The sequence below is a fragment of the Rutidosis leptorrhynchoides genome, chromosome 9 (genome assembly GCF_046630445.1).
Source record: "Rutidosis leptorrhynchoides isolate AG116_Rl617_1_P2 chromosome 9, CSIRO_AGI_Rlap_v1, whole genome shotgun sequence".
NCBI classification, from domain to species: Eukaryota; Viridiplantae; Streptophyta; class Magnoliopsida; order Asterales; family Asteraceae; genus Rutidosis; species Rutidosis leptorrhynchoides.
In genome coordinates, this window is record NC_092341.1 from 30,743,259 (window position 1) to 30,815,347 (window position 72,089).

Sequence of the window (72,089 nt, forward strand, 5' to 3'; positions counted from 1 at the left end):
TGCGTAGCGTACTTCACTTTGTCCTCTTCAGTACACTTACTTATGGCAAACACCGATTCGACCTTCTCGGTCCACCGTTTCAATCCGATCGGTCCTTCGGTTCCATCAAATTCCAAAGGTTTGCAGGCAGTGAATTCTTTGTAGGTGCATCCTACACGATTTCCTGTACTTCTAGATCCAAGGTTATTGTTGGTATGTAGCGCAGCCTGTACTGCGGCTATGTTTGAAGCTAGAAAAGTACAGAATTTCTCTTCATTCATATTCACGGTGTGTCGAGTAGTCGGTGCCATTTCCTTCAAAATAGTCAAATGGAACAAGTTAATCATACAGAATATTAAGAGTAGTTAATAGTATTTCGTAGCATAATATGAACTCATTTATAAAAGCTTTTTCTTCATATTAGAGTTTTATAAGTTTAAATTCGGGTAGTACCTACCCGTTAAGTTCATACTTAGTAGCTAATATACAATTCAACTACTACAATTCTATATGAAAAACTGATTATAATAATATTTCGCGTTCATACTTTTATACAATATTTTACAAACTTACAATACCGCTTATTTTACATAAAGCATGAAATATAGCACACAATAACTTTGATACAAGATAGTTGTGAAGATAATTCTAGCTAGTACACAAGTCGTTTAGCAAAGGCAATAAAGACACGTAATTCATACGTCCAGAAACAAGTCATGCATTCTGGTTTTACTAGGACTACTTCCCATCCTTGGTCTTGTGGAACATAACCGTTATGGCCGTTGATAAGACAGCGTGTTGTAAAGTCGTCAAAGGGACGAGGGTTACGTAATGACCAACAGTCTCGTAATAACCTAAAAACCTCATTTCTTACCCCAATTACCGACTCCGTCACTTGTGGGAATGTTTTGTTTAATAGTTATAGCCCGATGTTCTTTTTCTCACTTTGGTGAGAAGCGAACATTACTAACCCGTAAGCATAGCATGCTTCTTTATGTTGCATGTTAGCCGCTTTTTCTAAATCATGAAGTCCTATATTCGGATACATTGAGTCAAAATAATTTCTTAACCCGTTGCGTAAAATAGCATTTGGGTTCCCCGCAATATATGCGTCAAAGTAAACACATCGTAACTTATAGGTTTCCCAATGTGATATCCCCCATCTTTCAAACGAAAGTCTCTTATAAACCAAGACATTCTTGGAACGTTCTTCGAATGTCTTACAAACTGATTTCGCCGTAAATAGTTGTGCCGAAGAATTCTGACCGACTCTAGACAAGATTTCATCAATCATGTCTCTGGGTAGGTCTCTTAAAATATTGGGTTGTCTATCCATTTTGTGTTTTTATACTGTAAAATAGACAAGAGTTAGATTCATAAAAAAAATATACTTATTAATACAAGAAATTTTTACATATATCATAAAGCATAACCACACTATATTACATATATTACACCACACGAATACAACTATCTTATTCCGACTCGCTCGTTTCTTCTTCTTCGGTTTTGGTTCGTTTTGCCAAGTTTCTAGGGATATATGATGTTCCCCTAATACGAGCTGTCGTTTTCCACAACGGTTTAGAAAAACCTGGTGGTTTAGAGGTTCCCGGGTCATTGTTACAACTTAAGGGCTTCGGGGGTTGACGATACATATAAAGTTCATCAGGATTGGAATTAGATTTCTCTATTTTTATGGCCTTTCCCTTATTATTTTCTTTTGCCTTTTTAAATTCAGTTGGGGTAATTTCTATAACATCATCGGAATTCTCGTCGAAATCCGATTCATCGGAGAATTGGTAATCCTCCCAATATTTTGCTTCCTTGGCGGAAACACCATTGACCATAATTAACCTTGGTCGATTGGTTGAAGATTTTCTTTTACTTAACCGTTTTATTATTTCCCCCACTGGTTCTATTTCCTCCTCCGGTTCCTCCTCTTCCGGTTCTGATTCTTCTTCCGGTTCTGATTCTTCTTTCGGTTCTTCTTCGGGAACTTGTGAATCAGTCTAATATATATTCGACTCTTCGTTATTATTAGGTGAGTCAATGGGATTTGTGCTAGAGGTATACATCTATCACACAATATCAAACATGTTAAGAGATTAATATATCACATAATATATACATGTTAATAATATATAGTTTCCAACAAAAATGTTAAGCAATCATTTTTAAAGAAAACACGGTCGAAGTTCAGACTCACTAATGCATCCTAACAAACTCGATAAGACACACTAATGCAAATTTTCTGGTTCTCTAAGACCAACGCTCGGATACCAACTGAAATGTCCCGTTCTTATTGATTAAAAACGTTCCATATTAATTGATTTCGTTGCGAGGTTTTGACCTCTATATGAGACGTTTTTCAAATACTGCATTCATTTTAAAACAAACCATAACCTTTATTTCATAAATAAAGGTTTAAAAAGCTTTACGTAGATTATCAAATAATGATAATCTAAAATATCCTGTTTACACACGACCATTACATAATGGTTTACAATACAAATATGTTACATCGAAATCAGTTTCTTGAATGCAGTTTTTACACAATATCATACAAACATGGACTACAAATCTTATCCTTATTTTAGTATGCAACAGTGGAAGCTCTTAGTATTCACCTGAGAATAAACATGCTTTAAACGTCAACAAAAATGTTGGTGAGTTATAGGTTTAACCTATATATATCAAATCGTAACAATAGACCACAAGATTTCATATTTCAATACACATCCCATACATAGAGATAAAAATCATTCATATGGTGAACACCTGGTAACCGACATTAACAAGATGCATATATAAGAATATCCCCATCATTCCGGGACACCCTTCGGATATGATATAAATTTCGAAGTACTAAAGCATCCGGTACTTTGGATGGGGTTTGTTAGGCCCAATAAATCTATCTTTAGGATTCGCGTCAATTAGGGTGTCTGTTCCCTAATTCTAAGATTACCATACTTAATAAAAAGGGGCATATTCGATTTCGATAATTCAACCATAGAATGTAGTTTCCTGTACTTGTGTCTATTTTGTAAATCATTTATAAAACCTGCATGTATTCTCATCCCAAAAATATTAGATTTTAAAAGTGGGACTATAACTCACTTTCACAGATTTTTACTTCGTCGGGAAGTAAGACTTGGCCACTGGTTGATTCACGAACCTATAACAATATATACATATATATCAAAGTATGTTCAAAATATATTTACAACACTTTTAATATATTTTGATGTTTTAAGTTTATTAAGTCAGCTGTCCTCGTTAGTAACCTACAACTAGTTGTCCACAGTTAGATGTACATAAATAAATTGATAAATATTATCTTGAATCAATCCACGACCCAGTGTATACATATCTCAGTATTGATCACAACTCAAACTATATATATTTTGGAATCAACCTCAACCCTGTATAGCTAACTCCAACATTCACATATAGAGTGTCTATGGTTGTTCCGAAATATATATAGATGTGTCGACATGATATGTCGAAACATTGTATACGTGTCTATGGTATCTCAAGATTACATAATATGCAATACAAGTTGATTAAGTTATGATTGGAATAGATTTGTTACCAATTTTCACGTAGCTAAAATGAGAAAAATTATCCAATCTTGTTTTACCCATAACTTCTTCATTTTAAATCCGTTTTGAGTGAATCAAATTGCTATGGTTTCATATTGAACTCTATTTTATGAATCTAAACAGAAAAGGTATAGGTTTATAGTCGGAAAAATAAGTTAAAAGTCGTTTTTGTAAAGGTAGTCATTTCAGTCGAAAGAACGACGTCTAGATGACCATTTTAGAAAACATAATTCCACTTTGAGTTTAACCATAATTTTTGGATATAGTTTCATGTTCATAATAAAAATCATTTTCCCAGAATAACAACTTTTAAATCAAAGTTTATCATAGTTTTTAATTAACTAACCCAAAACAGCCCGCGGTGTTACTACGACGGCGTAAATTCGGTTTTACGGTGTTTTTCGTGTTTCCGGGTTTTAAATCATTAAGTTAGCATATCATATAGATATAGAACATGTGTTTAGTTGATTTTAAAAGTCAAGTTAGAAGGATTAACTTTTATTTGCGAACAAGTTTAGAATTAACTAAACTATGTTCTAGTGATTACAAGTTTAAACCTTCGAATAAGATAGCTTTATATGTATGAATAGAATGATGTTATGAACATCATTACTACCTCAAGTTCCTTGGATAAACCTACTGGAAATGAGAAAAATAGATCTAGCTTCAAAGGATCCTTGGATGGCTTGAAAGTTCTTGAAGCAGAATCATGACACGAAAATAATTTCAAGTAAGATTTCCACTCGAAATAAGATTGTTATAGTTATAGAAATTGAATTAAAGTTTGAATATGATTATTACCTTGTATTAGAAAGATAACCTACTGTAAGTAACAAAGGTTTCTTGATCTTGGATGATTACTTGGAATGGATTTAGAAAACTTGGAAGTAAACTTGCAATCTTGGAAGTATTCTTGATTTTATGAAACTAGAACTTTTGGAATTTATGAAGAACACTTAGAACTTGAAGATAGAACTTGAGAGAGATCAATTAGATGAAGAAAATTGAAGAATGAAAGTGTTTGTAGGTGTTTTTGGTCGTTGGTGTATGGATTAGATATAAAGGATATGTAATTTTGTTTTCATGTAAATAAGTCATGAATGATTACTCATATTTTTGTAATTTTATGAGATATTTTATGCTAGTTGCCAAATGATGGTTCCCAAATGTGTTATGTGACTCACATGGGCTGCTAATAGCTGATCATTGGAGTGTATATACCAATAGTACATACATCTAAAAGCTGTGTATTGTACGAGTACGAATACGGGTGCATACGAGTAGAATTGTTGATGAAACTGAACGAGGATGTAATTGTAAGCATTTTTGTTAAGTAGAAGTATTTTGATAAGTGTCTTGAAGTCTTTCAAAAGTGTATGAATACATATTAAAACACTACATGTATATACATTTTAACTGAGTCGTTAAGTCATCGTTAGTCGTTACATGTAAATGTTGTTTTGAAACCTTTAGGTTAACGATCTTGTTGAATGTTGTTAACCCATTATTTATTATAACAAATGAGATGTTAAATTGTTATATTATCATGATATTATGATATATAATATATCTTAGTATGATATATATACAGTTAAATGTCGTTACAACGATAATCGTTACATATATGTCTCGTTTCAAAATCATTAAGTTAGTAGTCTTATTTTTACATATGTATTTCATTGTTAATACACTTAATAATATATTTACTTATCATTTAACATAATTAACCAAGTGTATCAATATCTTAATATGATTCATATGTACCTAGTAAGACGTTGTTATAACGATAATCGTTATATATATCGTTTTCGAGTTTCTTAAATTAATAGTCTCATTTTTATGTATATAACTCATTGTTAAAATACCTAATGAGATACATACTTATAATAAAATCATGTTAACTATATATATAACCATATATATGTCATCGTATAGTTTTTACAAGTTTTAACGTTCGTGAATCACCGGTCAACTTGGGTGGTCAATTGTCTATATGAAACCTATTTCAATTAATCAAGTCTTAACAAGTTTGATTGCTTAACATGTTGGAAACACTTAATCATGTAAATAACAATTTCATTTAATATATATATAAACATGGAAAAGTTCGGGTCACTACAACAAGAAGCTTCCTGATGGCTCGTACGTTTATTTACTGTTATATGTGGATGATATGTTGATTGTTTCAAAAAAACATGTCTGAGATCGACCAGTTAAAATCTCAACTCAAAAGTGGGTTTGAGATGAAAGATTTAGGTGTAGCTAAGAAGATATTGGGAATGGAGATTATTAGAAATAAACGTGAAGGAAAATTGTATTTGTCACAAAATAAATATATTGAGAAAGTTCTTCACCGTTTTGGGATGGATAACTCCAAACCGGTTAGTACTCCACTTGCTGCACATTTCAAACTTCCATCGGCGTTGTCACCGGAAACTGAGGAGGAGGTGGAGCATATGTCACATGTTCCATATGCTAGTGCTGTGGGTAGCATCATGTATGCTATGGTATATACTAGACCGGATATTGCACAAGCGGTAAGCTTGGTGAGTAGATATATGGATTGTCCAGGAAAAGCTCATTGGAAAGCGGTGCAATGGATTCTTCGGTACCTCAGAGGGACAACTGATATTGGCTTAGTATTTGATAGCGGTGGTAATACTAATGTTACAGGATACGTTGATTCAGACTATGCTGGTGATTTGGATCGGAGAAGGTCTCAGACGGGATATGTTTTTACTCTCGGAAGATGTGCTATTAGTTGGAAAGCAACATTACAATCGACAGTTGCTTTGTCGACAACTGAAGCGGAATACATGGCTATGACTGAGGGTGTGAAAGAAGCAAAGTGGCTGAGGGGTTTGGTTGGTGATCTGGGTTTGCAACAGGACGAAACTGTGGTGCATTGTGATAGCCAGAGTGCCATACATTTGACTAAAAACCAAGTGTATCATGAGAGAACCAAACACATTGATGTACGGTATCACTTTATTCGTGAAGTAATATCTAAAGGGGTTATAATTGTGAGAAAGATCAGTACGACACATAATCCGGCAGATATGTTGACTAAGCCAGTTACTACAAACAAGTTCGAACATTGTTTGGACTTGGTTGGCGTTCGAAGAAAGTGATGAGCCCGGGAGGGCTGACAGGAAGTAGAGATTGATAACGGATAGCAAAGAAATGAAATATTCGCCAAGGTGGAGATTTGTTAGACATTGGTCAAATAAATGAGGCTAAATGGACGGTGCATTTGTGCACATGATATTTGTGTGGCTGATTCTTAAAACCAAAGAAGTCAACATTACTATTGTTTTGAAGGCCACCTACCATGTTTGTTGACCACATGTTTGTTATGGCAAATATTACATTCAACGTATGGTGTATAACAAATAAGGAGGCTACATAAGTCTTCTTGCATGAATGGAGGTTCAACTATAAAAGGCAATGCTTGGAACTTCATTCATCATCCCATTCTTCACATCTAATCTCATATCTAAAAACACATACTTGAAAGAGTTTACTAATAACTCTTGTGAAGAGTATTGTAGAAAATAGAGAGGGTATAGAATTGTTAAATAAAATTCTATACGAGTGAGTTACGAGGGAAGTGTTATAATCTAGTGAGTGGTCCAAATACTTTGTTAGTATTTTTCGGAGCCTAGATTAGAGTGATACATTGTAACCTCGGGTTTGCCATATTTGCTAGTAAAATTCATCTCTGCTTCCGCCCGTGGACTAGGCCTCACGCCGAACCACAAAAATCCTTGTGTCTTTATTTATTGCTTAATTGTTCTATTAATTTTTCGGGTCTTGAAACTGCGCTAAATCACAACACCGGAAGTAGAGGTTCATCTATTCCGTTGCGGTGAAGGTCCAATATATACATTTAAATCGAGTTTAGGTGGCTGGGATCAAGATCAGCTTGAAGTTAGAGATATATTAGATAAATATGGGTTCAAATCTGTGTATGCTTTTAATACGCAATCAGGTAGAGGTGTTCCGATTAGGTTTAACCCTAGAAATGGAAGATCTATGCTTTCAATAACATAAGCAAACATCCCCTTAGATTTGGTGTGTTTTTGTTTTTCTATTCATAGGCACACATAATTAATTCAGAAGTTATTGCCTTGAATCTAAATGGTCAAATACTCCATATTTATAATCAAAAGATTGTAGGCTGTTAATGAGGAACTGGTGGAGTAATTGAAGATATATGATACCTATATAAGATATAAGATATAAAATTATGAGTATAGAGAAATAGAACTTACTAAGGGGCGAGGAGAAAGGTGGCATGATCATGGTCCGTAAATTGACACTAATGAAAGTAAGGTATTATGTAGTGAACGAATGCATCTATTGAAACTATAGGGCTCACCTGCATGTACGTATTAATTAATTTCATAGTATTGATTTTTTCAAAATATTTGTGGGTTTCAGGATTCATTGATAAAGCCAATCATCAGAATTTTAATTGGGGTGGCAGTATTAACTGCAATGACTATTCTGGTTATGAAGGAGACTCCGGGATGGGCTAAGAAGTTGAACCTCACTGGTGTTAACTTCAATGTCCCTCCATGGGTCCTAGCTTGCGTGGTTATTGTTTTTACTCGTTTGAGGAAGAGATCCAGAGAGTTCTTCAAAAGTCATTGATTTTATTGTCCCTTTTGGCACGTCATAATCTAATTGAATTTTCATAATATGGTTATGTGATAAATGTTTTCAGTTTATAGTCTTTTTTTTATTATTAAAAGAGTCATGCACTTCAAAAGTCATGCACGCAAACAGAGTCCTTATAAAGCAACTGAATATTTATGTCACGTTCTCTCTTGCACGGCTCAATAACTCATTCAGTTACTTCAAGCTTCAACAATCAAACAATGTAGTTTTAAACATAAAATGAATAAATATAAATATTCATTTTCTACTACTGTGATTGATTCATGACATTTGCTAAATTGCTAGTAACAAATGAATCTCAGTATCCAAATATTATCAACAAATGCAGAACAAATATCTAAAAAACCATTCAAACAAGATAAACATAAACATAAACATAATAATTATAAGAATAAAAATACAAACAAACAAAAACAAGTAACAAACTACAAATTTCTGAATCCATGAACGATTTAACTAAATATCAACAATGAGATTGTTAAGACTTGTGTTTAATTCTGTATGTCCCATAAAACAACTATGAACAATTACAAAAATAATGAACCATCCCCCTACTTAACTTTCAATTAGAATCTAATCATCAACATATCTTGCTAACTGCTACGGGAAATCGCTGTACTTCATCAAACAACCTAACATGTGTAATTTTTTCGTCCTCAATCACATCAACTTCCTCTTCTGAACAAGAAGACGACCACAACTCATTCTCATCATTGAATGCTGACGGTGATGAGGTAATTGCATTTATGTCCAATATCTCATCCTGCAATTCGCTGACATCATCGTGTAAACGTTTTAAAAAGGGATGACTTAACAGCATATTAGCCGTTAATCTACACATTACCTTCTTACTCAAACAACACTTTAAGAAACTGCATGCTTCTTCAGAAACACCACTAGAAATAAACGGCAACTCTTTATAATCACGAATTCGCCTCACAATCTCATCGATACCCAAATTTCGTTCTGGAAACAAAAGCGAATTTCCAGTCAACATCTCAAACACAATACAACCAAACGCCCATATATCTGCAGGCTTCCCTTGAACACCATTTATTACCACTTCCGGTGATAAATACCTAGCCGTCCCCCTCCGAATAGGGCCCACATTCCTCTTCTTAACCTGTTTCACCCTTTTTGCCAACCCTAAATCCCCAATTTTAGCAATTAACAAGCCGTTTCTTCTAGAACTTTCCACAAGCATTACATTCTCTGGTTTCAAATCACATTGAACATATCCTTTCTTATGAACATAACGTACCCCACGCAGAATCGATCTAGAGTAACGCTTGACATCAAATTCTGGCAATCCTTTCCCGTTTGATCTCTTGATCAAATCAGCTAGGGTTCCGCCAGAAGCATACTCCAATAACAAGTTATACACCATCTGATTGTTCTCGTCAACTGTAATTTCATCACCATAACACTTGATCACATTTGGACAACCTCGAACATTATCCATAATCTGTTTCTCCTTCTGAATCGAATAAGAAACAGACATCTCTGCAGACTTAACAGCCATAATCGGTGGATACAAGCTGTATCTATAATTAGGGTTCTTTAAAATCCCTTTAAAAACACAACCATAACTTCCTTTACCAATTATTTCACCTCTAAACCAAGCAGCTCCATCTCCGTACATGTTTTTCTGCACAATCTTTAAATCTTCTTGTTTACTCTTTTTATTTCCTTCATTAACGTAATTTGCATCAATCAAACTTCTTTTATTCGTCTTCATGTTCAATACAGAATGTTTTGCTTATAGCTAGGGTTTAATTTGGTGGAAAGAAAATGTTATTGTATGTATTGGTGCAAATGCAGAGTAAGTATATATATGTTATTGGTAACTTGGGCCTAAAGGAATAAAATTGGAAATTGAGGGGTAAAATTAGGGTTAGGGTTTAGTTGAATGAATGAAATTTGGGTTTGTTTTGATGATCAGAGCTGTATATAAATTAAATTGTACAGATTAATTACTATAATATTACTATTTAAATTTTGTAGAAATAAAACAAAATTTAAAATAAAAAATGAAAAAAGAAGCGTGTATTTATAACGGAATAACGGGCAGCTGCGTTAGTACAAATCACAAGTGAACTTTAACCAATGTGTGAGAGTTCTATAATTGAGGGAATAGTTATGTTATCTTACTTTGTGGTCACGTTTTCTTCGATTTATATGTTGCAACTTGTCATAAGATAAATATGTTGCAAACCGTAGGAGCATGTTAGCTAATTTGATGTTGCCTATTAATTCGACAAAAGGTTTTCAATATACATAGTTTCAATAGTGTTTTGAAACATTGGAAGATTAAAATGGTTTGAAATTGAACAAATTTAGAACACGATATGAAAACAATCAAAAATGAAAACCTCTGTTTTTTGGAACGGTAAAAATTCTATTACACAACTATCTCCCTAGCGAGAAGCTAAATTACAACGGCTTCAATCGCCAATCTTTTCAGTTTACATTCAATTTATCTCTACTACTTAACCAACTAAAAGAAAACAAAGAAATCAAACCAAATAAACATTCTTTCTTCAACGAATGCGATTGGATTAACTACTAATTCGGAACCTCCAAATATGCCAAACAAAAGAAGCAATGATCATGTATAACTTTATCTCACTTGTAGCTTCCAATCATCAAACCATGAATTCCATTCACTCCAAGCTGCGAAATTAAGGATGTCAATGTTCTATCAATCTTTTCACTCTACTCCATAAACCAACACCAACATCACATTCCTTGGAAGATCCTCGGCCCAATTAGTATAGGTATCCGAGACCGGTAATATATTGTTATCAGTAACCTGTCTCGTCCAACTAACTAAGTGACCGTTATCACTAGCAACTTCCATGACCACTTATCTGCATCACTTGATTAATAAACTTGACCAATATAAGCAGTTAGCCTTTGAACATATTCATCATTCCGGGCTCCGAGCACTTGCTGATTTCATGACCACAACTAAGCGCATGTTGGAAACTAAACTTGTTTTGGGGCTATGTGTTTTGGATTTGGGCTTGCAAGTATACAAGTATATGGATCAAGATTGTAGCCTATTATCTACAAACCTCATGGAATATGTAGTAGTCAAAGTGTGTAGAAAAATCTTATAAAATATCTAAGTCTAGAATTATCATGAGAATACTTAGGAAATATCTAGATATTAGTGGATGGTGAAGTGTTCTAGAATAGTCCATTGTGTAGTATAAATAGAGGGTTTCACCCCTCATTTGTATTCAAGCAAAACAATAAGCAATAAAACAAAGTTTTCAAGATCAATCAAACATCTAAATCATCAATCCTCTCTTCCACAAATAATATACATAACCTCCCATTTCCAACAAATTGGTATCAAGAGCTTGGTTCGACAAGATGATGGCCAACAATGTCATCACATTTCCTGGCCTCACAAAGGATAATTATGATCGATGGAACATCCAAATGAAGACCTTCCTAGGTGGACAAGACCTATGGGAGATTGTGGAGGAAGGCTATGAGGAACCTACTGAAAAAGGTTATCTCAGCAAGGAGAAAAAACTATTGAAAACCAACGATTAAAAGGCTCTTTCCATCATCCAACAAAGTGTAGATGATGGAGCTTTTGAGAAAATTGCAAGTGCAACCATTGCCAAGAAAGCATGGGAGATCTTGGAGAATTCTCACAAGGGAGTTGATAAAGTGAAAAAGGTTCGACTACAAACACTACGAGGTGAGTTCGAATCCTTAAATAAGAAAGACTCTGAATCAATTTCCGATTATTTTACAAGAGTCTTGGCGGTTGTCAATCAATTAAAGAGGAATGGTGAAACTTTAAGTGATGTAAGAGTCATTGAGAAAATTCTTAGATCATTAGATTCAAAATTCGACTATATAGTCGTAGCCATTGAAGAATCTAAAGATCTAGAATCAATGACTATCGATGAACTCATGGGTTCACTACAAGCCCATGAAGAGAGGTTTAATAAAAAAAAGTAAAGAGCCTTTGGAGCAAGCTTTGCAAGCAAAACTCTCTTTTAAGGAAGAAAACAGTGAAAAGACTCATCAAACGAGTCAACGAGCTCGTGGTCAAGTACGTGGCCGAGGACGAGGGCAAGGATATATTAAACGTGGAGGTTATAGTTCTTACAAAAATGAAGAAAGAAGTCAAGATTTTCACTCGACAAGAGGTCGCGGGAGAGGCTACACAAGTAGAAGGCCAAGGTATGACAATTCTCAAACCAAATGTTATAATTGTCATAAATTTGGCCACTATGCTTCGGAATGCGAGAAGTCAAACAATTACGTGCAAGAAAGAGTAAATTTTGCACAAGAAGATACCGAAGCCGTGAAAAACACTTTGTTACTAGCATGCAAAGGTGAAGATAACGGAGAATCAAATTTGTGGTATCTCGACACGGGTGCAAACAACCATATGTGCGGTGACAAAAACATGTTTGTGGAGTTAGACGAGGTAATTAGTGGAAATATCACCTTCGGAGATTCCTCTAAAGTCCCGGTTAAAGGCAAAGGTAAGATTCTCATCCGCTTGAAAAATGGAAGGCATCAATTTATCTCTAACGTGTATTATGTGCCCAATATGAAGACGAATATACTGAGTATTGGACAACTCTTGGAGAAAGGATATGATATTCACATGATAAATCGTACCATTTCTTTAAGAGACCAAAAAGGAGGTTTGATTGCTAAGGTGCCTATGTCAACGAATAGGATGTTCATGCTAAATATTCAACATGACATTCCAAGATGTTTAAAAGCATGTTTCAAAGATAATTCTTGGCTTTGGCACATGAGATACGGGCACTTAAATTTTGGAGGCTTAAAATTATTATCAAGTAAAGGAATGGTGAAGGGTTTGCCTCCAATTAATCATCCGGATCAAATATGTGAGGGATGCCTTCTAGGAAAGCACTTCCGAAACAGTTTTCCAACAGAAGCTTCTAGTAGAGCGAAGAAACTCTAGAACTTATTCACAAGGATGTGTGTGGACCCATCAGCCCACCGTCTTTTGGTAAAAATAGATATTTTCTTCTATTCATTGATGATTTTAGTCGAAAGACATGGGTCTATTTTCTAAAAGAGAAGTCGGAAGCTTTTGGAATGTTCAAGAAGTTTAAAGCATTTGTGGAGAATCAAAGTGGTCTCACCATAAAGGCGATGAGATCCGATCGTGGAGGAGAGTTCACATCCAAGGAATTCAAGGAATTTTGCGACAACAATGGGTTACGACGTCCTCTAACCTTTCCGTATTCACCTCAGCAAAATGGTGTTGCGGAAAGAAAAAATAGGACCATTCCAGATATGGCTCGGAGTATGTTAAAGAGCAAAAGGATGCCTAAGGAGTTTTGGGCTGAGGCAATGGACTGTGCGATCTATCTAGCAAATCGCTCGCCCACTAGAAGCGTCAAGAACAAAACGCCCATTGAAGCTTGGAGTGGAAGGAAGCCCGACATCTCACACCTTCGAGTGTTCGGAAGTGTGGCATATGCTCATGTGCCAGATCAGAAGAGGACGAAGCTCGATAATAAAAGCGAGAAACTCATATTCGTGGGCTATGACTCAAGTTCGAAGGGTTACAAGTTATACAATCCCAAGACCGGTAAAGTAATCTCAAGTCGAGATGTGGTGTTCGATGAAGAAGCAACATGGGATTGGAAGGTTTCCGAAGAGAAGAACTACGACTTTCTCCCTTATCCATTCGAAAGTACTGCAAGGAACAAAGAATATCTAGAAGTTCAAGAACCTTCTAGTACACCATCTTCGCACTCTCCACGTACTCTAACCACTACACCTAATGAAGTGACACCAACATCAGGAGGAGAATCAAGTAGGCTACAACATCATACAAGGAGCATTAGGGAGTTGTACGAGGTAACCCAACCTATGGAGGATCTATCATTGTTCTGCCTTCTTGCCGATTGTGAGCCAGTAAGTTATGAAGACGCAGCAAAAAGCCAAAAGTGGAAATGTGCTATGGACGAAGAGATTCAAGCAATCGAGAAGAATAATACGTGGGATCTTGCCACACTACCAAAGGGACATAAGGCTATTGGTGTAAAATGGGTGTACAAGGCCAAGAAGAATTCCAAAGGTGAAGTTGAAAGATATAAGGCAAGGTTGGTGGCGAAGGGATATAGTCAACGAGCCGGCATAGACTATGACGAGGTATTCGCTCCCGTCGCTCGTCTAGAAACTATAAGATTGATAATCTCACTTGCGGCTCAGCATAATTGGAAGATTTATCAAATGGATGTCAAATCTGCATTCCTTAATGGCCACTTAGAAGAAGAAGTCTATATAGAACAACCTTTGGGATACATCGTGAAAGGCCAAGAGAATAAGGTGCTGAAATTGAAAAGGGCCTTATATGGGTTGAAGCAAGTGCCTCGAGCATGGAATAGCAGGATAGACAAGTATTTCCAGCAAAATGGCTTTACAAAATGCCCAGATGAGCATGCTCTCTATGTGGATGACTTGATATTCACTGGTAGTAATCCCAAAATGTTCGAGGAGTTCAAGAAAGCAATGGTTCGGGAGTTCGAGATGACCGACATTAGACTTATGGCTTATTATCTTGGGATCGAGGTGAAACAAAAGAAAGAAGGAATATTCATATCTCAAGAAGGTTATGCGAATGAGGTGCTCAAGAAGTTTAAGATGAATGACTGCAAGTCAATGAACACACCGGTGGATTGCAATCTCAAATTGTCAAAAGATGATGAAGGATACTTGGTGGACCCAACACAATACAAAAGTTTGGTTGGAAGTCTGAGGTACCTAACCTGCACGAGGCCAGATATTCTCTACGGAGTTGGACTAGTAAGTCGATACATGGAAGCACCTACAATAAATCACTTGAAGGCGGCCAAGAGGATACTTCGCTACATCAAAGGTACGATTGACTATGGCCTGTTTTATTCGCCTTCTGATCACTTCAAACTAGTTGGATACAGTGATAGTGATTGGGCTGGAGACATAGATGATCGTAAGAGTACGAGTGGTTTTGTGTTCTATATGGGAGATACGGCGTTCACATGGAGCTCGAAGAAGCAACCCATTGTGACTCTGTCAACCTGTGAAGCCGAGTTTGTAGCAGCAACATCGTGCACCTGTCATGCAGTATGGCTTAGAAAGTTACTAAATGAGCTAAAGTTTTTTTCAAAAGGAAGCTACAGAGATATATGTGGATAACAAGTCTGCGATTGCTCTAGCAAAGAATCCAGTCTTCCATGATCGAAGCAAACACATCAATACAAAATACCATTACATAAGGGAGTGTGTTACAAATAAAGAGGTGCAGATAAAGTAAGCGAAGTCACTTGACCAAGTTGCTGATATTTTCACAAAGCCCCTAAAACACGAGACATTTAAGAGATTACGGAATATGCTCGGAGTGACAAAATCAAGTTTAAGGGGGGCTTTTGGAAACTAAACTTGTTTTTGGGCTATGTGTTTTGGATTTGGGCTTGCAAGTATACAAGTATATGGATCAAGATTGTAGCCTATTATCTAGAAACCTCATGGAATATGTAGTAGTCAAAGTGTGTAGAAAAATCTTATAAAATATCTAAGTCTAGAATTATCATGAGAATACTTAGGAAATATCTAGATATTAGTGGATAGTGAAGTGTTCTAGAATAGTCCACTGTGTAGTATAAATAGAGGGTTTCACCCCTCATTTGTAATCAAGCAAAACAATAAGCAATAAATCAAAGTTTTCAAGATCAATCAAACATCTAAATCATCAATCCTCTCTTCCACAAATAATATACATAACCTCCTATTTCCAACAAATATCACGAAGTTTATCAAAACTGTACAATCTTTCGAGATTCAATAACACCGTTAATTTTACATTTGGAAAATGTCGGAAGTATATTGGACCATAGCCCATTGCCGAAATTAGTACCACCATCACAAACAGCATGTGAACCATAAAATGCCTTCAAAACCTTTCCCCACAAGTCATGATGTACGTACACATGATGGGTCTGACCCAATTATGATTGCTTCTTGTTTTGGCCTTGGATCAAAGAAACAAACTATGTTGTTGGGCCTTGGGACACGCATGATCTTTGACACGGGTTAGCATGTGAGCTTGAAGAACAAGCAATAGACTATCAATTGATAATTGGAGTCTAAATTGAAAATATATTTAGTTTCCTTTTTATTAATTATTTGTTCTTATCTCAGTTCACCTATATATAATGAACGTTGAATAGATTATTATTGGTTATCTTGAATTAATTAATAAAAGTTTGATATTGAGCCATTGGCTTTGTTACTTCGTGAGCTTATATTTGGCCACGATCATTATTTTGTGTGTTACGTAAGAGTAATACAATTTATTTGTGTTTAATTCTGTTTGGCCACGATTCGTTTACATTATTTTGGTATCAAGAGCTAGGATTTGGCCAATGTATCGTGGACATAACCATCGAGTTAATCATCGTAGAAATGCCGAAAGAGGCAACGAAGACCCTCGAAACGCAGAAATTGCACGATTATATAAGCGAATCGCCGAGTTGGAACTGAACCAACAATGATTCTCTGCGCAGTACGATTCGGTACGAATCTATTCAGAACCCATCTATGATACGGATGGTGAGGATGACGAACCCATCTATTATACTGATGGTGAGGATGGAGAATTCATTTATGATACGGAACCCATCTATGATACTGATGGTGAGGAATTTTTTTCATTTTCTCCTGATGATGAAAGTGAGATTAAGGTAGTTACTAATAAATACACCAACATGTGCAATGAAAATGTTGATGTTGATTTGAAAAATAATTTCAATAAAGATGTTGATGTTGGTGTTGAGAAGTGTCTTTTTGCTCTTGTTGCAATACTTGACACTTTCAATGAAGAAAACATTATTCGTGTAGTACTTGAGAATCATTTAGATGTTATGATCCTTGAAGTTGTAGACTCGGGGACGATTCTTTTCGAAGAAGGGGAGAATGATGTACGTACGCATGATGGGTCTGACCCAATTATGATTGCTTCTTGTTTTGGCCTTGGATCAAAGAAACAAACTATGTTGTTGGGCCTTGGGACACGCATGATCTTTGACACGGGTTAGCATGTGAGCTTGAAGAACAAGCAATAGATTATCAATTGATAATTGGAGTCTAAATTGAAAATTTATTTAGTTTCCTTTTTATTAATTATTTGTTCTTATCTCCATCCTATTAGTTCACCTATATATAATGAACGTTGAATAGATTATTATTGGTTATCTTGAATTAATTAATAAAAGTTTGATATTGAGCCATTGGCTTTGTTACTTCGTGAGCTTATATTTGGCCACGATCATTATTTTGTGTGTTACGTAAGAGTAATACAATTTATTTGTGTTTAATTCTGTTTGGCCACGATTCGTTTACATTAAGTCATTTTCTCCATTTACAAACCTCCACAACCGTTTGAACATTAAGCCGAGATTGAACGCCTTCAAACTACCAATACCGAGTCCTCCGTTATCCAATGAATTAAGGGCAAGATCCCACTTAATCCAATGAATTTTTTAGACCCTTCTTGGCAACCCAAAGGAATTTGGACCTCAAACTTTCGATTTCCTTAATTACCTTATCCATACATCTGAACAAAGACTTGTTATAGATGCCCAAACTACCTAAAACCGCCTTTAACAAAGTAAACCTCCCACCAACCGACAACATATTTGCCTTCCAACCCGATAGTATTTTAAGAAATCTATCAACTAATTAACGGTTTCCAACATGATGAAATATTCATATTAACACCAATAAGACCTATATAGGTGAAAGGAAAGTTACCTCTCGAGCACCCGAACTCACTAACATAATCGTCCACAAGTGCATCCGAAGCCCTGAGCCCGAACAAATGAGATTTCGTCACGTTTATTTTGAAACCTAGGAATCTGTAAAAGTCATCAAACACCTGAAATGTGTTCATTAAACTGTCTGTATCCCAATCAGAAACAGTTTAATTACGTGAATTGAATTATGTGAATTACTCTTTATACTAAATGTGTACTTATGTGAATTGAATCCTGTCTAAGATACCTGTACGTCGATAAGCATGCAACCGTACCCCATGGGAGTTGGTCCGGGTGGGTTCTTTACAACCCATTTCCTATACACTTTCACTTCAATCGTCTTGTGCGGGTCATAAGGCTTTAGAGCATTCATCAGTGTTATTTCTGCCATCATGCGAAAGATAAATGTAATGATAGTAGTGATATATTAACCGAATTCAGTAATTAGTAGTTAGTGGTGTTATGCTATATGTTTTTAGAAGGAAAAACGTGGAAGAAATGAAACAAATAATATGAACCCCTGAAAGTCTTTTATACTGCCAAAGAAGTCTTTATAGACAATATTATTTTATACAGTTTTGTGTATGATTGAGAGATAAGGCTTTCTCTACTCGAGTTGTTTGACTCTTGGTGAAGAAATGATTCTCTTTATTTTAAGAAAGATGAATGATTGTCTATATCTTACATTTCCCTACATCACTTTTGTGGGATTGAGTTGTGTTGTATGTATTTCGAGTGATAAATGGATATATCCTCAATGATGAATTGTTATCTATATCCGATCCACTAATTTTTCACAACATCGATATACATATCCGGTTATCATCCATTAAGATCATCCATATCCATTTGCATTGTCATCTCTAGTTGGGATGTTTGATCATTTAAGCTATGAAAGAAAAAATGTATGATGTATTTAGGCCAGATATTAAACATGCTCCAAATGCATTACATCGCTTGTATATATGTATTATTACAATTGCTGTCATCATTATACGTAGCATCATAATTGCACAAACAAACAAAAAAATAAAATAAAATAAAAAAAAAAATCGTATCCTAAATTCCTAATACAGAACGAACACAATGCAAAAAAAAATCTGTTATATTTTCTAAATCTCTCCCAATTCTGGAAGATAAAAACACAACAAAGGATTCACACTACCTTAAGCACAACTGTTTTGTAAGTTATCAAGATTAAACTTTGTATAAAAAGTGACTTACCTAATCTCCCTTAACGTGTTGACGTGAATGATGAAAGAGTACAGAACCGAAAGAAGCTAATAATCCGACCAAGTACCCAATGATAGCACCATAAGTTACGGAAATTGGCCATTCCTGTATAACAAGAATTAAAAAAAGCATCTAAAATAAGAAGAATAATACTGTGAATCTTTTAACCAAATGATTTTGGAGATCATATGCTTTGAAAATAGACTCTAAAGTACTCTCAGCCTGTCAGACCCATTTATGACAAAACTAATACAAGTTATCGAATAGGTCAGAGTTTCCAACTTTTATGTAACCTGTCCTACGGGTTCAGTACTTTAATACGTATATTGTTGATGTACCTAGCAAACGGGTCAGGTTGGGTCGGTTTGGGTAACGGGTCAAAACAATTTTCAGTTATAATGGGTCAAACGGGTCAGATTTTTAAACGGGTCCAAATGGTTCCGGTTGGGTACTCATGGGTCAAATGGGTAAAAAAATTACTTTAGTTATAATTATTTATATTTATTATTTATTTATTATATATATAAGAGAATATTATTTTATTTAATATATATAATAAATAATAAATGATATAACCATGAATGCTTTCATAAATGTTTGACGGATGAAACTTATTATGATCTTTATGCTCGACCCGTTTGACCAATTCACAAGACCCATTAGACAATTCTCTATTTATTGAGCTTTAGGAATTGATACTCATTGAACTTGTTTCTTTATATTTTGTATAGGACCCAATAGGTTGGAAAGAAACCCATTGGACCTTTTTTTAAGATTTGGGGTTTAAATTGCCAGCCTTTTTTTAAGACCCAATTGACCCAAAATCTTGACCCAATTGACCCAAATTTGAGGGTATGGGTCTCTATTGCAGGTATAATCATAGCAAAAGGATACCTGCCACGCTCTTTCCCAGTCAAGTGGCATGGGCCAGGCCCCAAACCAAGCTCCAATTACTGCACCATGTGCAGGCAAACATATCATACAATCAATAGATTCGATTGGCCTGCAAGTGAAAAAATGCATATGTAACCGTACCCCATAAAAAATGGATATCAAACCGAAGTATTAAATGTACTTTACTATCTGATTGTATTCATAATAGGTACTGTACTTATTTATTTCTTTTGATGGATGGACATTAGACACGGACCCCATGTTACTTATATCAGTGTCATGCAGAAATCATGTAAATGATTCATATAATCAGAAACATACTTTGTATGTGCAAATATACGATGCCAATCGACCCAAGACGAACCATACACACAAGCTGCAGGGACAACCTGCAATTAAAATAACCAAGTGTAACCTCCTAATTAGTTTTTTTTTTTATTTCTAAGAAAATTTGATTATTGTTATAATAATAAATTTGTAATCATATCTTCATATCTAATATATGTAACGTTTATACGATCCAAAAAGTAGACAAACTATATTAGCTAATAACCCAACCTGTCAGGACCCGTTAGTCACCCTGTCCTGCATGAGCACCTTCCTCATAAACTATAAACAGAGCAAAAATACATTTGAAGTCTTAAATTATTCTGCAGGTTGAGTATAATACCAATTGGCCAAAATAAACCATATGAGGATATTTCATTTCATTAAATCTCAAAACAAGAGAGTAAATTCTAAACTTTACACTCACAGTAAATGCTGACATCAGAAACGACCAGTTGAGAGTTCTTTGAAAGTATCTGCATTCATAAAAATTTATTAGCAAGTATTGCATATGCATAAGCTATACAAAGCAAACAGCTGAAAGTTAATTCATTTGCGGAAGACATTATAGGATATGTTAAATTCATGTATCAAAAGATAAGATTTTGAGCTTGCCTTATGAAATTACGATTCCAAGTTACAGATGTATGATTGATATAAGGCCTTTTAGAACAGATTTAACTCAATAAAAATTTGTCCAAATTACAATATACAGAGATTAACCTCTTATTAAATGAAAAGTACATACTGAGTACCAACAGGTGCTCCTAAAGCAATAGCTCCAAGTGCATTGACAGCAGCCCCTACAAATTATAATTGCAAAATGCCTATTTATTATATTAAGCACACCTCTTAACACTTCTATTGATAAATATACCAAGAGTAAATAAAATTTAGACAAATGTGAGTTCGTTTTCAATACTTTGAGTAAACGTTTTCAAAATAAGCACGTCACTGAATGATACGCATGTCTTTATCCTGTTATCCATATAATTCATTCAATGACTGTATTATATAAAAAATGCACATAAACATTTTAAATTTTGTGTGGGACACTGTCAACAGCAGAAGATGTAAGAGAAAAGACTAACCAACAGGAAGCCCCAATAAACCTCTAACTGCAGCCTTCAAGTACTGCAATGTAACATTTAGTACCCTTGTTAATCTTAAACATTCAAATTCACATTTAAAATAAATAAATATGAAAATGATGAATTACCGAACTCTGATGCTTATCTTTCCGAAAGATACTGTATGTCAGAATCACAACTGGGATCTCAATCAGCTGCAAGAACAAATTTAAATTCAGACATTAGAGGAATATGTTTTACTCAGTGATGGGTGGATATATATATGAACCACTATTATTCAAGCAGACATACAATCCTCTAGTCATGAATATCATCAATCATCGATATAAAATCACTGAATTTCATAAACTGTAAGATACATTTAGTACAATTAAATCTGTATATGTCTTACTATAGCTATTGAAACATACGAGTAATAGCAATAAAAGCAGATCAACATCGAGATTTTAACTCAAAAGTATAATATAAAAACATATTTCTGGTAATCATTTCATATTAACAGATAACGAAACATTGCTACAAGACACGCATATAATAATAACAGTTTTCATATTCCAAAATTACAATAAAACTGAAAGTAATGAGTAATTACCGCCGAAATTAAACGGAGTGTTTCAGATGGATGATCGATCAAATTAATGGAGAAAACGTTAACTGCTAGCCAAAACGATGACGCTAAAGCAATTCCGCAACTCAAATGCGAAACAAATACCTTTGAAGGTGATAGGTTTTGTACGCCGGTGATCTTTTTACTCATCTTATTATTATTCTTCATTTTGAGGTTAGTTTAATCGATTTGAGGTTGTTATCGGTGAGAAAACACGGCAAGAAGATGCTGCCGGAATCTGGGACGGGATTTCGGATCGTGGCGGGTATTAAGGTTACCAGAACCCGAATACCTTTACCTTTTTTGAGCCTTGATCCGGTTAGATTGTTGATGTGGATGAGTAAAAAACTATAAAGCCCAATGAAAATGGGTATCTTTTTACCCGGCTTCGGGTAAGAATGTCATGATATGGATCGTGACGGACAAGATTGCCTTGACCAAACACTTTATCAAAGTAATTAAAATTTTGGTAACCAAAGCTCTTACGAATGTACCACTAAATTAGTACGGAGTAATAACTATCATGTACAACCGTTTAAAACGCGTTAACAACATCTATAAAAGCCATCGTTAGTAAAATCCAATTATATATTAATTATTATTTTTTAATTTATTTGAATGGTCGCTATGTCAAGTCAATTGAAAAATTAGGGTGCGATTCAAACCCGAATAAAAATCAGCACGTAGACGGATCTGAGATGGACCGAACCAAACCTGTTTATTTTAGAGTTAGTTTCGTATCGGGCTTATGACCGTGTCGAAATTATAGTTTTATAGTGGGGTGAGGTGTGCTCATTAGTTTGAATTCGGTTTCCTCAATTTATTTTGATTCAGTTTGTTTTGTTTTTAATTTTTGAAAGCAAAACAATGTCTTGATTCAAAACCGAAATCGAACAGAAAACTGCATTTGAATCCTCTGTTTGGTTACTAATATATATATATATATATATATATATATATATATATATATATATATATATATATATATATATATATATATATATATATATATAGAGGCGACTCTACCTTGAAGGGAGTGGGGTCCTGTGACCCCACTAGTGGAAATTTTTTTTTATACGATGTATACTTCAAATTGTACAGGACACCACTAAATTTAAGTATAGGACCCCATATATTTTTAAAATTTGTGTTTTTTTAGAGGTAAATAACCACTAAAGTATCCTTCAAATATAATTAGCCTTAGAAAAAAAAATTAGGACCCCATTAGCATTTCATTCTAGAATCGCCACTGTATATATAGTGGTAGGATCAAGAGGGAAGTAACCATTCGGGGGGAAGCGGGGGGAAGAAAAAACTTTTTTTTTTCGTTTTTTGAAAAAACTTTGTTCATGAACATTATAGATGAGATGAAAATATGAACATTTAGTAGAGACACTTTGTGATAAATGTTTTTATTTTGGCGGGAAAACGCTCGAAGAAGTAATATATAACAATTATCGTGTTTTTCGAGCGTATTTTGAGGTTTTAGCTATTGGGGTTTAGATATTAGGGTTTAGATATTATGGTTTATAGGGTTTAGATATTAGGGTTTAGGGTTTAGATTTAGGGTTTAGATTTAGGATTTAGATTGAGTTTTTAACACGAACGGTTTAGAGTTTAGGGTTTAGGGTTTAGGGTTTGGGGTTTGGTGTTTTGGGTTTATGGAATAAACCCTAAACCCTAAACTCTAAATCGGGCTAAATTTTACTTCACAAAACATGAAGAAAAAAAAACGTTCATATTCTTCACGAACAATATTATCTTGAATGTTATTTTTGTCGATCGTTTTCCCGCCTAAATAATAACATTCATCATGAAGTGTCTCTTCTAAATGTTCATATTTTCGTGTGATCTTGATGCCGGAAAAAAATTTTCAAAAAAAACGGAATTTTTTTTTTTTTGCTTCCCCCCGATTGGTTACTTCCCCATTGATCCTGCCCCTATATATATATATATATATATATATATATATATATATATATATATATATATATATATATATATATATATATATATATATATATATATATATATAATTTAACCAAAATAACCATAAAATTACAATTTTTAATTTCGCTTTGGTTTTAAAGTTGATTTGTTTTTTTTTTCCTTTTTCTTTCTAACATCAGTTTAGGATCACTCAGATGGACTAAATCACCCACACGTTAATCTCCCGTAGTTGCATAACCCGCCCCCAACTACAGCCCTGAAAGAAACTGGGAACCTTATTTCGAGATCATCAACCACATCAATGCTCAACGGCTCACGGATAATATATTTTATATCGATATCGAACTCGCTTGATAAATTGAGTACTTCCCTCATCTTAATAAAGAAAGAATGATCAATAGAAACCTCCGAATGTAGAATAAGCTTAATATATTTAGGAGCATTAAAGTAAGGAAACAAAAGATTAGGCAACTTTTTGTCACTGTAACACAAATGGAGTAACTTTGGAGCATAAACTTGTATGTCAATAGCTAGATCCAAATTCTTTTGAGCTAGTTGTCATGTGTGTTTTCATGATGTGTGTTTTCATGAGTGTGTTAGTTGTGTGTTTAGTGACTATGTTTTTACTTTATTTAGTATTTAAGCATGTAGCATGTAACCATTTTAAATAAAGAAACACAATCCATTACACATTCAAGTTTTCAAATTGTTTGTTCATACTTGTTTACTACACTTCGCATTACTAGCAAGTTACTAGTTGTTTTATGGTATCTAGAGTTTGGTTCTAAATTAATCTTTGTGCGCAAATACTCAAAGTTCAAAACTATTTTATTACTAATCAAAAATAGAGGTCTCATATGTAAACAATGGAGGTATGTCAATGAAATGGAAAGACTTGTACGCAACAACTACAAGAATTGGAAGATGTGTATGAAGGCTTACCTCCAAGGTCAAGACCTATGGGAATTTGTGGCTGGAAGTGATGCCATAATTCCCGTAGAAACTCTTGAGCAAGGCGAGTCACGAAGAAAATGGAAGATAAAATGTGGGAAAGCTCTCTTTGTATTGAGGACATAAATTAGCAAGAGTTCTTCGAACACGTCCGTGATGTTAGCTCACCAAAGGAGGTATGGGATACTCTTGAGAAACTCTTCACCAAGAAAAATACCGCAAGGTTGCACTTCTTGGAAAATGAGTTAGCAATCTCAAGACAAGAAGGTATGTCGGTTTTTGAATATTTTTTACGGGTCAAAAATCTTTGTTCTGAAATTTCAGAGATTGATGAGAACGAGAAAATCAACAAATCTTGGTTGCCAAGATAATTAATTCGCGGTTCGAAGAAAGAGTATATCTCGTTCATAACCTCTATTTAGCGGTGGGCTACTCAACCTTCGGTTGAAAAATTAGAGAATTTACTCTCTAATCAAGAAGCTTTGGCCAAGCAAATGGCTAAAAGATTTGAAAATAACACGGTCTTGTTTTCAAGGGAAGAACTACAAGAAAGGTTCTTCAGTTAAAGAAAAAGAAGAAGAGCCGACTAGATCCAAAGGGGGTAACTATGAGAAGAAACCTCCCACATGTTACAAATGTGGAAAGGTTGGTCACGTCAAGAGATATTTTCATTCTAAAGTCACAAAAGTAAATGTGGCTTGAACAAGAAATGATGATGATGATGATGAAGCTAAATGGGAGTTGCTTTACCGTTGATACGTGACCTGTGATGGAACTCTCCTTCATGACGTTAGAGATCACAATCAAAATCGAGTTGTAATCACGACCGACAACTCAACTCATCCGGTTAAAAAGGAAGGTAATGCTATTATTGATATTGACAATGATACTTTTACTTTGGAAGATGTTTATCTTGTTCCTAAATTGACCAAGAATCTAGTTTCGATACCTCAAATTACCGAATCTAGAAAACATGTTCTTTTTGGTCCAATGGATGTGAAAGTCCTTGAAAATGTCGAGGAGATTGTCGGTGATCTTCTTTTCACGGGAGAAAAGAAAGGTTCTTTGTTTGTGTTGTCCGTAGGTGAGGCTTATGTGAAGAAAACAAGTCAAATTGACAACGAAACTATTTGCCATGCAAGATTAGTGTAATGACCCGAAAATTTCTGACCAAATTTAAACTTAATCTTTGTATGATTAACATTTCTGACACGATAAGCAAAGTCTGTAAAACTGAATCTCAAAATTTTTGAACTACTTTTATATATTTAAATACCATTCGGTTGTTTTCGACGATTCGCGAACAATTATATGTAAATAGATACATATATACTATAACTTGAAAAGGTAACAATGTATTAATTATTTGATACCGTACATTAAACTTATTGGTTTAAATATCTATTTGAATATATATGATAAGTTGAAATATTTATTATTAAAATTTATTTATAAATAACTTCCAATGTGTATTTAAAAACTGATTTATATATATTAAAAAGATATATACATATATATAATTTCAAGTTATTTAGTAAACGATAGTAACATTTTCAAATTGCTACAGTACCCAAAATGCTACAGTGTTTTTGAAAATCACTATTTGCTACAGTGAAATTGACTTTGCTACAGTGAATTGCTACAGTAAAGTACAAGTTTTCTCAGTATGCGATAGGACGTTCGAAAAACCGGAACCGGGACATAAGTCGAGTGACGACGTACGACTTATCGGAACGAAAATTACAAGTCAACTATGCATGTAAATTTAATATAATATATAATTAATTATATAAATTAAATATATTATATTAATAATTAAAAAATATGTCGACAAACTAGAAGTTAAAAGATCATGAGCTGGAAATCCATCCCATGCGATCGCATGGGAAATGGTCTTGGAGGCCATGCGATCGCATGGCAGTCCTGGACAGGCCACACCTATAAAGCTCGAGATATCTGCCTCTGTTTTAATTTAAAAATTACTCCGTATTATATTTATTAATTATATTATTATTATTATTATTATTATTATTATTATTATTATTATTATTATTATTATTATTATTATTATTATTATTATTAAGATTAATATTATTATTAATCTTATTATTATTAGTAGTATTTGTATTATTATTAGTATTATACATAAAATACTACGACGAGGTCATGAGCGTGTCACTTTCAAAATAGTTTTATGAGCGGGATAAAGCTAAGGAAATTATGGGTTATTGTCAAGGAGGTTATGGGTAATATTCATGGGTATTATTTGCAAGTCAAACCTAGTGTTATCATCTCCGTTACGTCTACGTACTTTTCTACAATATTGAATCTCAATATTGATATGTTGAGATCTACGGTTATTTGGTAATCCGTGTTTCGATCACATTTTGGTGAACGACTTTATATGCTGCTAAGGTGAGTTTCATATGATCCCTTTTACTCAATATATTTTTGGGCTGAGAATACATGCGACTGTTTATAAATACTGAAAATACTAAATTTATATGCGTGAGTTTTATTGCTTCCTTTTTAATTGCTTTTGCAATATATATTTTTGGGCTGAGAATACATGCAATTTATTTTAAACGCAATGGATACAAGTACATACTTAATTATACACTGAGTTTGAACCGAAAATCCCTTAGCTTTGGTAACTAGTAACTGCCAGTTATAAGAACTGGTGGGCGCGAGTAGTAGTATATGGATCCATAGGGCTTGACATCCCCGTCTGTTCCAGGTATAGAAACCCTAGCCTAAACTATAAAACAGACGTATGCTATTTGAGTTTAGTACACGTTGGTTTGCGTGTATTGTACATGTTGGTTGCATGTATGTTAAAACAGGGGTACTTATTAAAACGGTAAAGTTTAGTTACCAGGGTGCTCAATCTTGTAGAATATTTTGATAAACGTTTCTAGATGAAACAACTAAAATCTTGTGATCCACTTTTATATACAGATTATGCGAAACACTAAAACTATGAACTCACCAACCTTTGTGTTGACACTTGTTAGCATGTTTATTCTCAGGTTTCATAGAAGTCTTCCGCTGTCTGCTTAGATGTTAAACAAGCTATGTGCATGGAGTCTTACATGACATATTTTTCAAGGAGACGTTGCATTCACCAAATCATCACCATGTATCTTATTTTGACTGCATTGTCAACGGAAATACTGTTGTAAACTATTATTTATGGTGATTGTCTATATGTAGAAATCATCAGATGTCGAAAACCTTTGATTTAAATATTCATTTATGGTGTGCCTTTTCAAAAGAATGCAATGTTTACAAAATGTATCATATAGAGGTCAAATACCTCGCAATGAAATCAATGAATGATGTGTTCGTCCATATGGATTTGGAGCGATCGTCACAACGGACGTATGCTATTTGAGAAGCGTACACGTTGGTTTGCGTGTATTATTAAGATGATTATACAAAGGGTATAAATTATATATATATTAAGTTTAGTTACCAGGGTGCTCAATCTTGTAGAATATTTTGATAAACGTTTCTGGATGAAACAACTGAAATCTTGTGATCCACCTTTATATACAGATTATGCGAAACACTAAAACTATGAACTCACCAACCTTTGTGTTGACACTTGTTAGCATGTTTATTCTCAGGCTTCCTAGAAGTCTTCCGCTGTTTGCTTAGATGTTAAACAAGCTATGTGCATGGAGTCTTACATGACATATTTTTCAAGGAGACGTTGCATTCACCAAATCATCACCATGTATCTTATTTTGACTGCATTGTCAACGGAAATACTGTTGTAAACTATTATTTATGGTGATTATCTATATGTAGAAATCATCTGATGTCAAAAACCTTTGATTTAAATATTCATTTATGGTGTGCCTTTTCAAAAGAATGCAATGTTTACAAAATGTATCATATAGAGGTCAAATACCTCGCAATGAAATCAATGAATGACGTGTTCTTCCATATGTATTTGGAGCGATCGTCACAATTAGGCCATGTGGGATATCAATTGTAACAAAAGATATTCTCACATAAGCTGGTCAACGGAATTACTCAATTAAAGAACGTTCGTGATGAGGTGATATGCCAAGGATGTCAATATGGGAAGTCACATCAACTTCCATATAAGAAGTCAACAAATCGAAAACCCGGTTTTCTTGACTGGATTTATACGGACTTGATGAGGCCTACAAGAACACCATGTTATAGAGGTCATTGTTATGCCATGCTGTTAATTGATGATCACTCTCGTTTCACTTGGGTGAAGTTTCTAAAAGAGAAAAGTGAAGCCTTATCAAAGTTTGTGGAGTTCAAAAAAGCAGTAGAATTCGAATTTGGGAGAAAAGTAAAAGCTTTTAGGAGTGATAACTGTGGAGAATTCATGTCAAATGATTTCTTCAGTTACTACAAAGTCAATGGAATTTCTTGTCAATTGACTTGTCCAGATACCCCTCGATAAAATGGTGTCTCGGAAAGGAATATTGCCTACCTTGTTTCTATATGCTTATCTTGGTTGCATGACAAATGATTGCCTAGAGAGTTATGGGCGAAAGCACTACAATGTGCTTGTCATGTGTCTAATCGGCTGCTATCTTGGCCAGGTACACAAAAATCATCTTTTGAGCAAGCTTATGGTCAAAAGCCTAATGTAAGCTATTTTTGGGTGTTTGGTTCTATGTGTTATGTTCATGTTCCAAAAGCAAACCGAACCAAACTTGACCCAAAAGCTCGAATGTGTATTTTTGTTGGTTATTGTAGTGACCCGAACTTTTCCATGTTTATATATATTAATTGAGATTGATATTTACATGATTAAATGTTTCCAACATGTTAAGCAATCAAACTTGTTAAGACTTGATTAATTGAAATATGTTTCATATAGACAATTGACCACCCAAGTTGACCGGTGATTCACGAACGTTAAAACTTGTAAAAACTATATGATGACATATATATGGATATATATATATAGTTAACATGATACTATGATAAGTAAATATATCATTAAGTATATTAACAATGAACTACATATGTAAAAACAAGACTACTAACTTAATGATTTTTAAACGAGACATATATGTAACGATTATCGTTGTAAAGACATTTAATGTATATATATCATATTAAGAGATATTCATACATGATAATATCATGATAATATAATAATTTAAAATCTCATTTGATATTATAAACATTGGGTTAACAACATTTAACAAGATCGTTAACCTAAAGGTTTCAAAACAACATTTACATGTAACGACTAACGATGACTTAACGACTCAGTTAAAATGTATCTACATGTAGTGTTTTAATATGTATTTATACACTTTTGAAAGACTTCAATACACTTATCAAAATACTTCTACTTAACAAAAATGCTTACAATTACATCCTCGTTCAGTTTCATCAACAATTCTACTCGTATGCACCCGTATTCGTACTCGTACAATACACAGCTTTTAGTTGTATGTACTATTGGTATATACACTCCAATGATCAGCTATTAGCAGCCCATGTGAGTCACCTAACACATGTGGGAACCATCATTTGGCAACTAGCATGAAATATCTCATAAAATTACAAAAATATGAGTAATCATTCATGACTTATTTACATGAAAACAAAATTACATATCCTTTATATCTAATCCATACACCAACGACCAAAAACACCTACAAACACTTTCATTCTTCAATTTTCTTCATCTAATTGATCTCTCTCAAGTTCTATCTTCAAGTTCTAAGTGTTCTTCATAAATTCCAAAAGTTCTAGTTTCATAAAATCAAGAATACTTTCAAGTTTGCTAGCTCACTTCCAATCTTGTAAGGTGATCATCCAACCTCAAGAAATCTTTGTTTCTTACAGTAGGTTATCATTCTAATACAAGGTAATAATCATATTCAAACTTTGGTTCAATTTCTATAACTATAACAATCTTATTTCAAGTGATGATCTTACTTGAACTTGTTTTCGTGTCATGATTCTGCTTCAAGAACTTCGAGCCATCCAAGGATCCATTGAAGCTAGATCCATTTTTCTCTTTTCCAGTAGGTTTATCCAAGGAACTTAAGGTAGTAATGATGTTCATAACATCATTCGATTCAAACATATAAAGCTATCTTATTCGAAGGTTTAAACTTGTAATCACTAGAACATAGTTTAGTTAATTCTAAACTTGTTCGCAAACAAAAGTTAATCCTTCTAACTTGACTTTTAAAATCAACTAAACACATGTTCTATATCTATATGATATGCTAACTTAATGATTTAAAACCTGGAAACACGAAAAACACCGTAAAACCGGATTTACGCCGTCGTAGTAACACCGCGGGCTGTTTTGGGTTAGTTAATTAAAAACTATGATAAACTTTGATTTAAAAGTTGTTATTCTGAGAAAATGATTTTTATTATGAACATGAAACTATATCCAAAAATTATGGTTAAACTCAAAGTGGAAGTATGTTTTCTAAAATGGTCATCTAGACGTCGTTCTTTCGACTGAAATGACTACCTTTACAAAAACGACTTGTAACTTATTTTTCCGACTATAAACCTATACTTTTTCTGTTTAGATTCATAAAATAGAGTTCAATATGAAACCATAGCAATTTGATTCACTCAAAACGGATTTAAAATGAAGAAGTTATGGGTAAAACAAGATTGGATAATTTTTCTCATTTTAGCTACGTGAAAATTGGTAACAAATCTATTCCAACCATAACTTAATCAACTTGTATTGTATATTATGTAATCTTGAGATACCATAGACACGTATACAATGTTTCGACCTATCATTTCGACACATCTATATATATTTCGGAACAACCATAGACACTCTATATGTGAATGTTGGAGTTAGCTATACAGGGTTGAGGTTGATTCCAAAATATATATAGTTTGAGTTGTGATCAATACTGAGATACGTATACACTGGGTCGTGGATTGATTTAAGATAATATTTATCGATTTATTTCTGTACATCTAACTGTGGACAACTAGTTGTAGGTTATTAACGAGGACAGCTGACTTAATAAACTTAAAACATCAAAATATATTAAAAGTGTTGTAAATATATTTTGAACATACTTTGATATACATGTATATATTGTTATAGGTTCGTGAATCAACCAGTGGCCAAGTCTTACTTCCCGACGAAGTAAAAATCTGTGAAAGTGAGTTATAGTCCCACTTTTAAAATCTAATATTTTTGGGATGAGAATACATGCAGGTTTTATAAATGATTTACAAAATAGACACAAGTACGTGAAACTACATTCTATGGTTGAATTATCGAAATCGAATATTCCCCTTTTTATTAAGTCTGGTAATCTAAGAATTAGGGAACAGACACCCTAATTGACGCGAATCCTAAAGATAGATCTATTGGGCCTAACAAACCCCATCCAAAGTACCGGATGCTTTAGTACTTCGAAATTTATATCATATCCGAAGGGTGTCCCGGAATGATGGGGATATTCTTATATATGCATCTTGTTAATGTCGGTTACCAGGTGTTCACCATATGAATAATTTTTATCTCTATGTATGGGATGTGTATTGAAATATGAAATCTTGTGGTCTATTATTATGATTTGATATATATAGGTTAAACCTATAACTCACCAACATTTTTGTTGACGTTTTAAGCATGTTTATTCTCAGGTGATTATTAAGAGCTTCCGCTGTCGCATACTTAAATAAGGACGAGATTTGGAGTCCATGCTTGTATGATATTGTGTAAAAACTGCATTCAAGAAACTTATTTTGTTGTAACATATTTGTATTGTAAACCATTATGTAATGGTCGTGTGTAAACAGGATATTTTAGATTATCATTATTTGATAATCTACGTAAAGCTTTTTAAACCTTTATTGATGAAATAAAGGTTATGGTTTGTTTTAAAATGAATGCAGTCTTTGAAAAACGTCTCATATAGAGGTCAAAACCTCGCAACGAAATCAATTAATATGGAACGTTTTTAATCAATAAGAACGGGACATTTCAGTTGGTATCCGAGCGTTGGTCTTAGAGAACCAGAATTTTGCATTAGTGTGTCTTATCGAGTTTGTTAGGATGCATTAGTGAGTCTGGACTTCGACCGTGTTTACTTGAAAAATGATTGCTTAACAAATTTTGTTGGAAACTATATATTTTTAACATGTGAATATTATGTGATATATTAATCTCTTAACGCGTTTGATATTATGTGATAGATGTCTACCTCTAGAACAAGTCTCATTGACTCACCTAATAATAATGAAGAGTCAAATGTAAATTGGAATGATTCGTGGACTGATTCACAAGTTCCCGAAGAGGAACCGGAAGAAGAGTCGGAACCGGAAGAAGAATCGGAACCGGAAGAAGAATCGGAACCGGATGAAGAAATAGAACCGGTGGGGGAAATAATAAAACAGTTAAGTAAAAGAAAATCCTCAACCAACCGACCAAGGTTAATTATGGTCAATGGTGTTTCCGCCAAGGAAGCAAAATATTGGGAGGATTACCAATTCTCCGATGAATCGGATTCCGACGAGAATTCCGATGATGTTATAGAAATTACCCCAACTGAATTTAAAAAGGCAAAAGAAAATAATAAGGGAAAGGGCATAAAAATAGAGAAATCTAATTCCAACCCTGATGAACTTTATATGTATCGTCAACCCCCGAAGTCCTTAAGTTGTAACAATGACCCGGGAACCTCTAAACCACCAGGTTTTTCTAAACCAATGTGGATCACGACGGCTCGTATTAGGGGAACATCATATATCCCTAGAAACTTAGCAAAACAAACCAAAACCGAAGAAGAAGAAACAAGCGAGTCGGAATAAGATAGTTGTATTCGTGTGGTGTAATATATGTAATATAGTGTGCTTATGCTTTATGATATATGTAAAAATTGCTTGTATTAATAAGTATTTTTTTTTATGAATCTAACTCTTGTCTATTTTACAGTATAAAAACACAAAATGGATAGACAACCCAATATTTTAAGAGACCTACCCGGAGACATGATTGATGAAATCTTGTCTAGAGTCGGTCAGAATTCTTCGGCACAACTATTTAAGGCGAGATCAGTTTGTAAGACATTCGAAGAACGTTCCAAGAATGCCTTGGTTTATAAAAGGCTTTCGTTCGAAAGATGGGGGATATCACATTGGGAAATCCATAAGTTACGATGTGTTTACTTTGAGGCATATATTGCGGGGAACCCAAATGCTATTTTACGCAATGGGTTAAGAAATTATTTTGACTCAATATATCCGAATATTGGACTTCGTGATTTAAAAAAAGCGGCTAACATGCAACATAAAGAAGCATGTTATGCTTACGGATTATTAATGTTCGCTTCTCACCAAAGTGAGAACAAGAACATCGGGCTACGACTATTAAACAAAACGTTCCCACAAGTGACGGAGTCGGTAATTGGGGTAAGAAATGAGGTTTTTAGATTGTTACGGGACTGTTGGACATTACGTAACCCTCGTCCCTTTGACGACGTTACAACACGCTGTCTTATCAATGGCCATAACGGTTATGTTCCACAAGACCAAGGATGGGAAGTAATCCTAGTAAAACCAGAATGCATGACCTGTTTCTGGACGTATGAATTACGTGTCTTTATTGCCTTTGCTGAACGATTTGTGTACTAGCTAGAATTATCTTCACAACCATCTTGTATCAAATTTATTGTGTACTATATTTCATGCTATATGTAAAATAAGCAGTATTGTAAGTTTGTAAAATATTGTGTAAAAGTTTGAACGCGAAATATTATTATAATCAGTTTTTCATATAGAATTGTAGTAGTTGAATTGTATATTAGCTACTAAGTATGAACTTAACGGGTAGGTACTACCCGAATTTAAACTTATAAAACGCTAATATGAAGAAAAAGCTTTTATAAATGAGTTCATATTATGCTACGAAATACTATTAACTACTCTTAATATTCTGTATGATTAACTTGTTCCATTTAACTATTTTGAAGGAAATGGCACCGACTACTCGACACACCGTGAATATGAATGAAGAGGAATTCCGTACTTTTCTAGCTTCAAACATAGCCGCAGTACAGGCTGCGTTACATACCAACAATAACCTTGGATCTAGCAGTACAGGAAATCGTGTAGGATGCACCTACAAAGAATTCACTGCCTGCAAACCTTTGGAATTTGATGGAACCGAAGGACCGATCGGATTGAAACGGTGGACCGAGAAGGTTGAATCGGTGTTTGCCATAAGTAAGTGTACTGAAGAGGACAAAGTGAAGTACGCTACGCATACCTTCACAGGTTCTGCGTTAACATGGTGGAATACCTATCTAGAGCAAGTGGGACAAGACGATGCGTACGCACTACCGTGGTCAGCATTCAAGCACTTGATGAACGAGAAATACCGTCCCAGAACTGAGGTCAATAAGCTCAAGACAGAACTTAGAGGGTTACGAACCCAAGGATTTGATATTACCACGTACGAAAGACGATTCACAGAATTGTGCCTATTGTGTCCGGGAGCGTTCGAAGATGAGGAAGAGAAGATCGACGCGTTTGTGAAAGGATTACCGGAAAGAATCCAAGAAGATATAAGTTCACACGAGCCCGCCTCCATACAACAGGCATGTAGAATGGCTCACAAACTAGTGAACCAGATTGAAGAAAGAATTAAAGAACAGACTGCTGAAGAGACCAATGTGAAGCAAGTCAAAAGAAAGTGGGAGGAAAACGGTGATAAGAATCACCAATACAACAACAACAGCAATTACAACAAAAATCGCAACAATTATCCCAGCAATCGCAACATCAATCGCAACTACAACAAACGGCCCAACAACAACAACAACAACAACAACAACAACAACAACAACAGCAGCAACTACAACAATCATCCCAACAACAATAATAACCGCAACAACAACAACAATCAGAAGCAGCTATGCCAAAGGTGTGAAAAGTATCACTCGGGGTTCTGCACCAAATTTTACAACAAGTGTAAAAGAAATGGTCATAGTGCAGCGAAGTGTGAGGTCTACGGACCAGGGGTTAATAGAACGAAAGGAACAAATGGTGTCGGAACGAGTAATGGCGGAGCAAGTAGTGTCGGAGCAAGTTATGCCAATGTAGTTTGTTATAAATGTGGAAAACCGGGCCACATCATTAGAAATTGCCCGAACCAGGAGAACACGAATGGACAAGGCCGCGGAAGAGTTTTCAATATTAATGCGTCAGAGGCACAGGAAGACCCGGAGCTTGTTACGGGTACGTTTCTTATTGACAATAAATCTGCTTACGTTTTATTTGATTCGGGTGCGGATAGAAGCTATATGAGTAGAGATTTTTGTGCTAAATTAAGTTGTCCATTGACGACTTTGGATAGTAAATTTTTACTCGAATTAGCAAATGGTAAATTAATTTCAGCAGATAATATATGTCGGAATCAAGAAATTAAACTGGTTAGCGAAACATTTAAGATTGATTTGATACCAGTAGAGTTAGGGAGTTTTGATGTGATAATCGGTATGGACTGGTTGAAAGAAGTGAAAGCAGAGATCGTTTGTTACAAAAATGCAATTCGCATTATACGAGAAAAAGGAAAACCCTTAATGGTGTACGGAGAAAAGGGCAACACGAAGCTACATCTTATTAGTAATTTGAAGGCACAAAAACTAATAAGAAAAGGTTGCTATGCTGTTCTAGCACACGTCGAGAAAGTACAAACTGAAGAAAAGAGCATCAATGATGTTCCCATTGCAAAAGAATTTCTTGATGTATTTCCGAAAGAATTACCGGGATTACCCCCACATCGATCCGTTGAATTTCAAATAGATCTTGTACCAGGAGCTGCACCAATAGCTCGTGCTCCTTACAGACTCGCACCCAGCGAGATGAAAGAACTGCAAAGCCAATTACAAGAACTTTTAGAGCGTGGTTTCATTCGACCAAGCACATCACCGTGGGGAGCTCCTGTTTTGTTTGTCAAGAAGAAAGATGGTACATTCAGGTTGTGTATCGACTACCGAGAGTTGAACAAACTTACCATCAAGAACCGCTACTCACTATCGAGAATCGACGACTTATTTGATCAACTACAAGGCTCGTCTGTTTATTCAAAGATTGACTTACGTTCCGGGTATCATCAAATGCGGGTGAAAGAAGATGATATTCCAAAGACTGCTTTCAGAACACGTTACGGTCATTATGAGTTTATGGTCATGCCGTTTGGTTTAACTAATGCACCAGCTGTGTTCATGGACCTTATGAACCGAGTGTGTGGACCATACCTTGACAAGTTTGTCATTGTTTTCATTGATGACATACTTATTTACTCAAAGAATGACCAAGAACACGGTGAACATTTGAGAAAGGTGTTAGAAGTATTGAGGTAGGAAGAATTGTACGCTAAGTTTTCAAAGTGTGCATTTTGGTTGGAAGAAGTTCAATTCCTCGGTCACATAGTGAACAAAGAAGGTATTAAGGTGGATCCGGCAAAGATAGAAACTGTTGAAAAGTGGGAAACCCCGAAAACTCCGAAACACATACGCCAGTTTTTAGGACTAGCTGGTTACTACAGAAGGTTCATCCAAGACTTTTCCAGAATAGCAAAACCCTTGACTGCATTAACGCATAAAGGGAAGAAATTTGAATGGAATGATGAACAAGAGAAAGCGTTTCAGTTATTGAAGAAAAAGCTAACTACGGCACCTATATTGTCATTGCCTGAAGGGAATGATGATTTTGTGATTTATTGTGACGCATCAAAGCAAGGTCTCGGTTGTGTATTAATGCAACGAACGAAGGTGATTGCTTATGCGTCTAGACAATTGAAGATTCACTAACAAAATTATACGACGCATGATTTGGAATTAGGCGTGGTTGTTTTTGCATTAAAGACTTGGAGGCACTACTTATATGGGGTCAAAAGTATTATATATACCGACCACAAAAGTCTTCAACACATATGTAATCAGAAACAACTGAATATGAGGCAGCGTAGGTGGATTGAATTATTGAATGATTACGACTTTGAGATTCGTTATCACCCAGGGAAGGCAAATGTGGTAGCCGATGCCTTGAGCAGGAAGGACAGAGAACCCATTCGAGTAAAATCTATGAATATAATGATTCATAATAACCTTACTACTCAAATAAAGGAGGCGCAACAAGGAGTTTTAAAAGAGGGAAATTTAAAGGATGAAATACCCAAAGGATCGGAGAAGCATCTTAATATTCGGGAAGACGGAACCCGGTTTAGGGCTGAAAGGATTTGGGTACCAAAATTTGGAGATATGAGAGAAATTGTACTTAGAGAAGCTCATAAAACCAGATACTCAATACATCCTGGAACGGGGAAGATGTACAAGGATCTCAAGAAACATTTTTGGTGGCCGGGTATGAAAGCCGATGTTGCTAAATACGTAGGAGAATGTTTGACGTGTTCTAAGGTCAAAGCTGAGCATCAGAAACCATCAGGTCTACTTCAACAACCCGAAATCCCGGAATGGAAATGGGAAAACATTACCATGGATTTCATCACTAAATTGCCAAGGACTGCAAGTGGTTTTGATACTATTTGGGTAATAGTTGATCGTCTCACCAAATCAGCACACTTCCTACCAATAAGAGAAGATGACAAGATGGAGAAGTTAGCACGATTGTATTTGAAGGAAGTCGTCTCCAGACATGGAATACCAATCTCTATTATCTCTGATAGGGATGGCAGATTTATTTCAAGATTCTGGCAGACATTACAGCAAGCATTAGGAACTCGTCTAGACATGAGTACTGCCTATCATCCACAAACTGATGGGCAGAGCGAAAGGACGATACAAACGCTTGAAGACATGCTACGAGCATGTGTTATTGATTTCGGAAACAGTTGGGATCGACATCTACCGTTAGCAGAATTTTCCTACAACAACAGCTACCATTCAAGCATTGAGATGGCGCCGTTCGAAGCACTTTATGGTAGAAAGTGCAGGTCTCCAATTTGTTGGAGTGAAGTGGGGGATAGACAGATTACGGGTCCGGAGATTATACAAGAAACTACCGAGAAGATCATCCAAATTCAACAACGGTTGAAAACCGCCCAAAGTCGACAAAAGAGCTACGCTGACATTAAAAGAAAAGATATAGAATTTGAAATTGGAGAGATGGTCATGCTTAAAGTTGCACCTTGGAAAGGCGTTGTTCGATTTGGTAAACGAGGGAAATTAAATCCAAGGTATATTGGACCATTCAAGATTATTGATCGTGTCGGACCAGTAGCTTACCGACTCGAGTTACCTCAACAACTCGCGGCTGTACATAACACTTTCCACGTCTCGAATTTGAAGAAATGTTTTGCTAAAGAAGATCTCACTATTCAGTTAGATGAAATCCAAATCAACAAAAAACTTCAATTCATCGAAGAACCCGTCGAAATAATGGATCGTGAGGCTAAAAGACTTAAGCAAAACAAGATACCAATTGTTAAGGTTCGATGGAATGCTCATAGAGGACCCGAGTTCACCTGGGAGCGTGAAGATCAGATGAAGAAGAAATACCCGCATCTATTTCCAGAAGATTCGTCAACACCTTCAACAGCTTAAAATTTCGGGACGAAATTTATTTAACGGGTAGGTACTGTAGTGACCCGAACTTTTCCATGTTTATATATATTAATTGAGATTGATATTTACATGATTAAATGTTTCCAACATGTTAAGCAATCAAACTTGTTAAGACTTGATTAATTGAAATATGTTTCATATAGACAATTGACCACCCAAGTTGACCGGTGATTCACGAACGTTAAAACTTGTAAAAACTATATGATGACATATATATGGATATATATATAGTTAACATGATACTATGATAAGTAAATATATCATTAAGTATATTAACAATGAACTATATATGTAAAAACAAGACTACTAACTTAATGATTTTTAAACGAGACATATATGTAACGATTATCGTTGTAAAGACATTTAATGTATATATATCATATTAAGAGATATTCATACATGATAATATCATGATAATATAATAATTTAAAATCTCATTTGATATTATAAACATTGGGTTAACAACATTTAACAAGATCGTTAACCTAAAGGTTTCAAAACAACATTTACATGTAACGACTAACGATGACTTAACGACTCAGTTAAAATGTATATACATGTAGTGTTTTAATATGTATTTATACACTTTTGAAAGACTTCAATACACTTATCAAAATACTTCTACTTAACAAAAATGCTTACAATTACATCCTCGTTCAGTTTCATCAACAATTCTACTCGTATGCACCCGTATTCGTACTCGTACAATACACAGCTTTTAGATGTATGTACTATTGGTATATACACTCCAATGATCAGCTCTTAGCAGCCCATGTGAGTCACCTAACACATGTGGGAACCATCATTTGGCAACTAGCATGAAATATCTCATAAAATTACAAAAATATGAGTAATCATTCATGACTTATTTACATGAAAACAAAATTACATATCCTTTATATCTAATCCATACACCAACGACCAAAAAAACCTACAAACACTTTCATTCTTCAATTTTCTTCATCTAATTGATCTCTCTCAAGTTCTATCTTCAAGTTCTAAGTGTTCTTCATAAATTCCAAAAGTTCTAGTTTCATAAAATCAAGAATACTTTCAAGTTTGCTAGCTCACTTCCAATCTTGTAAGGTGATCATCCAACCTCAAGAAATCTTTGTTTCTTACAGTAGGTTATCATTCTAATACAAGGTAATAATCATATTCAAACTTTGGTTCAATTTCTATAACTATAACAATCTTATTTCAAGTGATGATCTTACTTGAACTTGTTTTCGTGTCATGATTCTGCTTCAAGAACTTCGAGCCATCCAAGGATCCATTGAAGCTAGATCCATTTTTCTCTTTTCCAGTAGGTTTATCCAAGGAACTTAAGGTAGTAATGATGTTCATAACATCATTCGATTCAAACATATAAAGCTATCTTATTCGAAGGTTTAAACTTGTAATCACAAGAACATAGTTTAGTTAATTCTAAACTTGTTCGCAAACAAAAGTTAATCCTTCTAACTTGACTTTTAAAATCAACTAAACACATGTTTTATATCTATATGATATGCTAACTTAATGATTTAAAACCTGGAAACACGAAAAACACCGTAAAACCGGATTTACGCCGTCGTAGTAACACCGCGGGCTGTTTTGGGTTAGTTAATTAAAAACTATGATAAACTTTGATTTAAAAGTTGTTATTCTGAGAAAATGATTTTTATTATGAACATGAAACTATATCCAAAAATTATGGTTAAACTCAAAGTGGAAGTATGTTTTCTAAAATGATCATCTAGACGTCGTTCTTTCGACTGAAATGACTACCTTTACAAAAACGACTTGTAACTTATTTTTCCGACTATAAACCTATACTTTTTCTGTTTAGATTCATAAAATAGAGTTCAATATGAAACCATAGCAATTTCTGTTTAGACTCAAAACGGATTTAAAATGAAGAAGTTATGGGTAAAACAAGATTGGATAATTTTTCTCATTTTAGCTACGTGAAAATTGGTAACAAATCTATTCCAACCATAACTTAATCAACTTGTATTGTATATTATGTAATCTTGAGATACCATAGACACGTATACAATGTTTCGACCTATCATGTCGACACATCTATATATATTTCGGAACAACCATAGACACTCTATATGTGAATGTTGGAGTTAGCTATACAGGGTTGAGGTTGATTCCAAAATATATATAGTTTGAGTTGTGATCAATACTGAGATACGTATACACTGGGTCGTGGATTGATTCAAGATAATATTTATCGATTTATTTCTGTACATCTAACTGTGGACAACTAGTTGTAGGTTATTAACGAGGACAGCTGACTTAATAAACTTAAAACATCAAAATATATTAAAAGTGTTGTAAATATATTTTGAACATACTTTGATATACATGTATATATTGTTATAGGTTCGTGAATCAACTAGTGGCCAAGTCTCGACGAAGTAAAAATCTGTGAAAGTGAGTTATAGTCCCACTTTTAAAATCTAATATTTTTGGGTTTAGAATACATGCAGGTTTTATAAATGATTTACAAAATAGACACAAGTACGTGAAACTACATTCTATGGTTGAATTATCGAAATCGAATATGCCCCTTTTTATTAAGTCTGGTAATCTAAGAATTAGGGAATAGACACCCTAATTGACGCGAATCCTAAAGATAGATCTATTGGGCCTAACAAACCCCATCCAAAGTACCAGATGCTTTAGTACTTCGAAATTTATATCATATCCGAAGGGTGTCCCGGAATGATGGGGATATTCTTATATATGCATCTTGTTAATGTCGGTTACCAGGTGTTCACCATATGAATGATTTTTATCTCTATGTATGGGATGTGTATTGAAATATGAAATCTTGTGGTCTATTATTATGATTTGATATATATAGGTTAAACCTATAACTCACCAACATTTTTGTTGACGTTTTAAGCATGTTTATTCTCAGGTGATTATTAAGAGCTTCCGCTGTCGCATACTTAAATAAGGACGAGATTTGGAGTCCATGCTTGTATGATATTGTGTAAAAACTGCATTCAAGAAACTTATTTTGTTGTAACATATTTGTATTGTAAACCATTATGTAATGGTCGTGTGTAAACAGGATATTTTAGATTATCATTATTTGATAATCTACGTAAAGCTTTTTAAACCTTTATTGATGAAATAAAGGTTATGGTTTGTTTTAAAATGAATGCAGTCTTTGAAAAACGTCTCATATAGAGGTCAAAACCTCGCAACGAAATCAATTAATATGGAACGTTTTTAATCAATAAGAACGGGACATTTCAGTTATGATTTCACAGGAAAGGTTGGAGATGTATGGATCAAGACACAAAAAAGTTTACCACTTCAAGAGATGTGGTATTTGATGAAGTGTCTTCTCAGTTTTCTAAATCAAGTAAAAGAGATGATGAAAATAGAGATTACAAATGCATGTTTCCTGATTTGATACTCAAAATGAAAGTGAGAATAATGGTGTTTATCAAACTCAAAAAGAGGCACCTACTGAAGAAGTACCGACTCAAGTTAGAAGGTCAACAAGTGAGAAGAGACAACCAAAGCACCTCAATGATTATGAGGTGAACACGATCACTACTTGTTTCTTTTCAGGTGGCATAACCAAGGAACCAACATGTTATGAAGAAGCTAAAGATTCCCCGGATTGGAGAAAAGCAATGAAAAAAGAAATTGATGCATTGGAGAAAAATAAAATTTGGGAGCTTGTCAAGAAACTGGAGGCATGTAAACCGGTTACTTGTAAGTGGGTTTACCATTTGAAGAAAAACTCGGATAGAACCATCAATAGGTTCAAAGCTCGTTTGGTGGCTCGTGGCTTTTGTCATAGTTATGGGCTTGATTATGATGAGACTTTTAGCCCCGTGGCTAAAATGGTGACGGTGAGAACAATAATCTCACTAGCAGCATACAAAGGGTGGAAATTGTGGCAACTTGATGTCAAGAATACTTTTCTGTATGGAGAGCTTGATCGTGAGGTATTCATGGAACAACCTATTGGGTTCACTTCAAATCAATTTCCGGATTATGTGTGCCAGTGGCACAATGCTTTGTCTTTTGTGGTTTTGAGATTTCTAATGCGGATTCTAGCTTGTTTGTGAAGAAAGAATTATGTTTTCATATCTTAGTGTTGTTATATATTGATGACATGATAATCACAAGAGGAAATGTGTTAGAAATCTCTCCTTTAATTGATGATCTTTTGGTTCGTTTTGAGATGAATAATCAAGGGGAGATTGGTTGTTTTCTTGGCTTGGAAGCCGATAAGCTAGAAAACGGTTACTTGATCTCTCAAAAGGGATATGCAAGGAGTCTCTTGGAATGTTTCAACATGGGGGAGTCAAAGCCTATGACCACTCCAATGAAACTAAACCTCAAGATGAAGAAAGATCAAGGAAAGGAGCTCAAGGATGCAAAGTTGTTTCAACAATTGGTTGGAAGTTTGATCTATCTAACCATCACAAGGCCGGAAATTGCTTACTCGGTTGGCATTGTTTTTCAATTTATGTAATGTCCAACTAATGTTCATCTTGATGCAGCTAAAAGGATCCTTCGCTATGTGAAAGGATCAATGGGTCACAGTTTGTCGTACAAGAAGTGTGATGATTATTTGTTGAATGGTTGTGGATGCAGATTGGATGGGTGATGTCAATGATCGCCATTCAACTTCGGGCTACTATTTCAACATGGGTTTCGCGGTTATTTCATGGTGTAATAAAAAGCAAGATGTGGTTGCTTTGTCTAGTACGGAAGCGGAATATACACCTGCAACTATGGCGGCAAGAGTGTACTTGGTTAAGAATGTTGATTGGTGATATACTTCAAGAAGTAGATTATGTTGTCAAACTAAAATGTGACAACGAAAGTGCAATCAAGCTTGCTTCGAATCCTGTTTTTCATGCATGCTCGTACGAAAGCATATAGAAATGCGATATCATTTTATTCGTGAAAAGGTACTTAGCTGGGAAATCGAGCTAGCAAATGTAAGGACGAATGCTCAAGTAGCCAACATCTTTACTAAAGCATTGATGAAGACCAAGTTCATGGAGTTTCGAGAGGCGTTAGGGATTGTTGATTGGGATTTTGCATTAAGGGTAGTGTTAAAATAAATAATGCAAAATGATTGTGGTGTTTTTGTACGATTTGGAAGTTCACCGGAAAAAGTCACCCAACTCTTACAAAAACATTTTGTCACCTAACTTACATTGCCACAAACTCTAAGCAGAGAAGAAGAAGAAACTAAAGAACGTACCTGATTGATTTTTGTTTCTCGTTGTTGATTAATTTCCACGCAATCAATTCTTTCTCGTTCGGTTCTCAGCTACTATAAATCACAAGCCCTAAATTTCTGAAACTCCCGATGATGATTCAGCAATAGTTTACCTGACCTAATTTTGGTTTTTAGTAAAGTTAAATGGAATTTGTGGACTGAATTAAATTGGTTATTTGGGCTCATGTTTAGTTGGGCTGGGAATTAATCAATTTTTAAAAAATATAAATTATTAATTAAGTAATACTAATTGTTGAGCTTGTTGGAACATAGAGTTCCTTTCTTATTAACATTCTTGTATTCTTGTTGCTTGTTATAACATACACAATATACTCAAAATGTAAATGAGTATAAAGTAAACAAAAGTATATAATCGACTACATCTTAACTTTTTGTTCTTATTATTCATTCTTAACTAAAACCAATATATAGCTAAAATACATAGACCCTCACTAACGAACTAAATGCATGAAAGTAGCACAACTTCACTGCCACTATTCAACTTACACATAAGAATCGGTCAATACAATACTACAAATTCATACGTATTTAAACATTAATTAAAACTAACACTTATCACTAATTGAATAATCTATCTATAGTATTTATTAAATCTCTAATTTAATGACATCATAAATAAGCTATTTCTTTTGTTAAAAAAAAATTCAAAACAAAAAAGAAAGAATTAGATGACATCTAGATAATGTCATTATTCAATTTAATTACAATTTAAAAAAAAAAGATATATTAGATTACTCAAAAAAAGCTTGAACGTGTATTCGGTCCATACAAACAAGTTGATTTTGTTTCTACGGATAACATTAAAACTTTTAGAAGTTATCTAGAATTGCAACTCTATTCGGCTCTTCAATTGTATTTTCGATTTTAAACCGATTGTTTAGTGATATGATTAAAAATATGTATGATTGTTTATTATTTATTTTATATATGTTAAATAATATTAACATGTTAATTGTATAGTATATGAAGTATTATGTACAACCTTATAATAAAATACACTCATGATCATATGTACAATATTTGAAGCATTATGTACAACCTTGTGATAAAACACTCCAATGACCATATTTACAAACTTTAAAATAAATTGTACAATCTTTTACAAAACACTTCATGAACACATGTACAAACTTTGAAGCATATTGTAGAACCTTCATATAGTAATTTAATTTTTAAAAAAAATTCAATAGACATTTGTTATTACTAATAATTATTATTCAAAATATAAATACTCAATTTTTAACCAAACTTTATTATTACTATTTATTTTTGTAATAATATAATAATAATAATAATAATAATAATAATAATAATAATAATAATAATAATAATAATAATAATAATAATAATAATAATAATAATAATAATAATAATAATTATCTATAATTTCTATTAATATTATTATATTATTCAAATATGGGTTTTTCTACGGGATTAATTACGTTATATATGTATGCGAAATATATATCTCAATAAAAGGTTGTAATATAGGTTTTTATGACAAAGAAAATAATAATTGTGATGAAAATTGAAAGAGAGTGGTGGGAGATTGAATGTAGTTCATTTATTTTGACCAAGTTAAGTACATCAATATGTTTGTAAAAACAACGACAAATTTTTAGTCGGAATCTGTGGTTCCACGAGTCATTAAACTAAATGACTTTAGCATATATATTCACTTAACACCTAAAACATATCATTAAACTGTTTCTTTTAAACAAACCCGTGATTTTACGGGTCATTTCTCTAGTACTTACTAAATACCATATAATTATTTAACCAAAAATTTTGGACACATTAATATGTTACCATGTCTACATCAAAATTACTCAACAGAGCTAGGAATCAGAATCGTTACTGTTCCGTATAAATTGTTATTTTTTGCCCAAAATTTTCAAGGTTTGGGAATAACTCACCCCCTCCAAGCTAGTGTTAGTTCAAAAGCCTTTTCGTAGTGTTCCATAATAAATAAATAATAATATAATATTGACTTAATAAAATTGGAGCCTAAATCGAAAAGTGGGATTAACCTCCAGATAAAGTACATCTGTTACACGTCAAGTCTTTAGCAACGAGCTGTTCAGGTGAGTGAGTGATCTTATAATTAATCCGGAATCAGTTACCAAATGGGTGATCAAAATCACAGTAACATGAAAGTAGAAATTGTAAAAGGCTTGGGAGCTTCAATAGGAAGATATTGATTACCAACTAGAAAAGTTCATTCAAAATCATAATCCATCCCGCATTACTTAAATAAAGAAAATAATCAAGATCAAGTGCAGTATATCTGTTATTGCTTCAAATTTTACAATACTTATGAAAATAGCATTAGCTTGTAGAACTAATACATCAGAACATGTATTTATAGAAAACCCGCCCATGATTTTGTTTTCAAAAATCAGTATAACACGAATGCAAATTGTAAACAGTGATCTGTTGTCTTTAGGTTGGAGTCAGATACGAAATCAGCTACTTCCTGAATCCTGTATCTGTGTGTTTTGGGTTAATTGGTTTATCATAACTTTTGTTTAATATTTAGTGTTAAGTTTAAGTATTTTGCATGTCTAAATGTTTGGACGTTTGACATGTTTATTTGGTTATGTTATTTATTTTGTTTAAATCAATTAGTACTTGGTTAAATTGGTAGGAGATTGACCATATCTTATACACGTGAAAGTGTGGGATGTTACGTGGGAGTACATGGTCTACCGATTTATTAGGAGTAGTGGAGTAAATGTGTTATAGTTAATTAGTAGTTTTTCATATGTAGTGTATCTCATAGAAATAAAAATTGAGGCAGATGAGTTTTTACTCCTTTTCTTTTCTGTTCTCCAATGTATATCTCATTTTGTTCATCCTAATTATTACTCCGTAAATCATAGTGTAATTGGGAGGGTCTGTGATCCTACACTGTGAACACAAATATGGATTTATGTGATGGAAAACCGTGTGTACTTTAAATTTTATAAATGCAGCGGAAATTGAAAATAAACATATTTTATTTAATAATAAACGTCTTTTATTATTTATAATAAACTTTCAAGTAAAACATTCACACGATTAACGATCCTAACAAGATCCAATTACACCACTAATAATTGTCATATAATTAATTCATAAAAAGGAGTTTAGATATATCGTTAGCGATCGATGCAAGAACGGTAGAAACAAAGTTTTCACGTCTAGGTTGAAACATATATTCAAAAGTATGAATATCTCCACGGTTGATCCACACAGCACGTCGAATAACACCAATCGAATGCTAGTCCGTATAACCCGAAAGTAATAAATAATATTACTTTAATAAAGATAGTACCAAGAACAGTTTGGTCTATCCATATTTCCATCGAATGCTCAAAAGGAAATAAGAGAGCACTATGTTCTTTTTGTTCTACGCCAATAAATAACAAAAAAAAAGGGACAACAACCCTCCCTTTAATTATGATGATCAAATACAAATACAACTTGTGTTTTTGTTTTTGCTGTAGAACCGAACCAAAAAGAAGGATTGCACATCTTTTATTTTAAAGTTTTTTTTTTTATTTCATTTGAGACTCTCTGAGTCTCTGCCCATTCTCTCCTCATGTATGTTTCCTTTTAAAAGTCTTTTTAATGACACCTCAAGTTATGTGAAAAAGATCAACCAAAGACATCACTGTGTCCCTTTGTTGAAGTGGTTCAACAACTACACCAAGGGTCAACAACTCTTTATTTTTAAGTATTTAGAATTATGTAAATTTGGATCAAACGAGTTTCAAGATTAGGCCCATAATATTCTTTTATTATCTTTACACAAAGATAAGCTCATTTAATATTTAGTGGTTCAACGGTCCATTGAGCATTGTATATTTAATTAAATCATATTTAATTAATTCATACTTTTTGAACTATAGATTATAATTATATATCAACAATATATAATAATGATATCTAAATGCTAAAGTGTGTGACCTTATAGATCTGTATATAAGTGGTAGTATAGATTTGTGATATGACGTGCACACTAAGTCAACAAACTCCCACTTGTGTATGTCATAACATCTAGAAAACTATACACTCATATATTGGCGTCTAGCAACACGTCAATGCCCCCGAAAATATACAAGTGTTTGTTTCAGCTAAACGAACTATCATTATTTAAAAAAAAAATTTAATTTAATGATTGAGTATCTATTGTCCCTTTATTGCCGATACCGAGTTGACATGAGACATGGATCCAGTCATTCTCATTTGTCAACCAATTATGTTTCTCGATCTAGAAAATTTGAATGTGATCACCAAGTTTAAAATTGATCTACAATCAATATAGCTTAGACAAGGCCGTGTAAATATCCATTCACTTTCATCGAGGGGCCCAGCGGTATCATACTCTCACATAGAGGAATAAATCCCATTTTGATTACATGCGTTCGTCATGTGTTTCACATCATACCCAATGATGGCCTTTATAACTACCTTGTTCATGATAGCGTTTAACCATATCAAAGTATAATATGTCATACAATCGGAAACCAACATATACATCTCAGGTCTAAGGACACAAATACATAACCATTATGAGATTCACTATTGAGGACGATCCATGTAGTGACATCTCATGATTGAGTCATTCAAATATTCATCATCAATGAATACATATGAATTTTGGCCTCAACTAGTTTACTATTCACCATCAGTGAATAAAACCAAACATTCGTAATAATCTTAATTCATGTTACTCCCATAACATGACCGATTATGGAGATTTAGAATAATCAATAATTATTCATGGATTAAACATGATAATATAGAACACAGTGATATAAATGAAAACGACCATACCAAGTATCTCAATTCATTTATATAAAACTGTTTAATGTTCAAGAGATATCCAAATACTAAATTACAAATGAAAAAGATTAGTAGCTTAACGAAGTCCAATATTACCAGCATGATCATCATGCTGGCTGTGCATCAAGGGCTTCGTGAACGGGTCAGCCACGATATCATCTGTATGAACCTTAAGAATACTAATTTCATTCCCAACAATGACTTCAAGAATGTAGTCAAACTTTCGAAGAATGTGTCGGATACTTTTATGTACATGTGATTCTTTCGAAAGTGTTATAACAACCGAACTATCACAATACATCTTTATAGAAAATTTATTGTTGTGTACTACTCTGAGTTCAACAACAAACTTCCTTATCCAGACAACTTTCTGAGCAACATCTCAGGTAACAATGTATTTTGCTTTTGTTGTAGAATGCTCTACTTTGAGCTCTTCCAATTAACTGTCTCGTCCATCATGACAAAGATACAACCTGATTGGGATCGAGAATCATCTCGATCAGTTTGGAAACTAGCATATGTATTATGGTTAATACTTAACTCCTTTTCCAAACCATCGTAAACCAAATACATATCTTTAGTACTCTGCAAATACTTAAGAATGTTCTCAACAACAATTCAATGTTCTTCACTTGGATTCTGTTGATAACGACTCGTCAAACTCAAAATTAACGAGACATCATTTTAGTACATAACATGGCATACATAATGGATCCTATAGCCGAAGCATATGGGATACATTTCATTCGTCTTATCTCATCATGTGTGATAAGACTTTGAGACTTGCTCAAGGTTATACCCTTTTGCACAGGTAATGCTTCAAGGTTGGAGTAATGCATGCTTAAATCTCTCCAAGATAAGATATGTACATTATTTCAAAACAATAAGCCATTTGAATCTATTTCTATAGATCATGATTCCTAGTATATAAGTAGCTTCTCCAAGATCCTTTATGGAAAAAACATTTTTCAAACCAAGACTTGACATCTTGCAAGTTGAAATGTTATTTCCTATAAATAGTATGTCATCAACATACAAGATCAAGAAGACTACTTTGCTCCCACTAGATTTAATGTAAACACAGAGCTCATCTTTTTTTTTTAAGAAAAACCAAACTCTTTGATATCCTCATCAAACCAAAGATTCTAACTCCTGAATGCTTGCTTTAATCCATAAATGGATTTTAGAAGCTTGCATACTTTATTAGGATGCTTAGGATATACAACCCCTTTCGGCTGAACCACATTACGTCCTCGCTTAGGTCGCCATTTAGAAAAGCGATTATGATATCCATTTACCATACTTCATAATCATGAAAAGTGGCTATGGCAATAAGTATCCTAATTTATAAAGCTCGCGATCAGTGGAAAAGTTTCATCATAACCTTTTATCACGAATCGAGCTTTAAAAGTGTTTACATTACCGTCCATGCTAGTCTTCTCTTTGAAGACTCATTTACACCCCATTGTCTTACAATTGGGTGGAAGATCAATCAAGTCACATACTTGATTATCTTTCACAGACTGCATATTTGCATTCATAGTATCTCGCCATTTTTAAGATTCGTGATCTTATATGGCCTTACGGTAGTTAGAGGGTTCATAATCCTCAAGGTGAGGTTCATCTGAATTAATCAGATAATCAAACCTCTTATGCCGATGAGGAGTTCTACCAGACCTATGAAGTTCAGGTGCAACACGTTCTGACTCACCAATAATGCGCTCAGATTCAACGTGTGGATTACTAGTGCTTATAGAAGGTATGTTACTTTGTGGTTCTTGAATTTCTTCAAGATCTACTTTACTCCCACTAAATTCTTATAAGAGAAGATCTCCCATTTAAGAATTCAGTAGACCGAGTAGAAAACACTTTGTTTTCAGCTTCGTAGTAGAAGTAGTAACCCATTGTTTCCTTTGGGTATCCCATAAAGTGAAATTTAATACTTCAGGATTTTAATTTGTTTGAAGTGTCATGCTTCACATACACTTCACAACCCCAGAATTGTAAATAAGACAACTTGGGAATCTTCCCATGCCATACTTCATATGGTATCTTTTCTACCTTCTTGGTTGGAACCATATTGAGTATGCCTGCAGTAGACTCTAATGCTTAACCCCAAAAAGACGATGGTAGAGTAGTCAGACTCATCATAGATCGAACCATATCGAGTAAAGTTCGATTCCTCCATTCAGACTCACCATTGAGTAGTGGTGTGTGAGGTGGAGTAAATTGTAAGACAATCCAACAATTCTACAGGTGGTCCAAAAACTCTTGACTCATATACTCACTTCCTCCATCAGAGTGAAGTGATTTAATGGTCTTTCCAAGCTGATTTTTAACTTCATTTTGAAAGACTTCAAGCCTTTCAAAAACTCCATGTTTATGTTTTAGCAAGTAAACATAATCATATCTACTATAACCATAGTTAATTTAACAAAGTAAGATTTATCATCTCTAGACATTGTTCTAAAGGGCCACATACATCAATATGTATTAGTCCTAAAAGATATGTAGCTCTTTCACCTAAATCGGAGAAATGAGCCTTTATCATCCTTTCACATAAACATTACTCACATACATCAAATGAATCAAAACCATTTGATTCCAAAAGTCCATAAGAATGGAGTTTTGAAATGCGTTGTTTATATGACCAAGACGATAATGTCATAGATAGGTCTTATCCAAGTGTTGCTTGAATCACTTGGCGTTACAGGTATACATAGAATTCTCATTTGAAATCACACCATGCATATCAATTTCAAAAATACCATCACTTGGATAGGCATTAAGATAAAAAATATTATCCTTAGAAACTGAAATACCAAAATGCGTAAATGCAAGTTTAAAACCAGTATCATTCAAATCATATTGCTCATAATACTAGGAGCATAATAAAATTGTTTCAATAAAACAATAAGACCACTTGGAAGAGTAAGCTCATAGTGACCAACGACTTCAATCGAAGCTTGATTTCCATTGTCTACTCGCAAATCCAGTGTGCCTTTCGCCAGTCTATTATTTCTTCTCAATCCATTTAAATTGTTACAGGTGTGAAGACCACAACCGGTTAACAATGATCTAGGAATCACTAGAAGAATTATATAACTGTATATGAAATACACTTGAGATTTCTAATCTTACCAGCATTGCCTTTTCTCAGCTCAGATTGGTAAATAGGACAACTTCCTTCACCAATTGCCAACCTTTCCACAATGGAAATATTCGGCGTCTTTAGTTGAGATTTCCTTCTTGGAAGGTGGAATAATTTTCCTGAAATAATGATTTATCATTTCCTTCCACAAAGTATTCGGCTTATTCTTTTTCACCCTTTTTATCCTACTTCTCCTACTCATCGAACAACTTCCGATAAGTATTTTGTTGAGTAGCAGGAGCTGCACAAACAGGAGGATCGGATAAGGGTTCTAATTTTTTTCAACTTCCATTTATGCTTGAGAAACAGTTCTCAGGTTGCATTTCCAGTCTACGAAGTTTGAAGATTGAGTTTATCCTTATCCAACAAAGAAGGAAGTGTGTTTTGGTTTACGTTTTAATTATTTGACATCTACAACAGATATAAGATTCAATTTAGTATTTTCGATATTGAGCTTTAATAAATTAACTACCCAAGTTTTTATAATATTATTTAAAAAAATTAATTTACGAAAGCCTAAGATCCATATAGAGATTCCATAGCCACATCTGTTGATCAGCTAGCAGTTATGGAGTCTATTGGTAGGTAGCGAGTACCAATTGCATTACAATTGCAACTCTTAGATCTTTATGGGACCTTGAGATATGTGTAGTCCAACAAAATATTATTATCTATTGGCATGTTTGTCCCATCCTTGCCTCGAACTCAGGTCTCACCGTGAATACGATTAAGTCGTCCAATTTGAAAACAGTGAAAATTCACGCTAGTCTCACTAGATCGAAAAATCCACCTCGTGGCTATAATTCAGCCTAATCTCACTAGATCAGAAAAATAACGAGGAGTGTTTGCAAGCTCATTGGATGGCATGACTTAAATTTGACGGGTATTTTAAAAATATTCGTGTTAACGAATAATGCATGCACACAAGATTCGTTACACCTTTTGTTAAAAAACATTTTAAACAATTATATATATGTCAATCGTGTTTATACGTCTAGTTTGTTATTTTATTTTATATATAAAAATAACAAATACACATTGTGTATCTTTTTAAAACAGTTTTAAAAGATGTCGCCCATATATATTATTGGAATTTCAAAAAACATTTAACTTTAAACTCGTTAGAGTTTAACCTTTTAAAATCATCAATTTTAATCTTTGAAACTTGTTATGTGTTTATTTACCGTTTTCATCAAAAACATCTAGCATATACTATAATCAACAATTATATATAAATGCAATAATAAAACACAACCATGCATCACACACACATAGCCTAGTCCAAAAATCCTATACTTGATCCCATGAGCCGACATGGGATCAAGAGGTCAAACTAAGGGTAATATCGTAGCTCCCACTTAATTCAAGAATCAAGTGAAAACTTGACAAACGCCATCGTTGTCAACTTGATCTGTTCGCCATCTTCTAAGTTAAACTCCACGTTGCATCTTTATCTTTAATCTTCATCATATTACATTTATTTAAAATTTAAAAATACAACTAATCTAATACTTTTACAATTTAGAATAAACTTAAATACAATACTATGAAAATGAAAAAAAAAATATAATACAACTTTGGCTTCAAAATGGCCTTTTTAATAAAAATAAATAATCAACATGACTTAATATTGCCGTAATCAACAATCACAATAATCATACATAGGTCGGGGCATTATGGGCTATGTATGCAATCACAATTTTAATAACTACATTATTAAAACCTATATATGGCTTGTCCATGGTTACAATGCATGTGTATAACCATGGAATACAACAATCAACAATTATAATAAATATTCAAGCCATAATAATTAAATCTACAATTTAAAGTAGTGATATTCTTTTAGTCATATTTGTGCGTCATGAGGTTAAGTCTAGATCAACCGAGTTGACTTTAAAAACCAAAAAGGTTTTGACTTTCACCAATACACCACAAAGCTAAATCTAAAGAAAATCACGCGACAATTAAGATGGTGTAAAAGCGGCTCGGATACCACCGATGGAAAACCGTGTGTACTTTAAATTTTATAAACGCAGAGGAAATTGAAAATAAACATATTTTATTTAATAATAAACGTCTTTTTATTATTTATAATAAACTTTCAAGTAAAACATTCACACGATTAACGATCCTAACAAGATCTAATTACACCACTAATAATTGTCATATAATTAATTCACAAAGAGGAGTTTAGATATACCTTTAGCGATCGATGCAAGAACGGTAGAAACAAAGTTTTCACGTCTAGGTTGAAACATATATTCAAAAGTATGAATATCTCCACGGTTGATCCACACAGCACGTCGAACAACACCAATCGAATGCTAGTCCGTATAACCCGAAAGTAATAAATAATATTACTTTAATAAAGATAGTACCAAGAACAGTTTGGTCTATCCGTATTTCCATCGAATGCTCAAAAGGAAATAAGAGAACACTATGTTCTTTTTGTTCTACGCCAATAAATAACAAAAAAAAGGGACAGCAACCCTCCCTTTAATTATGATGATCAAATACAAATACAACTTGTGTTTTTGTTTTTGCTGTAGAACCGAACCAAAAAGAAGGATTGCACATCTTTTATTTTAAAGTTTTTTTTAATTTCATTTGAGACTCTCTGAGTCTCTGCCCATTCTCTCCTCATGTATGTTTCCTTTTAAAAGTCTTTTTAATGACACCTCAAGTTATGTGAAAAAGATCAATCAAAGACATCACTGTGTCCCCTTTGTTGAAGTGGTTTAACAACTACACCAAGGGTCAACAACTCTTTATTTTATAGTATTTAGAATTATGTAAATTTGGATCAAACGAGTTTCAAGATTAGGCCCATAATATTCTTTTATAATCTTTACACAAAAATAAGCTCATTTAATATTTAGTGGTTCAACGGTCCATTGAGCATTGTATTTGTATATTTAATTAAATCATATTTAATTAATTCATACTTTTTGAACTATAGGTTATAATTATATATAAACAATATATAATAATGATGTCTAAATGCTAAAGTGTGTGATCCCATAGGCCTGTATATAAGTGGTAGTATAGATTTGTGATATGACGTGCACACTAAGTCAACATTATGTTCATCCCAATCGATTAGTGTTGTCGTGCTTAGTCTTTCAAAGCCCGTTTCCAGCAAGGATTTAACTATTTGGCACATCACTCACCCACAATCTAGAGAGAATGAACCTTCAGTTTTTGGTTAAGTCATTATTGCCAACTCTAATTTAGATACTAATAAAGAATAAAAAACAAAGACAAAACCAGAGTCATATGCATATAGTATTGACTGAGTCAGACTTAGTTATCTAGCTCTATGGGTTATCAACCAACTTCCATACACAACTTTTCAACATCAAATATGAAATATCTAATGAATTATTTCTCAAGCAATTCTATCAAAATAACATAAAATGAAAAATAATATAAATGCTTATCATGAACTAACCATTGTCACATGACATCAATCGATCAAACCCCTAGTAGCTCTATGCATCTTAATATATCCTAAGAAATACGAATAAAGTTATAAAGAAACATGATTAACTAAATAAATTATATGCCATTGAACTCATATACACTTACAGTAGTATTTTAAACAAATGAACCAAACGTGAGTAGTAGGTTCTACCAGTTTAGTTTCAAGTCAAGTGAATACTGAAAGTCATCCGATCTGTCAAGGATACTTGGGCAAGAATCTGTTAAAATTTCCCATTTTTCATTACCAACTGGATTCTTGAACTCGATGTCTTTTAGGCCACACGTTTTCTTTGCCATCATTCCATTTATTATGGGCTTTAAGAAGTCGCGAGAGCATTTCTTGAGACTATACATATTGTCAGTATATATTTTTACGTATTTGGGATGGCAAATCGTAAGAAGTGCATTAAAAAATGACAGGGCCCCCTGCAAGAGTTCACCTGAATGCATATACAATGATAACTCTTGCACGTTTGTAGATGGTATTGGGAACCTTATTTCGCGATCATCAACATCAATGTTCAGTGGCTCATAACTATCATAGTTTATTAGGATATCAAACTTGCTTGATAAATTGAGTACTTCTCTCACCGTAACAAAGAAAGAATGATTCAAATATAAAATAAACATCTCCGTTTTCACATTTTCACAAATCAATCTTCATTTTCTCAGATTACCACTCTCAAAAAGTTTTTTGTAAAGATGATTCACACAAGGATGATTTTTCCTATTGTATTGGTCATACTAACTATCATCATTGTTGCTAATATACCACCGAGTGAACCTATATTCTATCCTGCTCTTGTGGTTTTATCATTTGTAATCATGCCATTATTCTGTTGTTTGCTACTTATGATTCTAATTTCATTTTATTATTTGTCTATGAATAGAAGTTGATTATGATTTATGTTGTTCATCTTTTTGATAATAGAAAATGTCAAATTTGAAAAGGCTTAAATTTGCTCCTTTAGAATCAGGTGGGAACAACTACTTAACATGGGTTATGAATGTAGAAAAACAACTCGAATCAATCAGTATTTTAGAAACCCTGAATGAAAATAACAATTGTTCCGAACAAGAGAAACCAATAACAAGTATTTTTCTTAGCAAACATATTGACGAGTCCTTAGAATCTACATATTATATGATCGAAGATCCAAGTGTATTATGAAAAATACTCAAAGATAGATACGATATTAATTATCAAGAAATAACAGTGATCTATGAAAGAATAAAATTGAAGATGTTAGTAGACGCTCTTATAAGAATCCCGGAGATTCTTATTAATGATCTGGTAACGTGGATCATCAGTCTAGTATTTCTTGAATACATGAACATCTTGTTTATCTCTACAAATAAGTCCCAAAAGAAAAGAAAACGAGAGTGATTCTGTTGAAAAATCTTTATTAAATAAACCCTGAGCTACCTTGAGACTTGAATGGTTTGAATTTTCTAAGATGCCTAGCTTGTTATGTATCACTCATAAATAAATGGTTTTAGACCATAACGCATATGTTTATTAGGTGTTATCTTTTATGTACTTTAGATTGTAACTTGTTTGCAGGTAATATAATTTGATTATCTTGCTGAAATATAACTCATTATTTGCTTACCTTATTTGAAGTTTTAGTATGAATCCTGCTGAAATACAACATCAATTAAATGGTAAAAACCTATGTATTGCAGATAGTGGTAACATACACACTATGATTGTAACAACCCAAACCAAACCATGAACAAACCCGCTTGAAATATCACAAAAAAAAAAAAATTATTTCTCTGTTCAGCAAATGGCGCGGCGCGCCAAACTGGTCTGTCCAAAAAGGCTTTAAACGTGAAAAAGATTGGCCACTTCCCGACATCTTTAGACGAAATGCTTTTAACAACAAGTTCCAATATGTAAAACTAACACGATTCAAACATAAAATAAGTTTTACAAAGTAGGGCCCACATCGGCCGTTTTACGAGTTTCATACAAAAGTTTGAGTTTCGACCACGTGAGTTTAATTTCCAAACGACAATACGAGCACGGTGTTTGGGGTTAAACTACCCAAGTCTCGGTCAAACTCCAAAAGCTAACTCAATCCAAAAAGCCTCCCCTAACAAGCGGGAATCTCTAATCCAACCGTATGCCCTTACCCTTATCCACGCCGGAACCTATAAAATGGTAAACAACGAGAGGGTAAGCTAACGCTTAGTGAATGCAATAATTACACACATACATATATAATATATCTATTTGCAAACACTTACACGCGCTACTTTTATAAATGATTAGGTGAGTTCATTTGATCCCTCTTTACTCATTACATTTTTGGGCTGAGAATACATGCGCTACTTTTATAAATGATTTACAAAATAGACACAAGTACGTTAAACTACATTCTATGGTTGAATTATCGAAATCGAATATGCCCCTTTTATTTAGTCTGGTAATCTAAGAAATAGGGAACAGACACCCTAATTGACGCGAACTCTAAAGATAGATCTATTGGGCCCAACAAGCCCCATCCAAAGTACCGGATGCTTTAGTACTTCGAAATTTATACCATGTCCGAAGGAGGATCCCGGAATGATGGGGATATTCTTATATACAAATTGTGAATGTCGGTTACCAGGTGTTCAATCCATATGAATGATATTTTTGTCTCTATGCATGGGACGTATGTTTATGAGAAATGGAAATATGAAATCTTGTGGTCTATTAAAATTATGAAATAATTATTTATGCTAAACTAATGAACTCACCAACCTTTTGGTTGACACTTGAAAGCATGTTTATTCTCAGGTACGAAAGAAATCTTCCGCTGTGCATTTGATCATTTTAAAGATATTACTTGGAGTCATTCATGACATATTTCAAAAGACGTTGCATTCGAGTCGTTGAGTTTATCAAGATCATTATTAAGTCAATTATAGTTGGATATATTATGAAATGGTATGCATGTCTGTCAACTTCAGATGTAATGAAATATTGTCTTTTCAAAATGAATGCAATGTTTGTAAAATGTATCATATAGGGGTCAAGTACCTCGCGATGTAATCAACTGTTGGGAATCGTTTATAATCGATATGGACTTCGTCCGGATGGATTAGGACGGGTCCTTTCACACTTCACTCTTCATTTTACTTGAGGTGGCATCTTAACACGTCGATACTTCACCTCGAGTGGCACCTTAACACGTCAGCACTTCACCCTTTAACTTACTTTGAGTGGCATCTTAGCACATCGATACTTCACTCTGGGTGGTGTCTTAACACATCGACACTTCACCCCGGGTGGTGTCTTAGCACATCGACACTTCACCCGTCACATTACTTTGAGTGGTGTCTTAGCACATCGACACTTCACTCGTCACGTGAAATGTGGTGTCTTAGCACATCGACACTTCACATCTCATGCTACAACAAATAAATACATTATATATCTACGCATATAATTATTCCACTCACCTTACGCCTTTGGTGAATCGATAAACCAACTTGAAAATTTAAGGTATCTCACCTATTACAAAGTACATAATAATTAATCAACCATCCAAGTTGGTCAAACCCACAACACTCACCACTATTAGGTCATTTTGACCCATTTGGACACTTAACCCTAAAATTGGGTCATCTTTTGCCAAAACCCTAACATTAGCCAAGTTAGGTCTTAAAACACCTTTTAACACTAAGTTTATGCATTAATCACAAACATTAACCAACCTAGGTCCATCTTGACCCGTTTGACCAATTTAAGGTCAACACACCCATTTCGGGTCACCCATTAACCCACACAACGCCCACTTACATATATATAGGTGTGCTAGCAATTTACTAACTACTTAAGGTTCATTTACAACAATTAATACTTGAAAAACCCTAGTTAGTCCTCTTTGAGTCAACATAACCCAAATTCACCCAAAACACCCAATTTACTAACAAAGTGGGTTTTAAGTTCACCATAAACCCTAATTCTAACCCTTACACAAAATTGAATCAAGAAATCAAGATTAGAGCATACCACTACCACCAAAACGTAGCTAGGAAGTAGATGAACAACTTTAGAACTTGAGCTTAAGCAAGAATCCTCCTTCTTCTTCTCCAAAATGAGTTTTCTCACACTAGGTTATCACTCTCTCTCTAGAATTGAATGGATGAAGTTGAAGTAGATGGAAATGGAGTTAATGAGGCTCCATAAACTGATCTAAGGCCTTAAAGTCGGCCCTTTTGTAAATTTACCAAATTGCCCTCAAAATATCTAATTTAAAAGAAAGAAGGAATCTTTTACAGACAAACGGCGCGGCGCGCCAAACGACCAGACCAGATTCTGCCTTCTTTTTAAATTATGAAACGAACACCCACACTTTAAAGATCATATTTACGCATATGTACGGTGAAATATTTGGGTCTTACAACTCTCCCCCACTTATTCGGATTGCGTCCTCGCGATCCAAGCCGCATGACAAGAAGGAAGATAAACTAACACGAATTCTTCGGTCTCCCAAGTAAACTCGGAACCTTTACTACGACGCCATTGGACTTTAAAAGTCCTAACCTCCTTATGTCTCAACCTTTTGACCTTCTCATTGAGGATAGCAATCGGTTCCTTAATATACTCTAACTTATTGTTTAGTTCAATCTCGTCTAACGGCACCCACGAAGAATCATCCGCAAGACACTTACGGAGATGGGAAACATGAAATGTGTTATGGATCCCTGCAAGCTCTTCGGGTAATTCCAAACGATACGCGACTTCACCAACACGAGCTAAAACCTTAAATGGCCCAATAAACCGAGGAGCTAACTTTCCCCGTTTTCTAAACCGAATAATGCCTTTTCATGGCGAAACCTTAAGCATCACCATGTCACCTTCTTGAAATTCGATCGTTCGTCTACATTTATCGGCATACGACTTTTGTCTATCTTGAGCCTTCTTCAAGTGATCCCGAATAATATCAATCTTGTTATTCGTCTCCAAAACCAAATCGGTACTCTCGATTTCTCTTTGACCTACTTCACCCCAACAAATTGGAGTTCGACCCCTACGCCCATAAAGAATCTCATAAGGTGGCATCCCGATACTAGTGTGATAACTATTATTGTACGAGAATTCCACCAAAGGCAAATGCTCATCCCAACTACCATCGAAATCAATAATGCACGCCCGTAACATATCTTCCAAAGTTTGATTCGTACGTTCGGTTTGACCGTCCGTTTGAGGATGATACGCCGTGCTCAATTTCAATTGTGTACCCATATCTTCGTGAAACTTTTCCCAAAACCGAGATGTAAAACGAGTATCTCTATCCGAAACAATAGATATAGGAACCCCGTGTCTCGATACTACTTCCTTGACAAACAACTTAGCTAAGGCCTCCGACGATATTGCTTCTTTAATGGGAAGAAACAAGGCACTTTTCGTCAATCGATCAACTATTACCCAAATCGAATCAAATTGGGTTCTCGCCGTCTTAGGTAACTTTGTAATGAAATCCATAGTAATGTGCTCCCATTTCCACTTCGGGATTTATAACGGTTGTAACTTACCATACGGCTTTTGGTGCTCAGCCTTAACTTGCAAACACGGGACGCATTGCTCGACATACTTCACAACATCACGTTTCATGCCCGACCACCAATAATCCTTCCTCAAATCATGATACATTTTCGTCGCGCCCGGATGAATGGAATACTTTGATTTATGTGCTTCATCAAGTAGCACTCGCCGGTAATCCCCCATCTTAGGCACCCACACCCTTGCTTGAAAAGACAACAAACCACGCGAACCCATAGTAATGAATTCCGATTGCCCCACAATTCGTTCCGCATGCTTGTTGTGAACGTAAGCCTCTATTTGAGTCACACCAAGTTTTTCAAGAAAATCGTTAGTAATAATCATACGTAACAATCCCAATCGTAACGCCGGATGGTGACTCTTTCGACTTAACGCATCCGCGACCACATTCGCCTTGCCCGGATGATAAAGTATTTCACAATCATAATCTTTTACCACATCCATCCACCTACGTTGACGATAATTTAAATCTCGTTGATTAAAGAGATGTTTCAAGCTCTTATGATCCGAATAAATCGTACTCTTAACACCATACAAGTAATGGATCCAAATTTTCAACGCATGCACAACCGCCGCCAACTCAAGATCATGAGTCGGATATCTCGTTTCGTGTTCCTTTAGTTGTCGAGAGGCATAAGCGACGACTTTACCTCTTTGCATTAGAACACACCCGAGCCCATTTAACGAAGCATCACAATAGACCGTCATGTCTTCCACTCCTTCCGGCAGCACTAACACCGAAGCTTGACACAATTTCTCTTTTAGCAATTGAAAAGCAATTTCTTGCTCATTCTCCCAAGTAAATCTCGCGTTCTTCCTCGTCAATTTCGTCAACGAAGAAGCGATCTTAGAAAAGTCTTGGATAAACCGACGATAATAACCGGCCAATCCAAGAAAACTTCGGACCTCTGTAGGCGTAGTCGGTTGTCTCCAACTCTTCACCGTCTCTATCTTCCCTGGATCTACTTGAATACCGTCTTTGTTCACAATGTGGCCAAGGAATTGAACCTCCCTTAGCCAAAATTCACATTTGGGGAGCTTAGCATACAACTTCTCCTTTCGTAACGTCTTCAATACTTCGCGCAAATGACATTCATGTTCGTTCATACTCTTCGAATAAACAAGTATATCATCGATGAACACAATTACCGACTTGTCCAACATAGCTTGGCACACTCGGTTCATAAGGTCCATGAATGCCGCCGGTGCATTCGTAAGACCAATAGGCATAACCACAAACTCAAAATGCCCATAACGCGTTCGAAAATCCGTTTTCTCGATATCTTCCTCTCGGACCCTCATTTGGTGATAGCCGGACCGTAGGTCGATTTTAGAGAAATACGTTGCACCTTGGAGTTGGTCAAACAAATCGTCAATCCTAGGTAAAGGATAACGATTCTTGATCGTCACTTTATTCAACTCCCGGTAATCGATGCACATCCGCATACTACCATCCTTCTTTTTCACGAATAAAACCGGAGCGCCCCATGGCGAAGCACTCGGTCGAATAAAACCCTTCTCAAGTAACTCTTGGGTTTGATTTAACAACTCTTGCATTTCCCTCGGCGCTAAACGATAAGGAGTTTTAGCAATGGGAATAGATCCCGGAACCAACTCAATGCGAAATTCAACTTGTCTTTCCGCCGGAACACCCGGTAACTCATCCGGAAAAACATCTTCGAATTCACTAACCACCGGAATTTCACGAATGGGTGGTGGCTCATCACGAGTATCAACAACATGGGCAAGAAAAGCCATGCCACCACTAAAAAGGAAACGACGTGCCCGTACAAAAGAACATATTGGCACGAGTCTTCTTCGCTTATCGCCATGAATAATCATCTTTCCCCACTTGGGGTCTTCACACATATAAATTTTTCATGGCATGCAATATCGGCTCTATTACGATCGAGCCAATCCATACCAACAACGATATCAAAATCGCCCAAAGTCATAGGAATGAGATCAATTTTAAAGTTTTCAGCACCAAACACAACATCACAATTTTTACACACGTCAACCACTAGCACCGTCTTGCCGTCCACTATTTTGACTTCTACCGGACGACTTAACTTAGCTAATGGTTTATTAAGTTTAGGCACAAATTTTGGTGACACGAACGACAAGTTAGCACCACTATCGAAAAGTATCCTTGTCGGATTAGAATTAACCATGAAAGTACCTGAGACAACTTTGTTCGATTGTTTGGCTTCATCATTGGTCATCAAATAATTGCGACCCCTAGCCGTATCCACCGCCTTCTCTAACCGCTTAACATTATCATTGTGCAACTCGGGACACTCGGGCCTTTTGTGCCCTTCCTTACCACAATTGAAACAAGTGATTTTGGTTGTGGAGGATAAACTTGGACATTCATGAGCCATGTGGCCCTTTTGTCCACAATTGTAACATGAATAAGAAAAATCCCCGGAAGCACCTTTCTTCCCACTACTAGCATTACCGTAACCCTTTTTGTTCTTTTTGTTCGAAAAGTTCGAATGGTTCGAACCTTCACTCTTTCTCTTGCTAAAAGTAAAGCCACTCTTCCTCAATACGAGCGCCTCAAAACCCTTGGCCATATCAAATAACTCATCAAAAGTTTTCACCACCGTTACACTAATCTTATCTAGATAACAATTATTAAACGTTCGGTAAAAGTCTTCCTTCAACATCTTATCATTCCCGACATACTCCGGGAAAAATTGGGTCTTGGACAAAAACACGGATTTGAGAGTGTTCAAATCCATCGACCCTTGCCTCAAGGAACGTAACTCGTCCTTAAGCCTAGTAAGATCGTCCGAAGTTCGGTATTCCTTGAAAAATTCGAACTTGAATTCATCCCACGTGAATTCCATGCATTGCTCTTCACCATAAACTTGGAGCTTTGCGTCCCACCACAACTTAGCATCACCCCTCAACATACCACATCCGTACCTTGTCTTTTTATCGGAAGGACATTCACAAGTACGGAAGGCCCCCTCCATATCGGAGATCCAACGGGCACTCTTTAGAGGGTCTCATTCACCTTAAAAGGTGGGAGGTTGAGAATCCTTGAAGTTCTTATAGAGAAAGTCCCGTCTTCCCACATTATCTTCGTGAAAAACGGCCTTCACTTGCCCCTTGACTACATTGACTAATTGCAAGTCAATCGTATCTAGAAACATTTTCTTAACATCCTCGAGGAACTCCGCCTTTTGACGTTTAAAGATGGTCTCAACTTTGGCCGTGAACTCAACGTCCTCACTCGTACTTCCATCATTGGTGTCGTGTCCATTTATCATCTTCATTCTATAAAACGGAAAAGATTAAACAACGAAACAAAGGGACGTAACACATATGTATATACATATACACCACACTACCCCATTTTGCTCAACAATTGTCGTACATCGCTTGTTTGACACGAGTTGAACCTGTAACAATGGTAGCTAATCATTATTACGCGAACACGTCGCATTAACTCGCTAGTACAACGTCCATCTCGCTTGATGATTGCAAAACACAACACAAATCAATTTGCACAATGTTAGTTCACATAAATCAAAGCACTAACAATTCCCGATTAGACCCAAAGTCCTACAAGTCCAGCATAAAGCGTACACACAATAAAGTCTAAGTCTAGGCACATATCTCAAGTCGCCTAAATCCCTTAGACCATGCTCTGATACCACTTGTAACAACCCAAACCAAACCACGAACAAACCCGCTTGAAATATCACAAAAAAAAATTATTTCTCTGTTCAGCAAATGGCGCGGCGCGCCATACGGCCGCGCGGTGTGCCAAACTGGTCTGTCCAAAAAGTCTTTAAACTTGAAAAAGATTGGCCACTTCCCGACATCTTTAGACGAAACGCTTTTAACAACAAGTTCCAATATGTAAAACTAACACGATTCAAACATAAAATAAGTTTTACAAAGTAGGGCCCACATCGGCCGTTTTACGAGTTTCATACAAAAGTTTGAGTTTCGACCACGTGAGTTTAATTTCCAAACGACACTACGAGCACGGTGTTTGGGGTTAAACTACCCAAGTCTCGGTCAAACTCCAAAAGCTAACTCAATCCAAAAAGCGTCCCCTAACAAGCGGGAATCTCTAATCCAACCGTATGCCCTTACCCTTATCCACGCCGGAACCTATAAAATGGTAAACAACGAGAGGGGTAAGCTAACGCTTAGTGAATGTAATAATTACACACATACATATATAATATATCTATTTGCAAACACTTACACGCATACCGTATACATGCTAGCAAACACAATTAGCTTATCATCATAAATACAAGCTATAACCTCCAATAACCAACTAGCATAACAATAGCATATTTAACTTGAACAAATATAATATGCTTACTCTACAACACAATAACCATGGTTAACCAAATCTTCGCAAGGGAATGACTTCGCGAAACAAGTCATCGATGTTCATAACAACCATTAGTGCACTTAACACTTCGTACACTAACCCCACGGGTGGCATCTTAACACGTCGATACTTCACCCCGGGTGGCGTCTTAACACGTCGACACTTCACCCCGAGTGGTGTCTTAACACTTCGACACTTTGTGATGACCCGGGAATTTCCGACCAAATTTAAACTTAATCTTTATATGAAATTTGACACGATAAGCAAAATATGTAATATTGAGTCTCGAAAGTTTTGAAATTTATATTCATTTAATCAATTACCCTTTGACTATGCTCGTCGATTCACGAACAATTATGTGTATACTGATATGTATATATAATATATCCTTATTAATCGAAAACGTTAACAAAGTATTAGATATATAATACTTCACATAAAAGAATTTGTTTCAAAATATTTATCAGTGGAATTAGAAGATAATATCAAAAGATTGATTTATCAGGTACATTGAATTATGATTATGAGTCTCTGTTACGAGGCCCACTTTGATTTGAGAAATCGTTTCTTTTTTTACGGTATTCGGAATAAATGATAAAGTGACTTACAAGTGAGAACAATGTATCAATTATTGAAAGTTAGTCAAAAGTTAGTGGAGATTCCTGCTTAACTTCCAATGTGTGTTGTACAATAATTCCTCGTTTATGTTGATAAGTTAATCATTAGAATTAAATACATAAAATAGGATATAAAATAATTACGTTGTAATTAAAAATAAATGTATATATGAATATATGACTTTTATATTATTATAATATGTGTACAGTGTAAAATATGTTAAAATGTATAAAATTTAATATTCAATATAAATCATTATGTCGTGTATATTATATAGTTATATTACATAAACAATAATATGTAAGATAAATATATTCAATTTAATTATAAATTTAGTTGTTATAATAATATTGTTATTACTTTCAATATTAATATAAATACTAGTGTTATTAATATTATTTTAAATATATAACCTATAGATACGAATTTAAATATATAACCTATAGATATGAAGTTGATATATATAAATTATCATAGTAGTATTATCACTAATATTATTATTATCATTAATAATATTAGTATTATTATTATAATTATTATTATATTTATTACTATAAATTTTATAGTTATTTTTATCATTATGGTTAATACTAATATTATTATTACTTACAATATTAAGAAGATTATTATTATCGTTATATGTAGTAGTTAATATTATTAATTATAATGTTTAAATATAAATACAGATATATATAATATATAAATAAAAATAATTCAGTTAATAGCAAATATATAAACGCGTAATAAATTATTATCTATCTTTATAAGATATATTTTTCTTCTCTTCTGTTTCTGTTTACTCATGGAACTCTGTCGAAATAATTCCAGATGAAAACAAGATCAATCAATTTATGATACAGCATCAATCAACCGTTTATACTATAAAATATATCTAGTATTATTCGCGAATTAGAAAGAAAAGAAAAAAAAAGAATAAGGAAACAGAAAAAGGAAGCCGTTGTTCCTGTTCTTGAACCCAAATCACAAAAGCTTCGATTCGAATTCAATCTCAAAAAGTAATAATACAGTTTTGGTAGGATTCATTTATGTAAACTTTCTCCAAAATATCAAATTCCAATTCCTCAAAACGAATTCAAATTTCTGAGTCAAAGTTTAGGATTTTAAAAGTCAACAATTGTTCTTCAGGTAAATTCGCATGTTCTGATTCAAATTGAGTTAAATTGAAAATCTTTATAGTTTATGGAGATGATTTGAAACATAGTTGCTTTTATAACTTTTGGCTAAAACTTTTTCAAACTCTAAATCATAAATTTTTTTTAACCGTAAGACTGCACAGCAGCGAGGCTGTTTTTCTTTTTTTTTATAAATTTTTTTATAATTAATATAAACATTTGATTTTATAAAATTAGTAATATCTTGAAGTATCAAAATCCGTTGTGTATGAGTTGGGTATATTGATTTTGTTACCTCTGATCGAACTATAATGGGAAGAAGAAGAAGAACATGGAAATGAAATATATACGGGATATAATTAAATCATATGGGTATAAATCAGGAAATACGAAAATGGAGAAATGGTTTAGGGTGTTTGCGAAGTGCGGGAGGTCACGAGTTCGAGTCTTGTCGGGAACATTTTCTTTTTATGCAAAGTTTTAATGGTATACACTCTTAACTTCTTTTTTCTTTATTATTATTGTTATTACTAGTAATCATTATGATTATTATTATTAATGTTATGATTATTATGATTATATGTATTATTGTTATTATTATTATCATTATTATTATTATTATTATTAACAATTATTATTAAATGTAATTATTATCATTATTCTAATTATTATCATTAACTTAGTTATTACTAAATAGAATGAGTATTACTACTATTATTATTATGTTTATGATTAAAATTATTATTATTATATATTCATTGATATTGTTATTATTATTATTGTTATCTATATCAATATCAATAAAGGTATCATTGTTAGAATTATAGAATTTATCAGTGTTATTAATATGGGTATTATTATTACTAAGAAAAAGATATAAAAATATTATCACTTCACTAATACTAGTATTTGTACCATTTTTATATTTATTAGTATAATTATCATATTCAAAATTATTGATATCATTATTATTATTAATAACATTTTTGCATCACTATTATTATTAAAATTTATCATTTTCATTTTGTTATTAGTATTACCATTATTAATAAGGTTACTATTATTATTAGCAAATCATTATTTCTCCAAACTGGTATTTTAAACAGATAAATATTTTGTACATAAAATATACTTATTACGCATACTATAATTATATTAAAATTTCACATAACTATATATATATCAAACTTACTAATATTATTTATATAAATACATACAAATAACAAACTATCGATTTCTAAATATAACATTTAAACAAGTATGGATATAATAATATAACTATATAAATAACAACTATTTTGAATATAAATACAAATTAAAGATATAATATATACATTAAGATATTATATTTTTGTTCAATTACAATTATATGTATTAATATATATACTTAATATAGGTTCGTGAATCCGAGGCCAACCTTACACTTGTTCAATGTCGTCATATGTATTTTTACCTCAAAATACATTAGGTGAGTTCATTTGATCCCTCTTTACTCATTACATTTTTGGGCTGAGAATAAATGCGCTACTTTTATAAATGATTTAAAAAATAGATACAAGTACGTGAAACTACATTCTATGGTTGAATTATCGAAATCAAATATGCCCCTTTTATTTAGTCTGGTAATCTAAGAATTAGGGAACAGACACCCTAATTGACGCGAACTCTAAAGATAGATCTATTAGGCCCAACAAGCCCCATCCAAAGTACCGGATGCTTTAGTACTTCGAAATTTATATCATGTCCGAAGGAGGATCCCGGAATGATGGGGATATTCTTATATACAAATTATGAATGTCGGTGACCAGGTGTTCCATCCATATGAATGATATTTTTGTCTCTATGCATGGGACGTATGTTTATGAGAAATGGAAATATGAAATCTTGTGGTCTATTAAAATTATGAAATGATTATTTATGCTAAACTAATGAACTCACCAACCTTTTGGTTGACACTTGAAAGCATGTTTATTCTCAGGTACGAAAGAAATCTTCCGCTGTGCATTTGATCATTTTAAAGATATTACTTGGAGTCATTCATGACATATTTCAAAAGACGTTGCATTCGAATCGTTGAGTTTATCAAGATCATTATTAAGTCAATTATAGTTGGATATATTATGAAATGGTATGCATGTCTGTTAACTTCAGATGTAATGAAAGATTGTCTTTTCAAAACGAATGCAATGTTTGTAAAATGTATCATATAGGGGTCAAGTACCTCACGATGTAATCAACTGTTGGGAATCGTTTATAATCGATATGGACTTCGTCCGGATGGATTAGGACGGGTCCTTTCAGTTGGTATCAGAGCGGTGGTCTTAGTGAACCGGGTCTGCATTAGTGTGTCTAACTGATAAGTCGTTAGGATGCATTGGTGAGTCTGGACTTCGACCGTGTCTGCATGTCAAAAGTTTTGCTTATCATTTCTAGTCGGAAATCATCTGCTTATCATTCTTAGTCTAGACACATCTTATTGCATTGACTGCATGAATAATGTATAGATAAATTCATATCTTAGCGTATATGTTATTGTTATCTTTGCCTGACAGCTTCCGTAGATTCCTCCGTAACTTATGGGATTTTAGTATTATATATGCATATGTAAATTATGTATTGCAGGGTACTAATCTACATCCTATAATCTATTTCTTATCGAAAATCCTTCATCTGATCGTACGAGATGAATTCCACAACCAGTTCGAGTCCCTCAGATTTCGATAGCTATTCCGATAGTTATTCCGACAGCTATTCTGACATGGATATTCACCTAAGCCCCGAAAGCGGTGTCATCAAAATGAATCAAAAAATCAACCATCCCCAATTCATCTAATGGGTTCGTAAACGACTTAATCAATGGAGACGCGAAGAAGGCGATCCTTTTTACCAATCGAATTCATCTCTTGGTGAAGAACCTGAAGCACTTACCGGCAAACCAGTCTGAAACACCATCTCCACCCTCATTTCCCGAATATATCAACACGATTATATTATATCCACAATTCTAAACCTTATTCAGCCGCTCGTTCCAACCGACAATCATTCCGGAATAATGAAAGAAGCCAACAAGCTTCGCGCTCGAGTAATCAATTTGCAGAATATGGTGCAAAACTTACCATCTTCAGCAATAACATCAATACCATTACCACCAACAAACCAAGTTTCAACGTCACACGCCTCAACGTCTCATTCGGTACCTCGAATATAATCATCGTTCTACGAATCATTCTACATAAACTATCATCGTCCTTCATGACAATTATGTAATCTTTAATGTTTTAGAGATTATGTACTCTAGTTTTAGCCGTAAATCTGATGAGTTTAATATCACATTGACTCATTAAATCCATGATTACGTCTGAAGAAAATATATATATATATATATATGTCTTCATAAAGATTGTAATTAAAAATTCTTTTGTACAAACTGTTAATGGTGAAAATATTTTAACGGGTAGGTAATACCCGAGGAATATTTAGATTTCATATTAATAAGTTACATTGTACATTTTTCGAATCTGATTCAACAGTCATTTACTATCCTATTTACAACCACTGATATACGAATCCGTTCACCACAGAATAACCATTTTTATTCAATTTCATATTTGGATTTTGACTTCTCAGAATCCAACAAGTGGCATAATGAAGAAAACATTGAACAAAATAAAATTTATTAGAAAAAAAAAACGAATTAACTAATTGAAATATTGCTAAGAATCCACGCTAACTGTTCCTAGCTAACTGTTCCTAGCTAACTGGTTACATTTTATTTACCGCAATTTAATTATCGCAATTTATATTCTCGCAATTTTATTTATCGTCATTTAATTTCTGTTATTTACTTTACGCACTTTATTTATCGTCATTTATTTTCTGTTATTCATTTTACGCACTTTAAATATCGGGACACGTATACAAGGTTTTGACATATCATATCGACG

At 34.2% G+C, this 72,089-nt stretch overlaps 2 protein-coding genes and 1 long non-coding RNA gene across 3 annotated transcripts; 1 reads left to right on the forward strand and 2 right to left on the reverse strand.

Annotated features, from left to right (window-relative positions):
- Positions 1-8,844: 8,844 nt before the first annotated feature.
- On the reverse strand, positions 8,845-10,002 carry LOC139867895 (mitogen-activated protein kinase kinase kinase 20-like). The gene has a single exon (XM_071856243.1). The coding sequence runs from the start codon at positions 10,000-10,002 to the stop codon at positions 8,845-8,847; it is 1,158 nt and encodes a 385-aa protein (XP_071712344.1).
- Positions 10,003-20,523: 10,521 nt separating this feature from the next.
- Positions 20,524-21,346, reverse strand: LOC139865684 (uncharacterized). The gene is made up of 3 exons (XR_011765060.1): positions 21,279-21,346; positions 20,958-21,006; positions 20,524-20,592 (listed from the first exon to the last, which is right to left on the reverse strand). It is a non-coding gene; the product is annotated as an uncharacterized lncRNA (long non-coding RNA).
- A 22,512-nt stretch (positions 21,347-43,858) lies between these two features.
- Positions 43,859-44,525, forward strand: LOC139867896 (uncharacterized mitochondrial protein AtMg00810-like). Its single transcript, XM_071856244.1, has 3 exons — positions 43,859-44,150; positions 44,250-44,291; positions 44,344-44,525. The coding sequence occupies exons 1-3, from the start codon at positions 43,859-43,861 to the stop codon at positions 44,523-44,525; spliced, it is 516 nt and encodes a 171-aa protein (XP_071712345.1).
- The last annotated feature ends 27,564 nt before the right edge of the window (positions 44,526-72,089 follow it).

Bases quoted from the DNA above. Each gene is read 5' to 3' on its own strand.
- LOC139867895 (XM_071856243.1), bottom strand. From the start codon at position 10,002: ATGAAGACGAATAAAAGAAGTTTGATTGATGCAAATTACGTTAATGAA.
- LOC139867896 (XM_071856244.1), top strand. From the start codon at position 43,859: ATGATAATCACAAGAGGAAATGTGTTAGAAATCTCTCCTTTAATTGAT. The intron at 44,151-44,249 runs GTTTGATCTATC...ATCTTGATGCAG, and splicing joins GTTTCAACAATTGGTTGGAA to CTAAAAGGATCCTTCGCTAT. The intron at 44,292-44,343 runs GTTTGTCGTACA...TTGTGGATGCAG, and splicing joins GAAAGGATCAATGGGTCACA to ATTGGATGGGTGATGTCAAT.